Here is a 72089-nt window from a genome sequence, read left to right as displayed (position 1 = left end):
GGATGTCATCCCATGCACCAAAAGGTTGCCAGTTTGATTTCAAGTCAGGGCACATGCCTGGGTTGTGGACTTGATCCTCGGCAGCCAATTGATGTTTCACTCTCTCCCTTCCTCTCTCTCTAAAAGTCAATAAAAAAATCTTTAAAGAAAAAGAAGAACTGTTTACACAGGGCCTAATATGCCATACTTTTTTTATGACAGTAAATGAAACAAAACCCTGGCTTTGTGGAGATTATATTTATGGTCAAAGCAGACAGGCAAACACAAGCAAATAAGCTAATTGCAGCCCTGGCTGGTGTGGCTTAGTTGGTTGAGCATCCATCAGGGCACATACTCAAGTTGCTCGTTGGTTCCCCTGTCTGGGTGCATATAAGAAGTGGCCGACCCATGTTTCTCTCATTTTGATGTCTCTCTTTCTCCCCCCTCTCTCCCCCTCTCCTCCCTTCCTCTCTCTAAACCAGTGGTTCTCAACCTTCTGGCCCTTTAAATACAGTTCCTCATGTTGTGCCCCAACCATAAAATTATTTTCGTTGCTACTTCATAACTGTAATGTTGCTACTGTTATGAATCATAATGTAAATATCTGATATGCAGGATGGTCTTAGGTGACCCCTGTGAAAGGGTTGTGCAACCGCCAAAGGGATTGCGACCCAAAGGTTGAGAACCGCTGCTCTAAACTCAATAAAAACATTTTTTAAAAGGATAATTGCAGACAGGAATAATAATTACAAAGAAAAGAAAGAAATATAATGCAGTAGAGACTGATTAAGAGAATGGCTACTTTGGGTAATCAGGAAAGGCCTGTCCGACCAGCTAACAGTAGGCTGCGAGAACTGAGGTTAGCAGGCTGCATTTCTCAATTGGAGAAAATGCCCTACCTCTTCTGCTATTGAAGCCTACATCTTCATTACAAATTTCCCTCAAATCTACCTTCAACTCTTTGTGCTCTGAACTCCTTTTATGTAAATTATTTATACTCTATAATACTTTTTGTTCCACAGTTATCCCAACTGTTTTTTTCTCCTCCAGCAAAACGTAAGCTAATCTAATTTTCCTTTTGCGGCCCTCACAGAGTTCCAAGTTGATAGGCCCCTAATATAACACAACTTCATCCTTTAGAACTCCAAACATTGACCTATCAATTTTTGTATATTCTGGCTACCTCCCGTATTCTTTCCAAATTTGTTTCTCCTCTAGTAATATTTTTGGAGTGATCTTTGATTAAAAAGGAACTTAATGTTTTAGGAGCCAGTGACATTCAAAGATGTGGTTGTGGAATTCAGCGCGGAAGAGTGGGGGCAATTGAACTCTGCTGTAAAGAACCTGTACAGGGATGTGATGCTGGAGAACTATAGGAACCTCAGCTCATTGCGTAAAGGTGGCTTCTATGTACTTACCTACTCTGCTCATTAATAATCTCTTCATCTACTGATAAAACTATAAGACTGCTGAAGTGTTAAGGGCATTTGGGATTAGGTTCAGATTTCCTAATATTCTTTGGCATAACAGCAGATTTTCTTGCTGTATGTGTCTGAAAGTCCTTTCTGATGTAGAGTTTTAGAAATACACAGGTGTGTGATGATTCTGGCCTAATCTTTCAACAGCTCTTAGAACACTATGTTGGGATGAAATTCTTTTCCCTCTAAAACGGTCTGGAGTGTCATGTATGTTTGTTTATTGTGTTGTTTTCATTTTTCCCATAACAGAGCTTCTATTGTCCAAACCAGTTGAGGTCCCCAAGTTGGAGAGTAAGATAAAAGGATGGATAATGGAGCAAGAAATCCCAAGAACAGCCATACTGGGTAAGAAGCAGGCAGATATGAGGCATTTGTAAAAAGCTTCTGTTTGTTAAACTTACCATTGTACAACCCAGCCTTTGGTTGATAGTTGGGGAGGTGATGACAAAACCACCTAAACTTTGAAGAAAAAAAGGCATCATTGCTTTCTGTTTTTTTTTTTTTTTTAAGAAAACAGAAAACTCTGCTTTATCCTAGAGTGGCTTTAATATTCTTCCATTTTTTTCCCTTTCTTTAACTATATAACTCCTTAACTTGTGCCTTAAGTCCCTACCCTCATCATAATTTATTCTTATTAACATTTTGATTTTGAGAAGTTATAAATTATTGTATATATATTTTAGTAAGTACAGAATAGGCTTTTCTATAATGAGGGATATAACTCACTTCATTACCTCACTTGTGGGGGTTTTTTTCTTAAGCCATTTTCTTTGTTTATGTTAATGTATTTTTGTGGCTTGTGACAGTTTCTTTTTTCCAAAATTGGGGTTATCAGGAATATGTCATTATATATATTCTGCTCTTCTTACCTAATATGATATCGTGTACAATTGCCTATTTCACTAAATACAAAAATTGGTTTCTAATTCACATATAACATTCCATCACATACATGTATCAGTATATTCAACCATTCCTCCCTGCCACTACAACTATTGGACATTTAGGTTATTGCCAGTTTTTCAGGCTTATGTGTTGACTTTTGTAGTATACCTTATTAGAAGAGGAACTTCAGCACCAAAGAAGTGGTGTGTGTGTGTGTGTGTGTGTGTGTGTGTGTGTGTGTATTTAGGGAGATGTCCAAAGATGCATTTTATTCACATCAATATTATTTTATATTAGTTTCAGGTGTACAGCATAGTGATTACACATTTATATAATTTAAGAATCGATACCTCGATATGTCTAGTACCCACCTGGCACCATACATAATTATTACAATACTAGAGGCCTGGTGCACAAAATTTGTGCCTGGCCTGTGCCCTCTCGCAGTCCAGAACCCCTCGCTCCTTACCGCCTGCCTGCTTGCCGCTTCTACCACTCAGCTCACTGCTCCTTATTGCTGCCGCGAAGGCTCCCGCCACCACCGCTGCACTTGCCAGCTGTGAGCCTGGCTTCTGGCTGAGCGGCGCTCCCCCCGTGGGAGCACTGACCACCAAGGGGCAGCTCCTATGTTGAGCGTCTGCCCCCTGGTGGTCAGTTCATAGTGACCAGTCATTCCACCATTTGGTCGATTTGCATATTAGGGTTTTATTATATAGGACTAGTAGCCCATTGCTCAATATCACTCAGTCGGCTGCCCACTGCTTCTGTGGGAGCTGGCAGGAACCGCAGTGTACCGCCCAGAGCTGTGCTGCTTCCACCGGAGGCAGGAGGGAGCCGAGCTGATTCCGTGGGAGGTGGGAGGGAGTCATGCCACTTCTGCTGGAGTATGGAGGGACTAATGCAGATTCCGCGGGAGGCGGAAGGGACCCGTGCTGCTTCTGCGGGAGGCAGGCCTGCTGTCTCCTCTCCGGGCCTGCGCTCAGCTGCGGAGGCTGCAGGCCAGCCCCCTGTCCCTGTCCGTGTCTGTTTCGGCCAGAGCCGCCTCCAAGCCTTCGGGGGCCCCAGGTGGGAGCCACCTCCAAGCCTTCGTGATCAGGATCACGGGCTGCAGGCAAGGCGGCTCCTGGGTCCTGGGGGTGCCGCCTTGCCTGCGGACCGGCTTTCCGATTGTAATCACCGGCTGGGGCCGGCAAAGGCACCCCGGTTCTCCAATCCAGGGCCAGGGGTCAAGGCAAAGGCTCTTGCCTGCTGCCTGGGTTTCCGATCACCATTCTTCTGTCCGTCTCCTTTTGCCTCCCATCATTGCGCCTACGTATGCAAATTAACCGCCATCTTCCTTGGCAGTTAATTTGCATATCACCCTGATTAGCCAATGGGAAGTGTAGCGAAGGTATGGTCAATTACCCTGTTTGTCTTTTATTAGATAGTATGATTTGACTGTATTCCCTATGCTTTACTTTATAACCTTGTGACTATTTTGTAACTACTTATTGTACTACTTACTTCCTTTAAGTTTTTTACCCAGCCCCCCAACTCCCCTTCGATTTGGCAACCATCAGTTTGTTCTTTCTCTTTGAGTCTGTTTCTGTTTTGTTTTATCACTCTGGCAAACACTAGGTATTTTTTACCTGAAATCTTTATTAATTTGATAGGCAAATTACTCTGTTTCTTCCTTTCTATATCTTCTCCCTCAGTTATCTTTTGGATCCCATTTCTATAAAATGCTCTTTCTTCCATTCTTTGCCTTGTTGATCTCTAAACCTTCTTTTTAATAATTTTATCTCATTTATTTGTTCTGTAATTCTTCTTTTCTAGCCTCACTTCATTGTATTCTGTGTTTAAGATGCATAAAATATGCATATCCCCTTATATGGTTTAGCCTTCCTTTCCTAATTAAGCAATTTTTTTTCTTCTAGTTTGTGGAATTTTTATTTCTTTTCAGACACACAAATAATTTCAGAAAATCAGGATTCAGTTTCAAAGAGAATTTCTGGAGCAGAATCGTCCCATGGAGAGATAATGACAACACTGACCCAAAGTAGACCTCCTTCTCTAGATGCCTGGAAAAGTGATGATTGGTTATATAGGAACTGGGACATAAACTTGCCACAAGAAGCTTTCATTCATAAGACAATCGATACTGTGGAAGGAGACTTTGAATATAGTGAAAATAAGAAAAGCTCTGATGTTAAGTCAGTTAACTCAGTTTTTGATAGTCAACAAGGAGTTCCTATGAGCAAGGGGTCCCCGAAGTGCAATAAGTTTAAAACTAATTTCAAATTTAATTTTGACTTACTAGGAAAGCAACATTCAGAATATAATGAATGTGGGAATGCCTTGAGCCTGAGTACAGATATTCAACACCCAAAAAGTCATACCACAATGAGTTGCTATGAATGTTTTCAATGTGGGAAAGCCTTCAACCGGAGTTCATCCCTTGTTCGACATCAGATCATTCACACTGGAGAGAAACCCTATAAATGTAGTAAATGTGGGAGATCCTTCAACCGACGAACAAACCTTAGTAAGCATCAAAGAGGTCATCCAGAAGTAAAGGCCTACAAAGGAAATAAATGTGAAACAGTCTTCAGTAAGAGTGAAGACAGTAATAAAAATCCAAGTCTCCATCCTAGAGATAATACTTATGAATGTGTTAACTGTGGAAAATCCTTCAGCCGGAGCTCCTCACTTATTCGACATCAAATGATTCATACTGGAGAGAAACCATTTAAATGTAACAAGTGTGAGAAAACCTTCAACAGGAATTCAAACCTTATTAAACACCAAAAACTTCATACTCAAGAGAAGTCCTATAACAAGTAAATGTAATATTACCTTTAGTCAGAGTGCAGAACTCATTCAACATCCATGAACTTATGCTGGAAGGAATCCTATGAAAATGCAAATGGAAAAAAGAAACTTTGTCAGAGATTATTCTCTAATTGATAATGACAAAATTAATATTGGAGGGAAATCTGTTATTGGATAGAAATCTCAGGCAGATTTTCCTGGCTCCCAGATGAAACCACAGAGTTTGGAATTAAACATATCACCATACAAGTGTTTTATCTATCATTATTCTAATGTTCATTACCATCATCTTTCTCTAGTTCATAAATGTGACCTAATCTATTGAGGAAGTCCATATTAGTGAGAAGCCAACCAATATCCTTGGAGTTGATATTTAATAAAACTCAAACTTTCAGTTCTTAATATGAAGGTCACAAGTAACCAGGAGATCATGAGAAAATAGAAGGACATTTCTAAGGACTGAACTCTCTGAAGTAATGGCAAAGATCATAGTGACAGCCAATTACTCCACCCCAATTAATATCTTTGGCTGCCCTGGTGCTCAGTGGGGACTACAATTGGAAAAGGGTAATCAACTGCAATAGGAGGTGGATATATTGTTGTTAATCTACATGTGTTTTTTTAAGATATGAATTTTTTTTAAAGTATTCTTTGGGATCTAGGCTGGAGGACATCCATAGCCCTAGGTCTGTCATTTATCCTAAACATTTAAAGATCAATAAAGTGTCCTCAAGTGGAACACAGGCCCCTCCACCACCTCGGAGAAACAACCCACCAAATCACAGCCGACGCTGCCATGGCGCAAAATGCAGCCCATAGCCTAGACTGCAAACAGTGGCTGTGGGCACCAGGTAATGACATCATATTTTTGTTGACATTCTGAAGCCGAAATTGTCAACAGAATATGTCTGAAGACCAACTATTGCCACAACGTACCTCTGAGGCTGAAAGAAAGCAATGTTGTCAACAAAATATGTCTGAAGAACAACTATTGGCACAATGTACCTCTGAAGCTGAAAAAAAAGCGACATGTTGACAGAACATGTCTGAAGAACAGTCATTGACAAGTACTACCGATACTGGTAGGAACTGCCTTCATAGCCAAAATGAGGTAAATGAGGATGCAATTATCGAACACAGTAGTGGTGGAATGACTGTTACATGTCAATTTTGCCTATCCCTAAATTTCTCCAATGAAAAACCATCTGATGGAAAATTTACTCGATGTTGTAGCAAAGACAAAGTTTGTCCAAATGATATACATTTTCCAGAATACCCAGCATATTTTTAAAAATTAATGATAAATGAAGATTCTGATAGTAAAAATTTCATGGAAAATATTTGTTATATCATGTTGTAATTGTTTTTTATTAATCTATATATTATTTTCATCTACATTTTACTAATTTTCTTTCATCTCTGACACTTCTACTATAGAGAAAGGGCAAATAGCGATATTAAAATATTTCCTCTAATTAATTTCCTGTCAGTGTGCATGAATTCATGCACCAGGCCACTAGTTTCTAGATAAAAAGGCTATTATGGAGATGTTGAATCCTCCCACATTAAACTATAAAAAAATTCTAATAAAATATTTCATTGAGAACATTATTTCACAAATTGATTATAAAGTTTATTTTGTAAGTACCACTCTAGTGAGGAAAATGTAAGAGATAGCTCTAAGTATATGTGACAATGAGTTTGGTGGCTAAGGAGCAAAACTGAGAAAAGAAAAATATTTTTATTTTCATTTTTTTGATGAAAATGCTTCTTATAAAACACATCTACTCAAAGAGTCTTAAGATATATGGCAAAATCAGACTTCTAGATTTTAATCCTGGACTTGCCAATAATTTGTCCTATAACTAGTTATTTAACTTGAGACTCTAATATTTTATCTGAGAATAGGGATACTTGGCGTACATTTTTATTGTACAGTTCAAATGAGATAATATAGCACTTATTTCTTAAGTATAAGAATTGCAAATTAAATGCAAATGTATGGTTTTAATATTATTATTGGAGCTTAATGATTTAACAAAGTGGCTCCTAATAAATGCTCAAAAATCATAGCCATCAATTATTACAGTCTACCAAAGAAGCAGTAGGCTGGCTAAGCAACTAACCCTCCAAAGCATCAAATGAAATAAATTATAGTTTTAAGGATGAAGGATTCCCCAACAGTGCATACTCAGTAGGTTTTCTAAGAGTCAAACATGATTCTGTGAAAGAAATCTCAGCACCAGAATTCATCATAAATATAGCAAACACTTTTAAACGGGAATAGATTCCATCCTACCCCCACCATTTAGGTTAATATATTTTCAATTATGAAATGGTTTGAAAATTTTTTTCAAAAGGAGACTTATCTCTACTTTTCCTACCCTTTAACTAGAAAAGAACGATAACAACTCTTGTAGACCTACTCAAAGATAAATACAAACTATGGATATTTTTATTCAAAAATCCTGTGGTAATAAATACTCTGAAAAATCTGGATCTGTATGAGTGTCTGTGTGTTTGCATATGAATGCAGTCTTACTAAGTATAGCAGATACTAACCTGACCAAAGCAATTATTTCATAAACAACACAACCTAGCAAAAACTATGGGTATACTCACTAGTTTCCTGACAGTCTAAGGTGAGTACTGTGCCTTGCTGGGAGACAACAGGAAAGCAAAAGGGAGCTTTTGCCCTCTGGAAGGTAAAACCAAAGATATCTGGTCTCTGATACTAATATATGCACATCATGGAAGAAACCATGTAATAAGAAAAGGAAAGGAGATAGAATGGTTGAGGGAAGAGGCTATCAGAATATTAAGCTTCCAAGCATAAGAATTTTCTTTACATCTTCATGGGTGGAAAATGGTAACATCTCAGTGGTTTGACTTCTGAGTGAAAATAAATAGCTTTTTGGAATCAATGAAAATCTGAATAGTTTGCATCAGCTACTATTTATTTGGATTCCAAAATAATTAATACTCCCTATTTAGTGAATAATACATAAACTGACATGAGGACTACCGGCAGAATGTACATGACTTGCTTGATGCTGTTTTTGAGTTTTATTTCTTGTCAGTTTCATTATAAACATAGTAAGTATTAAAACAGAGTTCTATAGTTTAAAGAGGAAGGGGATTTTTCAGTCAGGTTTCTCTCCTATGAATCAGTTTTCATATAAAAGCAACTGAATATATTTCTCAATGGGACGTCTATAAACATTTTAATGGATTCTTTGCTGTAAACTCCAAAATTCTAAAACAAAAAAAATTCTCAGTGTATTTGGAATCATTTGAAGATGTGTGAAGTTATGGTGATACTGTCTTTTCAACATCCATCCCTTAAACATTTACAGTATGTCAACACTGCGCTAGAAGCTGGAGACACTCAAGGAACTAATACCTATCAGAAAACATTACACAAGGTGACAGATACTAGACCAGTGGTTCTCAACCTTGGCTGCACATTAGAGTCACCTGGTGCAGCCAAGGTTGAGAACCACTGTACTAGACAAATGATGTGGAGGCACAGGATTCCAGAGACCAGATTTGGCAAACTTTAAGCCTCCAGCATCTGGGCAAGATATCCAAGATGATTAAGAATCTGCATTTGGGGATGGAGCAAAGCCGCCTACTAACCTAAGCCCTGGCTGTGAGGGGCTCCCTGCCTACCAGACTCCTTTTCCGTGCTCCTCTCCCTGGTAAGGGCAGATGGGTGAGAAAGCTGGAGAGGAAGAGTCTATTGGCAGTCCCTCTCAGTCTGAAGAGCTCACCTGGGATACCTCCAGGATGTGCGTCTACAATTCGTAGCTTCAGCCTATTATCCAAAGTAAGTCTAATCCTCTCTCGCCCTCGGCAGCCCCTTAATCTGAGGGCAGGGCAGGCTGGAAGGTTCAAAAGCCAGCCATGACGCCAACAAAACCAGAGTCCACCCCTAGGGAACTCCTACATCAGGTAACCTCAGGAGCTCAGGCCAGCTGGAAAGCACCTTCCACGTGGGGGGGTGGGGCTGGCCTAGGGGTAGGAAGTGGAGTGTCGGTGCAGAGGTCAGGGCTGAGACCTCCTCCATTGCCAGCGTAGTAGGGTTCTGCCAGCTGGGTAGCGGCCAATGCAGTCTTTCTCCCAATAAACTTGGGTAACCGTTCTAGCTTTGGAGCTTCTCTTCGATTGATGTTGGGAGTGCACAATGACCTCTAGTCTCCAGCACCGTGAAAAACGCTTGCCAGTTGGTGCTGAAGACATGGTGAGATTTTCCTGCTGGGCCTCTAAGCTTGGTGTCTTGGAGACAGAATTTCTCTGGATATTGAGTGTGCTTAATAGGACCTTTCTTGAAGTGATTTTGAAATTAGAATGACATTGGACTTTTGAGAAGATTTCCTAGAATCATTATGCTGTGAAAATTAATACTGTATTGTGTGGCAGGCAGGTTTTTAGAGATAAAGGAGAGAGGGACTTTAGTTAGGACTCCTATTATTTAAATCCCTTTAATTTACAGCTAAGAGAGGTCAAGTAATTATCCTAATTCTATACCATCAGTAAAAGATAAAAGGCCAACAAGTTCTTAAACTACTTCAGCCACTGTGCCTTTCACTGCTCACCAGTAAACTTTATCAGACTGTTAATGTTCTGATTCATTGCCAATTAATTTTAATGTTTGGTGGAAGACATCTGCACACATGACTCATGGTGGCCTGTATGTATTCTAACTTCTAGGGCCTGTGAAGATGAACAAAAACACACCCTTGTTTTACCTTTTGGACTGGATTGTATAATTATTTGGCCTCTGCATATCCTAGGATTTAATCAGTTACTTTGGTGGGCATATCTGATAGGATCTGCCTGACGTTGATTCTTGGCCTACTAGGATTGCTGCTGACACTGCATTACTCTGAGTTTTTATTGACTCAATGATTATAAAAGTTTGTTGACATTAGGTGGAAATAAACTGTCTTCATAAAAACTGATCTGAGCTCTGGCAGCCTCTTAACCACTAGTCTGTAGTTATTCCTAAAACTGTATATTTTGTTCTCTCTCTCTCTCTCCCTTCTCCCTTCTCCCCTCCCTCTTTTCCTCCCTTCCCTTCTCTCTAGATCAATAAGCATGTCCTTGGATGAGGATTAAAAATAAAATAAAATACTAAAATCCAATTTTAAAACTACCTTCCAATATAGTCAGCATACTCAAAAACTATACTCAAAATTTGATTTTTCTCATCTCCACTGTTAACACTATGTAAACACATCTTAGGCATCACTGCAGTACCTCCTCATTAGAATCCCTGCATTATTCCTAGCCTCTACCTTCAGTCAATTATTAACACAGCATTCAGAGTGAGCCTTTTAAAATTTAAAGTTAGATCATGTCACTTAAAACACTCCAATGGCTTCTCCTACCACCTTTAACCACGGTTTTTTAGTGAATATATTTACCAAATTTACTCTGGTGAGCACCCTAATAAAGGGGAAAATAAACAGTTGAAAAAGGAAACTGCCTCGTACTATCAAAACTCATTGATGCCACCTTAGCTGTCTACTCCAATGGTCTGGTAATGTCCATTCTTGTTCATTCTCTTCCCCTCACTCTCCAACGTATTCAGTCTCCAGAGGGTTGTTAAAGTCATTTTTTTAGATTAATAGTGTTGCTCCTTCATTTAAGTTTCATTAATGCTTCTCCATGACCAACAGAAAATTGCAAGAGTTTAAAAAACTATTGACTTTTATATTTTTACCCACACTAATTGGATTTTAGTTCATTTTAATGTATAAAGACATATTGTAGACACTCCTTTATGTTTGCCTACTGAACTTTAGGCTTTTTTATATTAATAAATCAATATTGATCAGTTGAACAGATGGATCCTGGTCAAGGGCAGTACCTGGGTTGTAGGTTTGATCTCCACCCTGGTGGAGGCACATATGGGAGGCAACCAATTGATGTGTCTCTCTCACATCAATTTTTCTTTCCTTTCCCCCTCCCCACTCACTTCCACTCCCTCTAAAAAAAAAAAAAAAAAATCAATGGAAAAAAATTGATTTTTCCCCCCCATCACTCCTTGGGTGAGGTTTGAAAAAAAAAAATCAGAAATGTAAAGCACTTTCTTTTGCAGCCCTTTCCCCATTGGTGCTGGATTTAGCAAATAGAAACACAGGACGCCTAAGTAAATTTGAATTTCATATAAACAAATAATTTCTTAGTATAACTCCCACCCAATATTTGGAACATACTTATACTGAAAAATTATTCATGCATACCTGAATTTAAACAACAGTATTTTATCTGACAATTCTATTATCCCACCCAAATTTTATATGTAATCTGCTTTTATACTTAGCATTTGTATATTAATTTTCTTGCATAATTTAAAATTTTTGAAGTTTTGTAAATGAATTAACAATTATTCAGACTTATGGCATTTTTAACTAATTTTAGTGCTCATCACAAGTCCTTTTATACCATTCACATTCATGGGCTCGTTAAAAAAGGCACATGTATGTTTTCTGTTTGTTTAATTTGCAATCGGTACATATAAAAAATGTAGTTAACTTTTTAAAAACTTGTAGTGATAACAGATATTTTTAATCTCACAGTTCCAAAGGTAGTGTTCCATTGTCTTTTGACATTTACTATTGCTGAGTCTTTATCCATCCTTCCTTTTTGATTTTGTAGATAACCAGCATTTTCTTTCTGCATTGCTTTTTCCTAAGCCATTTCTAAGCATGGTTTTTATTATACTCCTAAAAATCTAGTGATTATATACTTTTAGCTCAGGAACAATTTCTTTGATCATTGATTCTATTCCAAATGTTCTTTTATCTTCCTTAGAAACACCTTTCTTACATTAGAATCTTTATTCTCTTTGCTTTTCTCTCATTGTTCCCATTTCATTATCATTTATTTATACATTTAAGATCTCAAGTTTATTCATTACAGTATTTGATATTTTGCAGTGTCAATTCTGCTCCTTATTGCCTTTTACTTTGGTATAGTATTTTAAATTTCCTTGTAGTCCTTCAATTTTATATATTTTTCTTTTTACCTTAGAGGTTCTTCTATACGTATGGATTTTACTCTAGATTTATTGATTTCAGGTTTTTGGTCATGTCACCAATTTTTTTTTTTAATTTCTTTAGATCAAAATAACTCATTCTTAGGGCAGTGAGATTCTAAGTCTTTACAATTATATTCCTTTCTTTGGTACTACAATTCCCTATCATTTCCCTAAACATGTCTACTTATTTTTCTTGGGATGTGATATCCAAACATATTTATATGTTAATAATTAGAACTTGTATATTCCTAGTGAGTCTACTCCATTTTTATAATGGCCAAACTCTCTCTCCTTACATAAGTAGCTTGAGTTCATATTTGCACATAGTTCTGAGTTCCAATTTGTTTCTAGCAGTTACTTTTCTATTACCACTCTATTCTACTGAAATTAAATCAAATTCTACTGGGTAGATCTCTAACTCTGAACCAAAGGGAGTTATCTTCAGTTTCTAACATTCATGTCTATCACCTTTTGTCCATATCGTTTACACCTTTCTTAGAGAAATCTCGTATTTCTTATTTTTTGGTGTCTGAACTTGTTAATAATTGTGGACAACTGGGGAGAGGAAAGGATGAGAAGGCATTGTGGTAAGTTCAAAGTGTGGCACCCCTGCAATGAAAGGATGATTCATGAGTGTTCTAGTTGACAGATATATCTAAGATATCCCATCTAAAGGGTTATAGTGTTTTACTTATCTGTTGTCATAAGCAATTGAATTTTACTTACCCTGTATTAATTCTTCACCTTTGAGCAACTGGCTGTCAACTAGTTTGAGTTTAATGTTTTGTGTGTTTTCATTCGTGTGTGTGTGTGTGTGTGTGTGTGTGTGTGTGTGTGTGTTTTCTAGGGACTTTACAGGAGAGTCAAGATGCTATTTCATAGCTAGCTAGCCAATTTCAGTTCAAACCAAAATATAATGTTTTGAAGCCAGTGAAAACACAAAGTTGAACATACAGTATGATTTCATGCACATGAAAATGAACAGAAAAAAGTGACTAGCTTGAAACAAGATGAAAGTTTTCACTTTAAAGCAGGGGTTCTCAACCTGAGGGTTGAGACCCCTTTGGCTGTCGAACGACCCTTTCACAGGGGTCGCCTAAGACCATCCTGCATATCAGATATTTACATTATGATTCATAACAGTAGTAACATTACAGTTATGAAGTAGCAACGAAAATAATTTTATGGTTGGGTCACAACATGAGGAACTGTATTTAAAGTGCCAGAAGGTTGAGAACCACTGCTTTAAAGCTTTTATATATATCATAATTATGTGTATTTATAGTGGAAAAAGAAAATACACTTTAATTTTAAATATAGAGAAATCCTCCTAAGAATCTTCTCTTGAAGCAAATTATTCTTAATGAGTGTTAGGCGAAACTAAATGTTGCTTGGGATTGCTTGGGTTATTTATAGAATTTGCTTTCCTAATAGCATGTATTTGGCTTAAGGTTGAGCTTTGATTAAAGCTGTCAAATGAACAGAATTATACGTTTTCTTTACTGTGATTATTGTGAAGATGTGAATTCTGATCGAATCCCCTATAATACTCATGGCATTTATGGGGTTTCTCTCTTGTGTGGACTTTTTGATGAATTCAAGGAGCTGAGCTATGACTGAAACCCTTACCACTCTTAGCACATTGATAAGGCTTCTCTCCTGTGTGGTCTCTCTGATGAATGTGAAGATTAGAGCTGTGACTAAAGCTCTTTCCACAAGCATCACATTTATAGGTTTTTTCTTCTGTATGGAGACTCTGATGAATGAGATGTGAACGCTGACTAAATCCCTTAACACATTGTTCACATTTATAGGGTTTCTCTCCAGTATGTACTCTTGATGAGTGTGAAGCTTTGCACTCTTGCTGAAGCCCTTCCTGTATTCATGACAAGTACAGGGTTTCTCCCCTATATGGACCCTCTGATGAATGGAAAATCTGAGCTGTGACTAAAGTCCTTCCCACCGTTGTCACATTTGTAAGACTTCTCTCCTGTATGCACTCTCTGATGAATTTGAAGATTTGAGAGCTGGATAAAGCCCTTACCACAGTCATCACATTTATAGGACTTCTCTCTTGTGTGAACTAACTGATGAATTCAAAGATTAGAGCTCTGGCTGAAGGCCTTACCACATTCATCACATTCATATGGTTTCTCTCCTGTGTGGACTCTCTGATGCACATGAAGTACTGAACTCCGACTAAAACTCTTGCCACACTGACCACACTTAAAAGGCTTCTCTCCTATGTGAAGTCTCTGGTGAATGTGAAGTAATTAATTTCTACTGAGGTCCTTACCACAGTCAAGTTTATATAGAGTTTCTCTTCTGTGTGGGCTCTCTGACAAAAGTGAACACCTATGCTCTGACTAAAGTTACTGTCAACTTCATCACATCTGTACAACTTCTTACCTATGTGGATTCTTGGATGTCTGTATAGGTCTGATCCCTCAAAGAAACATGCTGTGTTGAGGGAGCACTGATAAAACTTTTCTCCAAGTTGATTTCTCTTGTGGAGAATATACTGTGAGTTCCAATAATAAGTTTCCTTACATTTATTACATCCACAGTACTTCTCTTCCACAGTATCTTTCAGTAGGTCATTTAGGCATAACTCCTCAATGTACTTTGGAAGAATTTCCTCCATTGGGACATAAGAATGCTGAACTATGAGCTTCTGGGTTTTGTTTCAATGGAGAGATTTTTCCTGCATATGCTAATATGATATCTGCTTCCTTGAAAACCATGTGAATCTCTCACATAGATTTCTCTACCACTGTCTTGAGTTTGTTTTGTTTCTAAGGATTGCCAAGGTATAAACTTTGTATATTTTAAGTTTCTGGGACTTTTGCCTTCAAAAGTCAGTTCATAGTTCCTATAACCTGGTACTTGTGTAGAGACTATTAACCATTCTTGATGGCGGGAAAGATCTCGCTGCTTTAGGTCTTTGGAATCTATCCCTTGAATGGTTTCCACATAGTTTCAGTTCTCGTATGTCTGAGGGCTAGCATTCCTCCAACCTTGCTGGCGGGAAAGATTTTCATGCTCTAAAAATCTGAATCTTTCTTTTTGGGGTTTGTAGCTCTCTTTCCAGTTTCCTAGAAGAATAAACAGATAATCCAGTGGTGAGATGAAGGCTGTGTTTAAAATTTGTAAGTATCTCAGTCAATGACCTTCAGAATTATAGGAATATATGTGTGGGTGGAGTGTGAAAGAAGGATTATGGCTTAGGCTGCTCCATATTTGGGTTTGAAATTAATTTGTTCATTCACATATATATTCATTCACTCACTTATTCATTCCACAAATCTATCTTGAGCATCTACTACTAATCAGGTACTCTTAGAAATAAAAGAGTAAGGCTGACTGCTTCATAGAAATAGTCTTCAAGATGAGATTTAATTAGATTACTCTATTTGGGGCATTATTTTAAGAAAAAAATACTGTTTCTACTTTTCTGTTCTCGAATAGTATCACAGATTATGTTTAAAAAAATGGCTGCATTAACTCTCTACTTTATCTACAGCTTTCTGTTCCCTTTCCACACTGACTTTAGGCTTGGCTCTTTGGTCACTAGGACAATAACAAAAGTGATATAAACAGAGACTTGAAAAGTGCTTGTGCATTGCCTCTTACCTCTCTCTTGCTGGTTTTGAAAATACTGTGACTACCACCGTGTAAAGGAGCCTGGGCCAGCCTGCTTGAAGAGAGATATATATTCCACCCATTCCCAGTATCCCTACTGATGCTGACCTACTGTCAAATATGTGGATCAGGCTATCTAACCTAAACTTACACCATCCATCCTTAACCAAGTCACTCCATGATGGGAGGTTCATCTAATCAATTAGAATAATAAAAAATACTCTTTTTAAGTCAGTAAGTTTGGGGTAGTTTGTTATACAGGCAAAAGCTAACTTATACAAATAGTATGAAATGAGAACAAATTTAGGACCACACAAAATTAATTGTAGTATGTGAAGATCTGTGCTTTAAGTGCAGTACAATAAATAAGAACAATTACAAATACCTATTAATATAGCAATGAATTATAAACATGATATAGGTAATATCAAATTTGATGGCTTATTTAATTAATGATGCTCTAGTGATGTAACCACAAAACGAACTGACTAGTCATTTGGCAAAAAAAATTAAGCTAAGTTCTTAATTAGCTTAATTAAAAATTAAGCTGCCTCAATTCTGATGTTTTAGTGACCAGAAAGTTATATAAGATATGCAATATATTTTAAATAATAACATAGCAACTGTTGGTGCTATTTGTCAAGCACTGTACTAAGTTTTTACATGTATGATCTCATTTAACGTTCTTAACAACTCTATATAATAGGTTCTGTTTTTCCATTTAAGATGAGAATCTGTTTAAGTAACCGAATCTAGTTTGCATAAACCAAGTTATGTAGGGGCATGAAAAAAGTTTAGGTAATGAGTCTAGCACCTGTATTTTGACTAATATGGTATACTAATAAAAAAATACTGAAAGGTTAATATATTCAATATCTAAAAGTTATTAACTTTTACTTCCTTTTTTTCAAAATAAAAATTATCAGAATGTTATTCTGTGGAATATTCCCAATGTGTAAGCTATCTTCTTTCCTTTTCCTTATCTTCACTGAGTGAAAAACAAAAGCTAAATTACTCATTACAGTGGGTCCTCAAGTTACGTCGGAGATCTGATCCTACGTTGCAACATAAAGCGATTTTCGCCAGTAAGTCGGAACCCACCTACACAAGCACCTACGTCACTCACATGGAGCACACACACAGCAGTAATGAAGTGAAACAGTAAAAAAAATTTAAAAGAAAGATAACAATTCCTGACCTTTACTTGTGGTAAATAAATAATAAAAAACATAAAGCACACATGTACATACGTCGAAATGACGGAACTTTTTTTTTTTTATATATAAATGGGAGATGGCGACGTAACCACAAAACGATGTACGTCGAGTCCGATGTAACCCAAGGTCTGTCTGTACACATTTAATGCACTAATATACAGGAATACAATTAAATACATTCTGAAACAAGTATAAGAATTGAGAAATAGGTCCATGTAATAGGACAGTCCTAAAAGTGATCTGTGTTATGTGAGTGTGTAAAGAATTTAGTAATTTGGATATGAAAAGATAGCACCACAATCAATGGAGAAAGGAAATGTTATGAGAAAAATACATGGGGAAAAAAAAGAATGCTAAGTTTGAGAGTTAAAGTTTTATAGTACTTGAAACTATAAAAAAATTGAAAAAATGAAAGTGATTATATATTAGATCTGGGGATGAAGAAGAGATTTCAAAGCAAATCTATATAAATAAAAAGAAATAAGATTTCACTTTATGCAAATTTTTTAAATTTCAAAAACATATATATATATATATTAATTTCTCTATAGACCTATATCTTAGATAAACCCATGTGTGTATATTTTGTAAATATATGTATGTATACATATGCATACATATAAGTGTTTGTACAGATTAGTGAGTATAATGTATATTAAGTATTAGATAAAGGACTATAAGTCAGTAATGGCTGCCTCTAGCTGATATGCAGGGGACTCTCTGAGTGGTGTACAAGAATAAGTAACCAATTAAATATTAATAGCTTGTGAACAAAATGGCCTCACCTTATCCATTCATACTTACCCTCTACTGCAACTAGCCCATTTTCCATATTTGTCCCTTCAAATTCTACCTGAGATTAGATGATGATCTTCCTGTTTGGAATGATATCTTCCTATACATAATGATTATCCAAATCTGAGTTGCTGGTCCTGACTTAAGTGCCACTCATTCTGGCACTGTTTAATGTGCAACGACTTTAGAAATATTAACTTCATATGGCTTATTTCCCCAATGTTAAGGAAAGACACTATCTCAGAGCACGGGAACAATATGAATTATACAGTAGACTTTAATGACTAAGTAAATGTTGGGAAAAGACACTGGGAAGGAGGCAGGGGCTTACTGCATAGGAGGCTTTCCAGGCAAGCAAGCAACACACAGCATTCTATTTTGTCTATCCATCCATTCCCATCACCACTACTCGCACTGTTCAGGGACATTTTATAAAGGAGAAAAGACAATCCTACTCACCTGGGGTCAGACAATGAGGAAAAGAGTGAACATTCCTTCCTACTTTCTGCTCCTCTTTTGGGTAAGGGTGGATGGAGTGGTGAGAAGGCTGAGCTGAGGAGAGGGAGAAATGAAAAGACTAGGCATGAAATTCCCAAACCCACGACAATCCTACATACTAATGGGGTATTATCCCCAAATCCCCTACAAAGAGGTCAGAAAGAACCCAGGAATGTTTCTGTTCCTTTTCAAGGACCAGGAGAGCTCTGAGGGCTAGCACCCAAGACCTTGTTTCTGACCCTCTAAAAACTTCAGAGGTACAATTCTAGTTTGAACATGAAAACACAGAATTTTATCTCATTGCTTAGTGAGTTAGTCCCTCCAGGGAGGCATATGCTCTCCATGTAATGTAACCTCTTGAGCTTCAAGGCTTTCTTAGTTTATTATTAACAAGAACAATAAAAAATAATAGATACAACAACAGGGTAGTTAAATAGCTTATATTTATTTTTTCTTATTTTGTTCAGTTAAATATATAATTCCATTGCTCTCCCCTACTTGTTACATCAGAAATACCAACTTTACTAGCAGAGCGCCCAGAGTCTTAGAAAAGGACCCCAGCTCCTGATCGCAGTCTCAACTCTTGTCACCCACCACTTTGTGGAACTTTGGAAAGGACCAAACTTGTAGACCACCTGGGGCTCACTTTCCTCACCTGAAAAATGGAGGCATGAACGAGCCTTCGCCAGGAGTCCTGCCTTGCTGATCTGATCACAGGTCCCAGAGGAAGAAGATCAACAGTTAAGAGCCCTCGTTCTTTGGTGAGAAAAACGACTCATGGGTGTCCCAAGAGCCGGACAGGCTTGGGCTCCCCAGCGCACCACGGGCTGCCGGAGTGTCTGGATTCGGGGGTACGAATGGGGTTCTACAGGAGCAGGACCTGCCCGGCTCGCGGCCACGATCTGCGCGGCCTCTGCTCCCGCAGCGAAGGCGGGCGCGGTCTCCGATCCGCGTCCAGACCCCGACACGCCCGACCCCGAGCACCCCGAGCCCAGGGCCCGAGCTGCCTGTGCCCACCTCTCCCCTTCCCCTCACCCCGTTTTAACCTGGGGCGGGCGGCTGCGAAGAACCACCTACCAGGTGTCTCCAGGATTTCTAAACCCGCCCCGCCCCTCGGCCCTGACCCTCCCTTTTCTGCCGCTGGCTCTCCAGCCACAGCCCGCCGCGCCCTCGTCCCTCTGGCTCGGAGCTCCCGAGAGTCACTCACGAAGCCTCCGAGGAGGACGGCGACTGCCCAAGTCACTCCCGCTGCACAACTTTGGCCGCAGCCCCGCTAGAGGGGACCGAAGCCGCAGGCCTGGGCGTGGACTCCCGGCGTTTCCATGGAGACGGGAGGGGGCGGGCGGGAAAGGCGAGCGCGGAGGACGTGGCTCCTGATTGGCCAGAAAGATCGGGATGCAGTTGGGCGCTTTGAGAGGAGGATGCGGCCAAACATCCCAGATACTAAAAACATGGGGATATTTTAGGCGCTTTCCGGCCCCTGGGAAGGGGGACAAGGCCAGGAGTTCTGGGAAAAGGGAGGCCCTCATGTCCCGCGAGTGCGGAATCCCCATCAGGAACCTGGGGGAACCCTCGTTGTCAGGGTGCCTTTGGGGGCGAGGAGCGGTAGCTCCCGCTGACTCGCGCCCTCGGTGTTAGGTCTGCGCTAGCATCATCCCTAAACTCGGGGTTGGAGTCAAGCAGCCAGGAAGAAGACCTTTCAGGTTCCAGTTCAGGTTGCGGGACACCCGCTTCGCTCCAGGGTGGATGGGGCTTTCCTCCCTCCCCTCTTCCTGACAATTCCTGGGCTCCCCTGGGGACTGTAGGCAGAGACAGGAAAGGCGAGGTGGGAGCGAAGTGGAGTCTTGGGAAGGACCTTCTCCATGTCCTGATGAAACGAGAAAGTTGGATTAGAGCGCGTGGTGTTCCTCTGGGCAGGATGGTTCCCAGGTCCTTGTCTGGTGGAGTCGAAGAATGAAATCATGGACAAAAGGTGGTATAATAAAAGACGGAAATTTATTGAGGAACAAGCACAGACTTCCACGTGGGGAGGGGGAGAGAGTCCTACTGGGTCCCTTTTTTCCATGGTTTATAAAGGCTGCGGTTCTTTGTGCCTTCACATCCACTCTGGTCAACTATCCCCTCTGGTCAACTATCCCCTCTAATTTGGTCACTATAGCAACCTCAGGGCTCATACCGCACCTGAGGTACCTGAGGTTCTCCTCTTCTTCTCCCTTATTGTTTTCCTGTTCCCTTTGGGCTTTCCTCTCCCCTCTCTGAATGAGGGGCTTCCTTCCCTTTATTCTGTAAATGTGTATCTTCTGCAGCTCCCAGATCCCTTATTCTGTGGAAATGTACCTTCTGCTGCTCTGTAGCCCTGTGCTTTTTCTATGGACCTCTTAATTCCTAAAATTTCCTAAAACCTATTTTACCCCTAAAAACTCCTTTCACTGAGAACAGGAGAGAGAGAACCAAGCATCTGCTCATCTGTTATCTAGTTGAGTGTGTTATCTTAGGGACATGTTTTCATATCCTTGAGCACTTTCCCTCAAACTTGGGCAGGATTCGTTCTATTCAAGAGTTAGTAGGCAAGGAACCTTTATTAGGGGAGTCTTTAAAAGCAAGGGACTCCTTGGATTCTAATGTGACTATGCCACTTACTGGTGATGTGACTTTGGCTGAATGACAGCCTGTTGGTGTCAGTGACCCCACCTTTAAAAGGGGAATAACAACAGTAACCATTTCACAGGCTTGCTGTTAGAATCAACTTAATGTAGTCAAAATGCTAACCTACTCCCTGGCACATAGGAAGTACTCTATAAATGTTAGCTATGTATTTACATTTCAGTGTTTAGCAGGAGTCGGTAGTCCTGGGCCTACCCCTCTCATCTCACCACGAAATGAGCCCCTGAATTTCTTATGAGTCGCAAGACTACTATTTGATAATCACTGTGTGAGCATCCCTGGTCCCTGGCTTAAATATTCCAAGGCAGCATAGCATAGCATTTAAGAGCTTGGGCTTTGCTGTCAAACAGAATTCACTTTAAACCTATCATTGTTATCCATTTAGTGATGTTGGGTAAGTTATTTAATCTTTTTCCCTCCGTTTTCTCATCTGTAAGATGAAGATGTGAATGTAGTTAAATAGTTACAGTTGAGAAAATTCTGTAAACACAGGCTTTGACCGGTAAGAACAAGAACTGGAGGTCAACTGCTCTGCCATGCTGGTTCCAACCTGTAGAACATCAGTTCTGATTGTTAAAGAGAAAGTGAGATAATTCATGTATTTGCTTTTACAGTTTCCTGGAAAATAAAAACATCAAATGTTAGCTGTTGATGTTATTATTTACCTTATAGTCTCATTTTTTAAAGTGTGCTTTGAGACTGAACTATTGTGTATCAGAGGATCTCAGAAGTATAACTGAGTCACCTGGACTTTGAGTTCTTGTGAACTTATTTTGAGATGGTGTGGAACCCAGCGTTTTGTTTCAAATAACTGATTATTTTCTAATTAATTAATTAATTAATTAATTGATTAAGAACACTAATCCTTACGGACTTTCACCCCAGACACACTGATAATGTCTTCATGCCAAGGTTGGGATATACTGGGGAAAATTGGGGCTTTTGCATGTAGAAGAAAGTAAATGGGTCTACCTACCATTTCATAAGGTTATTCACACAGAACAGGACAGTAGCTCTCTTCTATTTCCTGCTCTGTCTGCTTTTCCTATGCAGACAACTGGGGCTTATGGAGAGAAAACTTGAGCTTAGAGCACTGGTCTAGAGACCTGATGTTGGACCTCTTTCCATCCTTTTGGGCTGGATAAGAACGCAGAGAACAGCATCAGAACCTTGATGTGAAGACTTGAAAGTTGCCACTTCAAGAAATACCTTCTTAAAAAGACCCTGGATCTCTGCTCTGTGGACCCCTTAGGAGACCTGTTAATTTACTGGGGTCTTTGACTCTCAAGAGACCAAGAAGATGATGCACATGTGGGCTGACTGTTCCCTGTGCTGAGACAGATATTATGAGACTAGGGAGTAAAAGGGTTTAATCCAGGTGCCTCATTTGGAAAGTGGCAGACATCATGCTTCTATCCAATAGTGATCAGCAGTAACGACCCTTTGCCTCTTTGTCTTCCTCTAACTGTGGGACTGCTGCTACTTAAAATATCTTATTAAGCAGACCTGAACCTCAATGAACTGACAAAAATAAGACAACTAAGGGATTCAGTTGCCAGATAGAAAACAATGAGTAAAAACAGACAGAATGTGCATCTAGGGAAATGTAACTGCTAGAACAGCGGATTATAGTATTAATGACAAAAAATAATCTAGTATAGCATACAGACTTTTTGGAATTTAAAGATATATTAAAAATAAAATTAAAGTTATCTATATTTACATCTATATGTATCTTCTATTTAATCAGTTTAGCAAGTGAATTGAAGATGGTCACTTTTGAGACTCAAGAACTAGATGGCTTAAAGAAATACCCCAAAGCACAGAGGGAAAAAGATGGAGATAGAAATCATAAAGAAAAAAGATAATAGACTTAAAGGATGGATCTATAAGACTACAATATACAAACACAAAGTTCCAGAAGGAACAAAAGAAAGGAGTGAAGAAATAAATGAGAAACAAAATGATAGAACTTTCTCTAGGTTTAAAAACATTTTTTAAAGATTTTAAAGACTTTCAGAGAGAGAGGAAGGGAGAAAGAGAGAAAGAAACATTGAAACATTATCTGCTGCCTCCTGTCTCCTGCACATTGATGGACTACCCCCTACATGCACCCCACTGGGAATTGAGCCAGCAAACAGGTAACCCTTCAGTGCACAGGACAACACTCAACCAACTGAGTCACACTAGCTAGGGTAATGTTGAAAATTTTTTAAAAGGCTTGAATCTAAAGATCTAAAGAATTCATAACATTTCAGTCTAGATTAGTGAGTAAAGACAGTGAGCATATACAAATGTAATTCCTACATATTAAGGATGAAGAGAAAACTCATAAACTTACAAGCAGAAAGGACAAGAAAACTAAAAAAATAAATAACATTAGACTTTTCATTTGTAATGTTGGAAGCTAGAAAACAGTTAAATAACATCTATAGACTAGTAAAATAAAGAGGCTTAAACCATCAGCCAAAATGTAGTCACCTGTCCTGGGCAAATAAATATTTGAGGATTTGCAAGAATTCAGTGGGCATCAGGTCTCCCCCGTCTGAAGAAACAATTCAAGAAAGGACTCTAAACAAACAGCAAATAAACTAAAAACAGAAATTACTGAGGAAAATCATGGAAAAGGAAACAGAGGAATCCATGATGTAAAATAAATAAGAAATGAAGTAACATATAATGAATGAAAGAAATTCTCAGTCATTGTGCTAAAGGTGAATAGTGTGAATTTTCTTATTTAAAGGCAGAGACAGGGCCAAGAAATAAAATCCAGCCCTATGCTGTTCACAAGAAACACCTGTGAAGTTGGTCTAAAAGCTACCAGGCAAACAAAAACATAAATTTCAATATTGCAGAAAATAAATTGGAAGTTAATTTAAGAGTCAAGAAAGAGATGGACTATAAATCGATAAAAGAAAATTTATGAAGAAGCATAATAGCATAAAACTTGCTAAATACATAGAGCAAAAATGTATAAATTTGAGAACTTGATAAAAAGTACAATTATGGCCCCGGCCGGTGTTGCTCAGTTGGTTGAGCATGGTCTCAATCTTCATCTGATGAATGTGATTTTAATTGCCCCTATTAACTTTGTACCTGATTAATTTCATGAAGAGACCTCTTTAAATTTTTTTCTGATACCGTTTGGCTAGTAACTGAATTTAAAAGAATTGCATTTTCCATTTTATTGCTTATAAAGTTAGCATTTCTCAAGCTGGAGTCTTCATAGAGAGCTTTAAGCCTTATTGTGTTCCCTTTCCACCCAAAGAGAAGTAGGGCCCACTTCCTGGCCCCCAGCCCCCGACTCTGTTTTTCTGCACAGAGATGATCATCTGGTATACTACCATCCATTGTTCATTACCTGAGGTCATTCAATACAATGTAAGCTCCATGGGGGGTGGATGGGGGAGGCGGAAAGCGAAACTTTGGATGTTTTGATCATTGCAAGAGGGGGCCCAGAAAACTGCCAGGCACGAAGTAGGTGTTCAATAATTATACAGATTATTGGATGAATGGATAAAGGAATGCTGCTTTTTGCGAATCGGCCGGTCTGAGAAAGGCCATCCGAAGCTAGGGTCCACCTCCTATCTCTTCCCCACATGTTATTGGAAATGAAGAAGGCTGTGCGCCCCCGGCTGTGTCGCACTCCTAGGGCCCTATATTGAACCATGTATCTTCTTCAAGAAGCGGCGCCTGGTAGATCAGTCCGCCCCCCAGGCCCGACATGGGACTGGAGCAGCCCCCCCCCCCCCCCCGCCCCGCCAGCCAATGGGAAGAGAGCCTCTGCCAGGAGGGTCCACCGCACCCGCGGCCCACGCACAGCTCTGTGCGCCTTTAATCAGCGCGCGCGGCGCAGGAGGGAGACCGGGTGGAAAGGGCCAAAGAGCGAGTTACTCCTTTGGCATCACCCGCAGGGGCCAGCTGAGCAGTGCCTTTCACTTTTTTCTTTCCCTGTTTGGTTCCTGGCGTTCAGTGCTGGGATTTAACCTCCGTCACCGACGCCCACTGGGACCCCAGGTATGGAATGACTCTCCTCTTCTCCGGGTGAGTTTTGCCGGCTCCCATTTGGGAAGTTAGATTCCGGGAGAGCTTTGAGCGCGCGCATCACGTGTGGGGGACAAGGAAGGGGATGCGGACCCCGGGCCCAAGGCCCTAGAGGAGCTGCCAGGACCCCCGAAGTGGAGAACGCCGGTGGCTTGCGGGTGTGGGCGCGGGCGGAGACCGGAGGGGGAAGCCACCTTCCGCTGCGATCGATGCCGAGGTCACCTGTGGAAGCGGGGAGCCCGGGACTGGGGTGAGGACGAGTGTAAGGAGTCCACTTCGGGTGGAGACCTAGTGTGGCCTGGTTTTGAGTTCAGTGTTATGATTATTCCCGCTTTCACCGGTCCTGATAAGCTCAGGAACGCCTCGCTGGGCCCCAAAGCAGGTGTGGGTCCTTCAGTCCGAGAATATTCCCTCCACCTGTGCTCCGAGGCGATTCCTCCTCCGCGCTGTGCCTCCCCCGGGCTCCTCTCCTTGAAAACAAAGCAGCCTAAAACTTGACAGCGTTGTGCCCAGGTCACCGGTGAGTTTCCCTCCTTCCTAGCAAAGTTGTAGAAAGAATAGCTCTTGCTTGCTCCCTGCATGGAGTCACCCTTTACTGGTAATCGTGAGGCTTTATCTCCCTCAGCCTCTCCCCTAGCAGTGGCCTGAACACGGTTTTCTCTGCAGAGATTACCGATGAGCTCCCCCCCGCCAAATTCGGGTGCAGTTGGCAGGCATTTATTTCTACGTCGCTTTGGGATTTGACAAATTTAAATTGATAGTGCCGTCCTTTCACCTTTATATTGGTCCACTTATTTAAGGAATGTATTGCCATTAAAGAAAGTTGTCGCAAATTGTTCTAGACCCCAAACACAGCCATGGTTAATATTCTGAAATATTTTTGGTGCCGGTTTTTTTATGGAGAAGTTTGGTTTTAATTCCGTGGTTGTAATCCTCATAGTCCTACCATGTGCTCTTCCCTGCACGTGCCGCATATTGTTGCATGGAGAGGTCATTTTAATGACGAAAAATTCAAGTGTGCTATATTTTTATGCATATATTTCATTAATCATAATTGAATTTTAATTCCTTGACAGTTATTTACTATTCTAAATAAGCACCCCAATGCACAAAACTTTTTTTCTGTATTTTTTCTGTATTCCATTCCATTGGATAATTTACCAAAGAAGAGGTTACTGGTTGCAAGTCATGCATAGTTAGAACTCTCCATAGCAGTGGGCATGCAGCTTTCCGAAGGTGTAGCAGTTAATCTCCATACTAACAGTATCTGCTCCATACCATTCTCACCCTCATATGGAATTATTTTTTAAAGCTTATTTTTGTCATTTTGACTCTTGTGAAGTGGTATCGCCTGGTTTTATTAGTTTTTAATATCTGCTCAAGTTTGAACTTTTGCTGAAATACTTGTTAGCCATTTACCTTTTTTTTTTCTAGAATAGGTTATTTGCAAGGATTTGCTTTTAGTGCTTTCCTTATCTGTGGGTTATGTCTTTTTGGAGATTTAAACTTTAAAACCGTATTTTAGTGTGATTATGATTCACATAGAAGAGTGCATTGAACACCAATGTGCAGCTTAGGGGCTATTACCAACTGATCATCCATGTAAACCATCACCAGGTCAAGGAACAGAACATTGCCAGCATCCAATGCCTCGGTCCCTGCAGAGGTAACATTAAACCATCGTTCACAGTAGTTACTGCCTTACCCTTAGCCCAGTTAAAAAAATATGGCTTTGACAACTGTACATGCATCTATAAACAGAACAGTTTAGTTTTCTGATTTTCAGTTTTGGTCTTTTTATAAATGGTATATCTTCCTTTTGGGATTGACATCTTTCACTGGTGTTTTTGAGATACTTTCTAGTGACATGCAGCGGCAGATCATTATTTACATTCCTGTGTGGGACTTCGTTGTATGAATTTACCACAGTTTATATGTGGGTTCTGCTAGGTGAATTCTTGGATCTCTTCCAGTGCTTAGACATGACCAGCAATGCTACTGTGACTATTCTTGTCTGTCTCTTGGTGTGCCTGCACACATACACTTCTGTTGCGTATATAAAACGTGTAATTGCTAGGCCATAAGGTATGCAGATCTTCAGTTTAAAAAAAATAACCATTTCTTTTTTAAATAGTTTTAATTTACAGGAAGAGTTAGTGTAAAACCTTCCCCAAATTTTCTTAATTTTTAACATCTGTGTTACTATAGTTATATTTGTAACAGCTAAAGCATTTAAGAACAATTAAATCAGAATTCAGTTTTCACTAGTTTTATCCTGGTTCATTTTCTGTACAGGCAGATCTCACTTTATTGCTCTTCACAAATGCTGCTTATTATTATTATTATTATTATTATTATTTAAATTGAAGGCAAGATTCCACCATCAAAAAGATTACAACTCACTTGATTGTGGTGGTCTGGAACCAGAGCCTCAGTATCTCTGAGGTATGCCTGTGCTTGGGTCTTTTCTAGGATACGTATTACAATTTAGTCTTCTCCTTCCTCTGGTCTGTGACAGTTTCCCCGTCATTGTTTATGATGATCTTGATAACTTTGAGAAGTACTAGTCAGGTTTTCATTTTGGGTTTGTTTGATGCTTTCCTCATAGTTAGACTGGGATTGTGGATTTCAGAGAGGAATTTCACAGTGGTGACATGCATTCGAAGCACATCCTATCAATAGGTATCAATAGTGCATATTGTCAACAATAACTACTGACTGATACCAACCTGGTCATCAGTCCCAGGCAATGTTTATCAAGTTTCTCCACTTAGGGATTCATTAAGCACTGTATGCACTGGTGGGTGGGGGTTATGGTTTACCTCCTGGAGGAGGAACTAGCTACCTAAAGTATTTGTAATTCTTCTGTAAGAGAGATTTGTCTCCCCTCCCCCAACTTATTTATTTAGTCATTATCTATGCTAGTATGGGCTCATGGATATTTAATTTTTTCTAAGGCCAAAATATACTCATTGTGACATTTTATCATATATATTTCTTAGCAGTGGTTCCTTTCTTTTCCTTACACCAGTTTATTATGAAATCACTTCTTCATTTATACATTGTATTTTAATTGTCCATAAATCCCAAAACTGTAGTTTGCAAATGCATATGAGTTTTTGACAATAAAGTGATGTATTTTAATACAACCTATTTTGTATAGTAAAAGTTAGTTTACTTATTTTGCCATTAAAAGATGCCTTATTTTTAAAATTTTCTACACGTTAAGTAAAAAACACTATCAGCTAGTTATTGGCACTTCCAATGTTGAGTTAATTTTTGCAACTACTCATCTTATAAATTCAAAATTGCTACTCAAACCTATGTTCTGAAGTCTGCACTTTGGAAATACTTTTATTTGATGATGACAGTGATGGATAGAATGTTACGAAATGTAGTATAAAAATACAGCTACATAAATATGAAAATAGCCCCTTCTATTAACTTTAAATGTAGACTTCTGCCTTCCTTAAGTTTTATCAAAAATCAAAGAGAACTTCTAGGTCACTGGAACATACAGAAAGACTGAAAAGCAATTAATTGGAACTAGGGCTTGTCACTGACCATGATGATAAGGCATTTTATTCAAACATCCGTTAACTGGAAAACATTTATCCTTTCTTTCTCCTCTACTTTCTGTTGTTTTCACAGCAGACTAGAGGCCCAGTGCACAAAATTCATGCATGGGTAGGGTCCCTAGGACTGGCCGGGGATCAGGGCCAATTGGTGCCTTCCAGCTGCAGGCTGGGGCCTTCCTTCCAGCTGTTAGTCAGGGCCTCCCTTTCCCAGCTGCCAGCCAGCAGCCAGGGCCTCCCTTTGTTCTGTGCCACCCCCTGGTGCTCAGCACACATCATAGTGAGCAGCAGAACTCCCAATCTCCAGTTGAACTCCTGTGGAGACACTTTGCAAATTAGCCTTTTATATATATAGATATTGTGGTTTTTATCCCTAAGTTCCATTACTTTGAAAGAAAAGATGTTAACATTTCACTTAGAGGCCCAGTGCATGAAATTCTTGCACGGGTAGGGTCCCTAGGCCTGGCTGGCGATCAGGGCTAATCTGTGGGGTGATTGATGGGGTGATCAGGGGGGCCCCTGCTGGCACCCACCTTGGCTGGCCTAGGGCCTGCGGGCTGGGGGCAGCTCCTGCGTTGAGCGTCTACCCCTGGTTGTCAGTGTGTGTCATAGCGATCCATCATTCTGATGTTTGGTCAATTTGCATATTAGGCTTTTATCATATAGGATTATTAACATGTGCTGGATGAATAATTTATTTTGAATAAATATGCTTTAATTATTATAGGTGATAAAAATTCACATCAATAAACCTGCAAATTGAAATTCATTCTTTTAGACCATGGGTTCCCATTTTAGTTTAGGACATTCTGGCATTTATGAATATCTTCACAGAAGTGGAGCAATGCTAGACATTTGTTAGTCTCTTCCCAAAAATATAAACAAAGGAAAGCCCCAAAACAAACAAATAAAAGACACCCCCCAAATTCTCTCAAGTACAACATAAAATCTTTGAGAAGGAGGTCAGAGTCTATTGTACTATCAGAATTGTAGATATCATGTAGAATTAACCCAATAGGATTCAGAACCATATAGAGCTATTGGCTCAGAGACACCCTGAAAGGCAGGAGGCAAATGAAGAAAGAAAGGGATTTTGAGAGTCAAGGAGAGAATATCAAGAATTACAGCTAAAATAGTACTATGGAACCTTGTAAATTAGGTGTGTGCATTAGCTTCTAATCCTTACAGAGGATTTTTTCCCCCTTCTTACAGATATGAAAATTGAATCCAAGAATGCCTATTGTGTTTTGAACAGGGTGGTAATCCGTATGAGTTATCTCAGTGAAAATTTGGTCCTGAAAGTTAGATTGCAGTGGATTGAGGCGGTATAATTGGTAAAGTATAGAAAACTCTGAAGAAGTTTGTGGAGGTGAAGGGGATGCGGAGTACATGGAACACTTGTAAAAGACTAAAATAGACTTGGGAAATTTAAATGTTAACGAGGATTTACAGGACAGGGAGACGTTGAAGACAGAGAAGAGAGATCATTAATGGATTAAGTCACTTAATAATTGGATCCTAATGAGATTCAGATCACAGGTGGAGGGATCAGCTATATAAGAGGGGAGGGAGTCCCCTCCCGTTGTTACAGGAAAGAAGAAGAAAAAGGCCCCCACACAGTGATATCTGTAAATTCTAGGCAGGAAGTTGAGGGTGTTCTGTTCTATGCCTCATTTTCCCTCACTTACCATAGTCTGTAAGTCTTAGAGAAATTTCAGTGTTCTTTTGAAGTGTGCTCATATTTATTTCTTTTTAAAAAAATTGCTATGAAACCTGGTTTGATTAGCTCCTAGTCTGTAATCCAGAATATTTCTGTAGTGAAGTTAAAACAAAAACCAAACCAAACCATCACTACCACCACCACCACCCCCAAAAAATCCCAGCTGATAATTCAACAATTACTGTAGGATATAATCCTAACTTACTATATACTTTTGAGGTAATTCACCTTCTGTTTAAGAAGTAAAGCCTCCCTTTGCTATATATTTTATTTCCCCACCCAACTCTTCCAATGTCATTGGCAAGCATAGAGGGAGGTATTATCAAGACTGGCAAGGGAGGCGGTTTAGAGAAAGATCTATGTGATGTTCTGGCGGAACCACTTACTAGCTCTGTCTCTTTAGGCAATCACTGAAAAGGAGATGAGGAACTTGAAGATATGGTTTAAGTGATTAACTGGAGTACCCATGCTGAATACAAAATTGAATAAGGTTCTTAAGATGGCTGATAAGTAAGAGGAAAACACAGGGCTTAAAAATACTAAGATTTGATAGTGTTTGAAGAGAGGAACTGTCACAGTGGAAGTGAGGGCATGAAACTGCTCAGTAAACTGGAAGATATTGTAGAGAATGGGCTATGGGACTTTGGAGTTTAATAATTTGAGTAATTTTTGCTGATAAAGTCTGGAGTGATAGCCTCAGAGTGAAATGCTGGAGTGAAATAAGGTCATGGGAGTTAAGGTTAAGGATGTGAAATACTAATGTTTTGGATGGGTTTTAACTTTGAACTCATCCAGAATAATTGTGATGGGGAGTAGACGGGAAAGGAGCTTGTGAGCTAGGAGCACAGACCCTCAGTGCATATTGGTTCATGACCAGATTTGACAGGACAAGAAGGAGTAGATGGTGGCATATTCCAGTTGCATGTACTTCAGTAGTAATGACGTCTTTGGTTGGGGTACAATAACAATGCTTTATAGGCTGAGATACTCGGTGGGTGTTGGTGGGGGAGAGAAGGGATGAGGAAAGTTGCAAATACTTAGTAGGATCCTGTTCTGTGCCAGGTGATACATGCACTCTACCTGATTTAATTTATACCACATACCTCTGAGGTTGCCTCTGATATCAACACTTTGTAGAGCAGTTAACAGAGGCTCAGAGAGATGAATTGTCTTTATTTTTTACTGCTTATACGTGGTGGGATTGGGAGTAACCCTTAGGAAGGTGAAAGAAATATATAATGATCTTTATTAGAGGAATGTTTTCATGATAGAAAATCCAACACGTTTTTGTTGAATTACTATATATTGTATAGGTATTTTATTTTCTAATCTCTTCCATAGGTCCCATTTATTTCAATTTATTTTTCCCTACTGAATATTGACCCACAGACAAGATGACAGATTCTTCGTCGTCTTCCTTCTTTTCTGATTTTGGGCTGCTACTGTACTTGGAGGAGTTAAACAAAGATGAATTAAGTAAATTCAAGTCATTCCTAAAGAATGAGACCACGGGAACCGGGAACTGCCTGTTACCCTGGACTGAAGTGAAGAAGGCCAGTCGGGAGGGTCTGGCTAACTTGATGCGCAAGCATTATCCCGGAGAGCAAGCCTGGGATGTGGCTCTGAAAATCTTTGGCAAGATGAACCTGAAGGATCTGTGTGAGAGAGCAAAAGCTGAGATGACTTGTGAGTGATGCTAGGGACATATCTGGGGGGGGTGGGGGGAGAAGGAAGTGCTTCTTGGAAGCTACTGGGACGATTCTTTGAAAGGGATTTAGAGATTAAGCCATTCAGTGGTTCACAAACTCCTTGGAGGCCACATACATTGGGAGCTTGTTGGCTCATTTGAGAAGCAACAAAGAAGCAGGAAAGTTTTGAGAACTGTTACAGCCTGGCCCATTAATTAGGGGTAATTAATCTATTTGGTAGCAGTTAGCATGATTAAAGTAACTGAGTGATGAGAATTATCCCATTTAGTATACCTTTGCCTAAACTACAGATAAGCTCATATATTAGACTCAATTTTGAGGAATCTCAAATATGGCTTAAAATCTTTGCTGAAATATGAGGAATGGGCAAAAATTTAAAAAAAAAAAATTAAGGGACATAAGCCAGGCCAGTATTTTTAGTCCTTCCCAAGTATGATATATTGTAGACATCTGAAATTCCTTACTCAGATTTCCTTTGAGCCTCACCCTATCTGTGTGAGGTCAGTACAGACAGGCTTAGGCTATAGACCCTTGCCCTGTTACAGGCATGGCAAGAGGTCTCCTATTTCAGTGTTGGTTACATCCCATCACTCTTCCCTCCCGTAAACTGGTGCAGTCTGGGGCTCTGTTGGCTCTAGTTTCTTAAACCCAGATGGTCATAGAATTGGAACTCTGAGGAAAAAATTCTGGCCCCTGTTCTGGCCATTACCAAAGCTCTCCTTGTTTTTGGTAATCTTGTGATCATGTTGAAACCTGTTGCAGGGACATCCCAGACCATGGAACCAGAGGACACCACGGCTGGAGAGGCGCAAGGTGAGCAGGAGGCAGTTCTGGGTAAGTAGATAGGTTTTTGTTAGATTTGGGAGGAGGTTGAGTTTTTAAAGCATTGATGGGGTCTGTCTGCGAGGGCACTTTTGTTCAACTCTTGCTAACTTCTAACTCCTACCTGTTCACTGATTATCATTCAAAGAGTCAACAAAACTGGCTCTCTGGCCAAAGTCAGAGTCAGGGCCATGTTGATTCAGGGCCTCAAGAGAATGGTATTTGGGAATGCCCAATCCAAGCTGAAAGTCTAATAAACAAAGGTATGTTCATGTTTGTGTGTTATGGACTAAGAGTCTCTGAGTTGGCAGGGACTATTTAGCCTGTCATGTCTATTCCCTTCCTTTAGAAGTGATGCTGTAATTGAGTTCCCACGGTATTGTTGACTAGTCCACATAAAGTGTAACTTCTAGTTCAATCCCATTTCCATTTTCCCTACTTTGTTTTGAATTCTGTTTCATTGAATTCCAGTTTATGTAAATGGAATTACAGTACAAAGAAAACTGGAGCAGGTGAGAAAGCTTTTTATTTATAACTCAGCCATGCTGGTTTCTAAGAGGCCACGCTCTTCCATTCAAGAAGTAATTGAAGCCCTGGTCAGGTATATAAGTGGTTAGAGTGTCATCCCAATATGCCAAGGCTGTGGGTTCATACAAGATGCAACCAATGAAAGCATGAGTAAGTGGAATAACAAATCAATGTTTCTATTTCTCTCTCTCCCTACCTCTGTCTCCCTAAAAAAAAAAGAGAAAGAAATAATTGAGAACCTACTTCATTTCAAGGACTAATAAATAAAAATTGCTTATTTCATTAAATGATCTTGAAGATAACTTCCTGCTTTGACCTTAATTTCTGATTCAATATAAGGACATCTGTTTTTATGGTATAAATTTAAGAAACCAAGTTTTTATTTCCATAGAAATTTATTGTCAGAAAATTTGGAAGACAGATAAAAGTAAACAAAGAAATTAAAAATCATCCTTATAATCTCAATTTCCTTTTAAACTACTGCATTGTACTAGCTATTATACCAGAAAGAATACAGTGGGGCCTTGACTTACGAGTTTAATTCGTTCCATGATGGAGCTCATAACTCAAATTACTCGTATGTCAAATCACTGTGACGTTTGCTGCGCCAACTAGCGGTGGGGTATCTGAAGCTGGCTCCTAACCCGAATTTTTTTGAGCTTGCAACTCAAAGCAAAAAATCGGCTGAGAGACGGCTCGTATCTCAAAAAAACTCGTTAGTCGGGACACTCGTAAGTCAAGGCCCCACTGTACCTATATTCTAATACCATAACTTTTCTTGGAGGAGAATTAAGCATAATTTAGTGTGATATTAAGTATGTTAGATATTTGTGGGGTTTTTTTGTGTGTTTTTTTATTGATTTCAAAGAGGAAGGGAGAGGGAGAGAGAGATAGAAACATCAGTGGTGACAGAGTCATTGATTAGCTGCCTTCTGCATGCCCCCTACTAGGGATTGAGCCTGCAACCCAGGCATGTGCTCTTGACCAGAATCAAACCTGGGACCCTTCAGTCCACAGGCTGACACTTTAGCCACTGAGCCAAACCAGCTAGGGCAAGTATGTTAGATATTTGTACTGAATGCCCTAGCACAGTGGTCGGCAAACTGCGGCTCAGCAAACCACGGTTCACGAGCAACATGCGGCTCTTTGGCCCCTTGAATGTGGCTCTTCCACAAAATACCGACTTCTGCGCATGGACCACAAAGTTTCAATCGCACTGTGCATGCACGCCCGCACGTGGTATTTTATGGAAGAGCCACACTCAAGGGGCCAAAGAGCCGCATGTGGCTCATGAGCCGCAGTTTGCCGACCATGGGCCTAGTAGAACAGAGAAAAGAATTACAGTCCTGTATCCAAGAAGAACTGGTTCCAGGACCCCCTGCGGGCACCAAAATCCATGGATGCTCAAGTCGCTTATATAAAATAGCATAGCCTTTACCGGTTTGGTTCAGTGGATAGAGCGTCGGCCTGCGGACTGAAAGGTCCCAGGTTCGATTCCGGTCAAGGGCATGTACCTTGGTTGCGGGCACATCCCCAGTGGGGCGTGTGCAGGAGGCAGCTGATCGATGTTTCTCTCTCATTGATGCTTCTAACTCTCTATCCCTCTCCTTCCTCTCTGTAAAAAAATCAATAAAAAAATATTAAAAAAATAAAATAGAGCAGTCAAATCACCTCATCCACAGATTTCCAACCACAGATCAAAATAGTATTTTCAATCTGTGGTTGGTTGACTCTCTGGATACAAAACCCAGGGATTTGGAGGGCCAACTGTGTATTTGTTGAAAAAAATCCATGTATAAGTGGACCCATGCAGTTCAAACCTCTGTTGTTCAATGGTCAACCGTATTTACTTTAAAAAATTAAATAATTCCAGCTTGTGATATGTGCTATGAATGAAAAATATACTATGTTTTGAAAATGTGTGAAAGAGAGAACTATCCTAGCATTAGAGTTCGAGCAGGCTTTCCTCCTGAGAGAGTGACATTTAATTGAGAGCTTGTTTGGAGGTTCTAGCAGGGGAGCGCAGCTACTAGTATACCCTTGACCGAAGACCGGTCCTCTCCTCTGGGGGGAAGGAAGGTCGTCCTCTTCGACCGACTGCGCAGCCTTGGGAGGGTCGCACATGGATGGGTGAGGGAGGAGGGGGACACCCGCCTAGCCAGCCAGATCAGCTGAATCAACCCTGGCGATCAATGGGGTGACAGATGGAGAGTGACATTTAATTGAGATCTAAAGATGGAATCAGGCTGAGCTAGGTAAAGATGAAACTATATTTTCATTCTACTTGGACACTTGGGAATTTTTTTCTTTTGTCTGTATAATTTTGTTAACCAGTGTCACCCCAATAAATTCATAAATAAATAAATAAATAAGTAAATAAAATGAAATGAAAAAATACTCTTTAGGGTATGTTTCAGTGTTCATTTCTATTAATGTTTTACCTGTATAAAGTGGATTATTTTGATCTGTAGCTTCAGATCTGTAGCTTCAGTTCCTCTCTGGCTATTATTGTTAATTGTTGCCTATTTTCCTTTTTTTTTTTTTTTTTAAATTGACTTCTCAGAGAAAGAGGAAGGGGGAGAGAGAGAGAGAGATGAGAGTGAAACATCAATGGGTTGCCTTCTGCATGCCCCCTACTGGGGATCCAGCCTGCAACCTGGGCATGTACCCTGACTGGGAATTGAACCAGCAACCTTTCTGTGCATGGGACAGTGCCTAGCCAACTGAACCACACCTGCCAAGGCACCTGTATTCCTTTTTAATCCGGATATAAAACTCTGTTCTACACATATATCATCTTTTTTTTCTCTATGGAGGATAAGTAAAAAGAGAAAATATTTCTAGAACAAATTTAATTTTTATTTTCCATTACAAATTTATTTTTATGCATTGCCAGTTCTATTTTTTCAGTTTCTAATGTATGTTTTAAATCTATAGGAATATTCTTTGTTTTGTTTATATTTTTTTTTTAGCTAAACCAGCTGCTTTTTTATTTCAGCCTATATCTCTTCCTGTTCTAAAGTCCAGGTCCAGTATTCTTAACGTTACAGATCATAGAATTTATTTTGATCATGTATATCTTTGTTTTGTTCTTGCTCCATTCTGACTCAGGTGATGGAACAAAATATAGAATTCAAATACAGGAAAAGTTTTCCCTCGAGCCGGATGAGAAGTGTTGGCTTGGAGAACCTAAAGACTTCCGTCATGAGATTGCTGAGGAAGGTAGAGAACTGCTGGAACATTTGTTTGATGTGGATGTCAACACCGGTGAGCAGCCACAGACAGTGGTGCTGCAAGGGGCTGCTGGAGTCGGGAAAACCACCCTGGTGAGAAAGGCCATGTTAGACTGGGCTCAGGGCACTCTCTATCAGGAGAAATTTACCTATATTTTTTATCTCAATGCGAGAGAAATTAACCAGTGGAAAGAAAGAAGCTTTGTTGAAATGATATCAACGGACTGGCCCAGCACTGAAGGCCCCATTGAAAAGGTTATGTCCCAGCCAAGTCGTCTCCTTTTTATTATTGACAGTTTTGATGAGCTGAACTTTGCCTTCGAGGAACCCGAGTTTGTGCTGTGCGAGGACTGGACTCAGGTGCACCCCGTGTCCTTCCTCATGAGTAGTTTGCTGAGGAAAGTGATGCTCCCTGAGTCTTTCTTATTGGTGACGACGAGGCTCACAACTTGTGAGAAGCTAAAGCTCTTGCTGAAGAATCAGCGTTCCGTAGAGCTACTCGGTATGTCAGAAGATGCAAGAGAGGAATATGTTTATGGGTTTTTTGAAGACAAGAAGTGGGCCTTGCTAGTATTGAGTTTACTGAGAAACAATGAGATGCTTTTTAGCATGTGCAATGTCCCCCTAGTGTGCTGGGTCATTTGTAATTGTCTGGAACAGCAAATGGAGAAGGGTGGTGACATCACATTGACCTGCAAATCCACCACGGCTCTGTTTACCTGCTATGTCTCCAGCTTGTTCACACAGGTCAATGGAAGAAGTCCTAGTTTGCCCGAACAAGCCCAGCTGAGGAATCTGTGCCAATTGGCTGCCAAAGGAGTATGGACTATGACACACGTGTTTTACAGGGCAAATTTCCGAAAGCATGAGTTAATGAAGTCTGATATCTCCAGTTTCCTGGACATGAATATTCTTCAGCAGGACACCGATTATGAAAACTGCTATGAGTTCACCCACCTACACATTCAGGAGTTTTTTGCCGCTATGTTCTATATGTTGGAAGACAGCTCGAAACTCGAGGACCATGCCTCTCAGTCTTTTGCAGACTTGAAGCTCTTACTTGAAAGCACCAGTTGTGAACACCCCCATTTGACGCAGATGAAATGCTTTCTGTTTGGCCTTTTGAATGAAGACCGAGCAAAACAACTGGAGGAAACTCTTAACTGTAACCTATCGTTGGATTTAAAAGGGAAGATACTTCAGGGGGTGGAGATATTAGGAAAGAGTGACTCTTTCATCCAGCTGGGATGTCTGGAGTTGTTCCACTGTCTGTATGAGACGCAAGATGAAGCATTTATAATCCAGGCAATGAGATATTTCCAAAAGGTTGTCATTAATATTTGCGAGAAATTCCATTTGCTTGTGTCTTCGTTCTGCCTTAAGCATTGCCAGTGCTTACGGACCATTAAGCTGTCTGTAACTGTGGTATTTGAGAAGATGTTAAAATCAAGCTTCCCAGTTGAAACTTGGTAAGTGTCTTAGGTCAGTTCTCTGGAGGTGCCCTGTGGGGGAGTGAAGGAAGTAGATTTTGTCAGGGGGAGGGGAGGAGTTGTTTAGCTGGGGTTGCAGAGCCTGGATAAATGTCCAGAGTTGTCCCACCTTGAGAAATGGAGGCCAGGCACCGAAGCCCCTATTGACCAGCCACGGCTCTTGGTAAAGAATAGGCAGAAACTTGCTGGAAGTGGCTCTCTTCGCTTGAGGGTAATCCCAAGAGAGGGACTTGGCTGAGGGCTGTCAACTGTGAACACTCCCAACAACTAGGGAATGAGTGCCTCAGTCCTGAAGGAAGGATGTGGCACAGCACAAACTTACACCCACTATCCTACTTCTGTTAACTTGTAAAAGCAATGCCCTCCAGAAGAAGAGGGACCAGGGATTTCTTCCTGGACCGGGTGTACGTAGGTCATCTCTCTGGGCTGTGCTCCACTGTACTCTACTGACCTAGCTCACCTTCCTCATTGCCTAGACACAGGTGGGCCTTTGTATGAAAGGTCTAAGCTCTTTAACACCCAACTGGATGGAGTCAGATGCAGGTTAAGAAATGGTAGGTGCTGAATGAGTGTTTTGAAAGACTAAGTGAACCTTCAGTGTTTTATGCTTAGTATTATTATACCCTCTTTCCTTCCTCAGGTTGCCATTTCTGACTCTACCCATCTAAGTCTGAGGGAAGAGTCGAACTATGGGATTAGTTTTAGATTTAACTAAAATTAATTGAGGGTTTACTATGTGGTCTATAGAGTGTACAGGATTTTGAACATATCCAATTGAAGGCTGGTCAAAACCACATTGCAGTTTATTTTTTAAGATTATAAAACTGAGATTCAGGGAAGTTCACCTAAAAAGTAAGTGTATAATCATTGATTTAACCATCAAGTAATAGCTAACATTTGCTTCACACATACCTGATAGTCTTCTAAGTCCCAAATCATATAGTCTCCTAAAAATCCAGTTTCCTTTTTACTTATTAAAAAATGTATTAAAAAAAACACCAAGTGGGTGTATAACTGGAAAGAGGTCACATCTGATGATAAATCCTTGGTTTTCCAATTTTACCCAAGCTATCTCATTGCTGTAACATACAGTTGCAGCATCCCTCTTATAAGAATACATTTTGTTTCTCTCTGAACTGTGGGAGTAGGAATTGAAGGCTGGAATGCTATGACCCTCACTTTACTGTCCTTGGGAAGTTGTAAATCTCCTTCAGTCAGTTTTCTTGATCCTGATTTCATAGTTCTTTTTACAAAAGACATGATTGGGCATTAGAATATGTATATTAGGCCTAATCCTATATAATAAAGGCTAATATGCAAATTGACCGGACAGCTGAACAACTGGTTGCTATGACGTGCACTGACCACCAGGGGACAGACGCTCAATGCAGGAGCTCCCCCTGGTGGTCAGTGCGCTTCCACAGGGGGAGTGCTACTCAGCCAGAAGCCCTGCACTGGGCTCATGACTGGCGAACACAGTGGTGGTGGCAGGAGCCTCTCCTACCTCCGCAGCAGGGCTAAGGATGTCTGACTGATGGCTTAGGCCCACTTGGACATCCCCTGAGGGCTCCTGGACTGCGAGAGGGCACAGGCCAGGCTGAGGAACACCTGACCCCCACCCCCCGCATGAATTTTGTGCTCTGGGCCTCAAGTAATAAATATTAGGAAGGCATTCTGGCCACTATATAGCCAGTCTTCATGCTCCACTCCTCTCCCCTCCCCTCTGTTGTAGTGTTATCGAATTCTAGAGTTGGCATTGTTACTAAAATAAAAAAGGAGCCTGAGAACCCAGTGTTTTAAAAGGGACATTATGGGTGACTTCAGTCTCTGCTACAACCTAACTACACTGTAAACTTAAGAACAGGATTCCTATCTTGCTCACCATTTTATCCATAATATTTGTATATAGTAAGCACATGAATGTTTGAATGAATTTATTGCCTAGTTTTCGCAGATTTAAGACTTCAGGTGAGGTAGAGGCCACCACTCTGCAATGTCACTCATTCCAGTTTAAGTAAGGTATTGGGGGAACCAATGTTTATTGAATAGTGAAGGGGATCAGGATGTGCCACTGCAACAGGTGCAGTTTTTGCATAAGAATGTTTTGAGCTGAAGGTGTTTGAGTCCCTGAAATCCCTTATCTGCCTAAAAGCAGAGCTTCCCAAACAGACTTAAGTGTCATAAACTCCCCCCAGGAGCAGCATTTATCTCTTGGAGACAGAAGTTGGCCCTACAACTAGACAGAACTTGTCATAAACTATCATGTCTCCGTCTAGTTTCCTAAGGGCTCATTTATCTTCCCAAAAAGTCATTTGTTTTTCCACAAGTACCCTTTCTCCGTTTGCCTTTCCCCTACTAACATAGGTATGTAGACCCCAAATTCTAGCCACCCCTTTGACTTACCTATAATTGAATTTCTCCCTTGTGTATATTTTATGCAAATAAAACTTGTATGCTTTTCTCTTGTTGATAGGGATACCTATTACTGCTGGCAAGATCTTTGTTCTGTGCTTCATACAAATGAACACTTGAGAGAATTGGAGCTATGTCATAGCAACCTTAATGAACTGGCCAAGAAGATTTTTTATAAAGAACTAGGGCACCCACAATGTAAACTACAAAAGCTATTGTAAGTCTGACATGAGAAAACTTAATAGAGTTGTTCTAGTTTCTTTCTGTGCCCCATCTCCCACTCCTACTTATCAGGGGAGACCAACAGTGTAAAATACTCTTAAAACGTCACAGTGGAAACCTCTGGGCACATGGAGGCGTAACTAACCTGTTCTAGGAACGATTGCACAGAGCATGGTAACTGTTGACGTGGGTTTTGGGGACTTGATTAGGATTTTCTAGATGAGGAACAACACAAAGGTAAGGCATTCTAGGCAGGTCACCAAAGGATTTTCCAAGATAAGTTCTGGAACATATTATTTTTTCTTTTTAATTTTTTTTTATTGAGGAATAATTTATGTTCAATGTAGTGCACATATATTAAGTGTTCATTCAGTGCATTGAGTTTGGACAATTGCATACACCTATGCAACCAATTATTAAAAACAAGATAAAATTAATCCCTCACTTCAGAGACCTTTCTTGTACCACTTTCTGTCAGTCTCCTCATCCCCTTCAGTCCACTTTCTCATCTCTATCACTATAGATTAGAATTTCTGTTCTTGCAAATCACTTAGGAAGATTTATAGAGTATAAATGTTTTGTGTTTATCTTTTGCTCAACAAAATGTGTTTCCATGTTGTTGCATGTTTCAGTAGTTTCTTTTTATCGCTGATTAGCATTCCATTGTATGACAGAATACAACTTGCTTATTCATTCTTTTGTGAATAGAACCTGAGGTTGTTTCCAATTTTTTGGCCATTATGAATAAGGCTGCTGCTATGAATATCTTTGTACACCTTTTATTTTTGTGACATATATTTTTATCTCTTGGGCTGATACCCAGGAATGGAATTGCTAGTACATTGGAGGATGTTTGGCTTTTTAAGAAATTGCCAGCCAGTTCTTAAGAGTCATTGTACCATTTCACAGTCCCACCAGCAACATCTGAAAGTCCCAGCTGCTCCTCATCCTTGCCAACATTTGCTATTTCAGTTTTTAGTTTATCTCATAATTTGATTCTAGATACCCTATCATTTTTAAAAAATATATTTTATTGGTTGCAGAGAGGAAGGGAGAGAGAGAGAGAGATAGAAACATCAATGATGAGAGAGAATCACTGATTGCTGCCTCCTGCACACCCCATACTGGGGATCGAGCTTGCAACCCAGGCATGTGCCTTAGACTGGAATTGAACCTGGGACCCTTCAGTCTGCAGGCCGATGCTCTATCCACTGAGCCAACCAGCTAGAGTCATTTTTTTTTTTTTTTTAATGTTTGCTTGTTTAATGTCTCCCTCTTGTCCATGGGCTCTTCTGGGAGCTGGAACTGATCCTGTTGTCTTCTGTATTCAGTGCCCATCAGTGCACTCAAGGCCTAATTTGTGCTCAGTAATATGTACTGAATGTTGAAATGATAGATTTTGTTTCCATTAGCACTAATGATTATTATTTTGTGGGGGGAGGGGGGAGAGACAGGCTTCCCCTTAAATATTTTCCTTAGAACCTTGGTGGTTTTAGTGAGATCTGACCTTAGATTTCAAATAACTAGATTAGGTCTGGACTTGCATATAGATGTGGCAGGAAACTGCATATATGTTATGATAAAGGGGTTCTTAGAAGTCCTTTTTCCTCACCCCCAAATATCTTTCCAGTTTGTCCCTTCACTGACTGTCACTAACCTAAATCCTAACAATTGTTAATGCCATCTTTTGGGTTCGATAGCTTCCTCTTTTAGAATTCTAAGGTCCCTAGGGTGGAAGGTGGAGGGGAGTGACGCCATGAAGGCAGCTCTTAGTCTTTCCTACCCTGGTGTGGCTTAAGTCTCATTTCCCTGACAAGTGAGGCTGTACTTTCCAATTTATGTTTAGTGAGTGCATTAGGCACTTTTAGTAGGTGATGATGGTTGTGCTCCAGATGGGTAAAAGCTTTATTTTCTTGTGCTTGGCTGGAAGGGATGTGAAAGTAACGGGTAAGTAGAGGGCAGAAGGGAGGGCAGGTGGTATTAGGAAGAGAGGTTTTGAACAGTCAGCAGTGTGAACCTGCTGGGCATGTGGGGCCCGCAGAGGCACTACCAAAGAATTAGATTCAGCTACAGTGACTGAGTTAGGAGATTGGAAATCGGAAGAAAAATCGGCGATTTAGCTTCCTTCATATTTTGCTTTGGGCTGTCCATGAGATGGTAGGGAATATTTTGCAATGATGTTTTGCTAATGATACACCTTAAAAAGTTGATATTGACAGTGAACTCACCTCAGGTTATTTAAAGGATTAAATATTATAAATTAATACTGTAATGGCAGTATTTGGAGTAGTCCCAATAATTTTTGATAGCCATTCCTGAGGTTAAGGGTTCAAAAACTCCTCTTTCTTCTTCCTGATATTGCCTTCCTTTCCAAGGTCAAACAAAGTTGAGAGTATCAGTTGTCAGGATATCGTGGACATCTAAGTTGTAACCCAATTGTTTTTCTAAGCAGCAACTGAAACTTGAATTTATGACTTGACCTGGAACATGAGAAACCCAGAGTAGGATAAGAGGTAGCAGGAATATTAGATAATATTCAAGATTTGGGCTTGAAAAGACAAAAGAGGCGATTTTGTAATCCCTCTTGCATATTTTTCTTTTGAAGGTTGAGATTTTTTACTTTCGCTGATGGTTGTCAGAATTTCGCCAATTGTTTGATTCACAACCAGAATCTGCTGCATCTCGACCTGAAAGGAAGCGATATAGGGGACGGTGGAGTGAAGTCATTATGTGAAGCCTTGAGACACCCAGACTGCAAACTGCAGAACCTGAGGTAAGTCGTGATTTTTTGGTATTACAATTGAGAATTTTACCCATCCAGATAGAGCCTTCCAGCCTGGAATTGCTGGAACTAGGAACTAGGGACTAGGTTACATCTACTTTCATGATATGGAAAGGGGGGAATCAGATTTAGGCTGATTTCCTCCAGGTAGGACTTCTAACTCCTCCCAATCCTCCACTGAAGACCCCTTATTGTTCAGTCACCTAAATCTAAAAAATAAGCAAAAGAAAAAAAAAGCAGATCCAGAATATATAAGATTTAATTTTTTTTCATATTGAAAAGAAAGCATGTGTTTATTCCTTGTATTTTTGAATGCTCAGAAAAGAATGCACTAATGGTAGCTGGGGACAGTGCTGGGAAGGCTCAGTTTTACTTAATTTTTGATAGTGAATGCCCTCACCTTATAATTGCAACTCAGTGATCAATATAGAAAATTGAGGAAGAACAGTGTAGCAACTGCTCTCTCACTGTCGCACACTATTGATCCTAGTGGCGGGCCTGATTTTCTTTCTCCATGAAAGTGAGGGGTCTGCCCTAACCGGTTGGCTCAGTGGATAGAGCGTCAGCCTGCGGACTCAAGGGTCCCAGGTTCGATTCCAGTCAAGGGCATGTACCTTGGTTGCGGGCACATCCCCAGTAGGGAGTGTGCAGGAGGCAGCTGATCGATGTTTCTCTCTCATCGATGTTTCTAACTCTCTATCCCTCTCCCTTCCTCTCTGTAAAAAAGCAATAAAATATATTTTAAAAAAATTTGGAAAAAAAAAAAAAGAAAGTGAAGGGTCTAGCAGTCATGGTCTGTACATTGTGTGGCAGGTTTCAAGAAAGATCTCATTTTCCACTGAAAGATATTTAATTCAGTTTATGGCAAATAAAACAAAACAAAACAAAAAACCAACAGAAACAAAATAAAAAATCATTGTATGAAGTTTTACCTTAGAGGTTTTTATAATTCCTGGATTCATTTGGGGTTGGGGGGTAAGAATGAACCTTGGTACATGAAAGGCCCAGATAGGTCTGTATTCGTGGGAAACAAATGATAACTTGTGTGAAGAAAACAAGTAAAATCTGCCACAAGACCTTCTATTTGACAACAGGCATATGAATTCTGTTACCATTGGGAATTTATTTTTCGGTTTCACTAGGTTTCACAGGATGAAGTTCTTTCATAGCATGTCTGAAAAGTTGTTGCATAATTATTGAATGTGTTGAGTTTAGTTGTCATAGGACAGGTGCAGTGGTCGGCAAACTGCGGCTCGCGCACCACATGCGGCTCTTTGGCCCCTTGAGTGTGGCTCTTCCACAAAATACCGACTTCTGCGCATGGGCCACGAAGTTTCAATCGCACTGTACGTGCGCGCCCTCACGTGGTATTTTGTGGAAGAGCCACACTCAAGGGGCCAAAGAGCCACATGTGGCTCGCGCGCCGCAGTTTGCCGACCACGGGGTTAGGGTATTGGTTTTACCATCTAGGAAGTAGTTCTAGTACATTTTGAAGAAATTTATATAACCTGTAGCCTCTGGTTCTGGAACTCAAATGAGAAGTAGGTCATTGGAGTCTCTTTCTAAAAGTAAAACATGCTAGTGGCAAAAAGCTGTTAAGTGGAGGAGAAGATATTTTCTTACGGTGGGAGCTGTGGATCCAAGACAAAATTCCTTGACACCTAACAGAGCAGCAGGACTTGATAAGATCTCTTTCAGCAGTTGAGGTTTGACAAGCCTTGATGTAGGCCTGGTTACTAGGCTTTTAGACAGGAAACCATTTCACTGGGTCAACTAGTAGGGCTCCTTACACCAGTGAATAGTGTTTCGTGGCAGAAGTCATGAGAGCTTTGTAATGATAAAATACTACATTATGTAGGATTGGATGTTATCCCATTGTGGGTGGCCACTGAGGAGTAATTAAGAGTCCTGTAGATCTCCTATTGTCATTTCATGTGGGAAAGTTTCTAGTCTTACTGTTTTAGACCTCCTGTTGTAAGAGCTTTGGACAGTTGGCTGGCCATGTTCTACACGTGCTTATTTCCTGTCCCTTTAGATGTTTTCTTTCTGTTAAATCTTTAAGAATTAATCCATACTACTCTTTTTCTGTCTAGAAGACCTCTCTCCAAACATAATGTATGAGATTTCCTTCATTTCCCTAACTGCCTGCTTGGCTGCTGATATAACGCCCTTTAGTATTAGTCTACTCCTGTTGCCATAACAAAATACCACAGACTAGGTAGCTTAAACAGCAGAAAGTTATTTCTCAGTTGTGGAGGCTGGAAGTTCTAAATCTGGGGGCTGGCAGGGTTGGTTTCTGATGAGGCTTCTTTCCTTGGCTTGCAGACAGCTGCCTTCTCATGGTGCCCTCACATGGCCTTTTTTGTGTTTGTACATTGCTGGTATCTTGTCCAGTCCTACTGGGTTGCAGTGGTCGGCAAACTCATTAGTCAACAGAGCCAAATATCAACAGTACAATGATTGAAATTTCTTTTGAGAGCCAAATTTTTTAAACTTAAACTATATAGGTAGGTACATTGTTATTAACTTAATTAGGGTACTCCTAAGGCTTAGGAAGAGCCACACTCAAGGGGCCAAAGAGCCACAGTTTGCTGACCACGGGGTTAGGGGTTCACTCTTGTGACCTTATTTGACTTAATTACCTCTTTAAAAGCCCTGTCTCCAGGTGCAGTCACATTGGGAATTAGGGCTTTAACATACGAATTGGGGGAGCACTATTCAGTCCATAACACCTTTTCAGGGCAAGTTGAGTTTTCAACCTTAGGCCATGTTCTGGGTCATCTATTGGGTCTAATCCTGTTCCTACCTCTGTATGTCCTGATTTTGATGAAGAGAATCAATTCTTGGGGACTCAAGTTAATAAGTCCTTGATTAAAAGAAATAATCAAAACAACTCCACATTCCAAAAACATTGCTGCCGCTGAACTCTCTTTATAAATAGCTGCTGGTATCAGGTCCAGCCACGCCCAAAGCACAGGTGGTCTCTAAATATGAGTCTAAAAATAGGGGCTCTACAGACACTTCTTTTCTTCTGCTGCCCTTTTTAAGCTTTAGTTTTAGAAACATGTTACTTCTGATTTACTTCTTGTTTTCACTGGTAAGGACTAGGTTCCTCAGAAAGCGTAGGTTGACTCCCAAGTGTAAGTAAGCTCTTGGCAGGCAGTAGTGGGAGTGGCAGCTTTTGCTCCTGACTTCCTGTCCATCTGTTTCATAAATCGGAGTGAAAGGATGCAGCTCTTCTCCAGTCCACCTCCATCCATGTAGTTAGAGGACATTCCTCCCAGATTAAAATGTGATCATTTAAAAATATTTTTAGCCCTACTGTTGTGCTCAGTGGTTGAGTGTTGACCTATGAACCAGGAGGTCACGGTTTGATTCCCCGTCAGGATACATGCCAGGGTTGCAGCTCGATCAGGGCATGCAGGAGGCAGCTGATGGATGATTCTCTCACATCATTGATGTTTCTATCTCTCTCTCCCTCTCCCTTCCTCTCTGAAATCAATAAAATATTTTTAAAAAAATATTTTTAATGTTTTCATAGCATATTTTCACAGGGAATTGGGGATGTGGGGAAGGAAAAGACCCTCCCCTTCTAACTCTCTATCAGAGCCTTGTGATGGAGTTAAATCACTCTTACTCTAGAGTTAAGCTGGGTTTTCAGAAAAGGTCCCACAGACCCAGATAGGTCCAGTGACCAAATGCTCTGGCTGGGTGAGCGTTGGTTATAATTCTCCAAGGAGGGGTCATTTCAATGTTTCTGTATTTTATTTTTCAGCCTGGAATCCTGCAGCCTAACTACACTTTGTTGTCTGAATATCTCCAAGATTCTCATCAGAAGCCACAGCCTGATATTTCTGAATCTGTCAACCAATAATATATTGGATGACGGAGTGGAGCTGTTGTGTGAGGCCTTAAGACATCCAAACTGTCATCTAGAGAGACTGTCGTGAGTCTTTTTGCTTTGTTTTCTGTAGAGTCATTTTGTTCAGCCTTGGATAGATTAGTTATGAACTGAACAGGCAATCTGCCTGGGTCTTGACACCAGTTGGTTCACTTGTTAATTGTGGATGAGCTCCTCCTTTTCTTCCTCTACTGCCCTTTCTCTTTTTTTTTCTTTACTATCCTGCATTTTATTTATTAATTTTTTTTATTGCTTAAAGTATTACAAAGAGTATTACATATGTCTCCTTTTTTTCCCCCCTTGACATTCCCCCGGCCTCCCCTACCCCCCAGTGGCTTGTGTCCATTGGTTATGCTTATATGCATGCATACAGGTCCTTCAGTTGATCTCTTACCATGCCCCCCCAACCCTCCCCGGCCTTCCCGCTGCAGTTTGACAGTCTTTTCGATGCTGCTCTGCCTCTGTATCTATTTTTGTTCATCAGTTTATAAAGGTCTTTATTATCCATAAATGAGTGAGATCATGTGGTATTTTTCTTTCATTGACTGGCTTATTTCACTTAGCATAATTGCCCTTCTTCTTTTACTTTTACACACATGATTGACTTGTTATTTTTCATTTTTCTAGGCTTCTCCTCTTCTCTCCTATTTTTTGTTTCAATTCACCCTGTGCATAGCTGAAACGGAACCCATAATTTAAGTAGCTTTGATGAAGTTGAGTCTATAGTTGAGGTGTAGGGGTTGTAAGTACCAGCTAACTTCCCTGTGAAGGAGAAGAGAAGCACAAACTTTGGGATTTGACCGATCCCTTCCCATTTGTGTTTCTCCCTTCAGGTTAGAAAGCTGTGGCCTCACAGTAGCTGGTTGCGAGGATCTCTCTTTGGCTCTCATCAACAACAAAGGGCTGACACATTTGTGCTTGGCAGACAACATCTTGGGAGATGGTGGAGTAGAGCTTATGAGTGATGTCTTGAAGCATCCACAGTGCACTCTACAGAGCCTTGTGTAAGTGTCTGCTAGCTTTCAACCTTCCAATATAATAAACATTTTGAAATATATTTAAAATGAGAAAATAATATGAACATATTCTTTCCCTTGCGTTCTCCCTACTGTTGGCCTTAGTGATAATGATGAAGATGATGATATTAATAATTGCCATTTATTGTGTCCTTACTGTGTGCTGGCCTTTGTGCTAAATTTTAACCTGCACAGAAGTTCCTGTTTGTGTCAAATTGGCAACCTGAGTTCTAAGTGACTCATTGTACAGATGAGGAATCTGAGGCTTAGAAAGATTATGCAACTTGCCTAATGCTTACAACAAAATGGATTCAGGACTAAAGTCCACTTGTTCAGTTCCATATTCTGGGCTCAGAATAGGTAAATATGTAGGAATGCCATTAAACAGAAATACAGCATTCTTTGGTATGGCTGGATCACACTGCGTTATTCTGTTATTAGGTAATTTCCTAGACATGGAATTGATGAGCCAAAATTTTAATTTTGTCAGATATGGTTAAATTGGCTCCAAATAGATTGTTTCTATTCCCCCAGCAGTCTAGGGGCCTATATTTTGATATCCTCACTGAGGGTCTACAATCTTTTTTATCAATGTTAATTACTTCATTGAAAATAATGTTAAAAAGGGGTTGATGTTGAGCATCTTTTCTAATGTTTTTTGGCCCTTAATATTCTAGGGATTATCTCTTCATAGGCTCAGTTTTCTTCTGGGTGTTTTCTGTATCTGTGTTATATATTATGTTTACTGATATAACAAATACTCTATTACTATTATATTTTATGTATTACAAATAATTTAGCTAGCATGTTGCTGTATTTCTAGTTTTCTTCATGGTCATTTTTAGAATATAGAAGCTTAAAATTTTTTCTGAAGTCTAGTTTTCTTCTCCCTCATGACTTCCAGAAGGTTTTTCATAATGGGAAATACCTTTCTTTAAAAAAATCCACTTATGTCATCTTTTTCATACTCTTTATGAATTAATTTTTAACATTTAAATGTTAAAGTACTCCAAATTAAATTTGTTATAAGGCTTAAACTTATTTTCCCCCATGTCAGGTCTGTTGTCCTGAAATGATTTATGGTGTAATATATCTTTTTCCTACTGATTGGAAATGCCACTTTATTATGTACAAAAAGTACTTATTTTATTGTGATTAATCCCATTCTACTCCATAGGACTGCTTCTTGGCTCCACGTAGCTATTTCTGCAACAGGATACTATATTACTATCCAGTTTTATTTATAATAATAAAAATTCTGAAGAACATGAATCCAGTTTGTAGCCCAATTCTGTGCAAACCTATATTTCCCAAGTGAGTCAGCCAAAGAGGCAATGAGGGAAGAGGCTGTTTGATGAGACGTAGATAGAGATCGTAACATGAAATCTTTTCAAGGATGAAAATCTCTGGCTCTGGAGCAATGATTTCATTTTCCTCACATTGTCCTTCCATAGGCTGCGACGTTGCCATTTCACTTCAGGTAGCTGTGAGCACCTGTCATCTTCTCTCCGAAGCAACAAGAGTCTGACACATCTGGATCTGGCATCAAACCAGCTACAAGACGATGGAGTCAAGCTTCTGTGTGATGTCTTTCGGCATCCAGGCTGCAGTCTTCAGGACCTGGAGTAGGTTTCTTTGACGTTGGTTTTGTGTAGCTTTAACTACTGTGAGCACAGGGGAGGTATGGAAAGAAAGACTGGGAGCTGAGCATCTGTTGGAGGAAAGAATATATTCCCTCTTTCTCTTTTTTCCTGAGAAAGTCTGTTCATTGGCCTTTTTTTTTTTTAAACCAATTAATACAGTAATTACAGTCAACTTTCCTCAGTAAGGAGGACCAGGGCCATAAGGCTGAACATTAGTCACTTTATTTTTCCCTTGGTTGTGCCCCAGTGACTCTACTGTGTCCTTCACCTTACATCCATGAAGCTGAAATTGTGCTCTACTGGTTTTTCTTTCTTATAATTGTGAAAACTTTTAAAGAAACTGGGAAGGAATTTTTAAAACTACCCAATAATCCAATCATTCTTTAACAATAATTGTGTTTATTCTTATTTTCTCTCTTACTTTGTGAAGAGGCATACATATCTGCGCATGATGCAATTGTAATATGTGTTATTGTGATAACTGTATAGATGTGACTTTGAGTTTCTTTTTCACAAAAGAGTATTTTATAAACACATTTAAATACTTATATACAACTAGAGGCCCGATGCACGACATTCGCATACTCAGAGGGGGGCATCCCTCAGCCTGGCCTGTGCCCTCTCATAATCCAGGAGCCCTCAGGGAGCGGGCCTAAGCAGTCCGTCGGACATCCTTAGTGCTGCCGCAGAGGTAGGAGAGGCTCCCGCCACTGCTGTTGCACTTGCCAGTCGTGAGCCTGGCTCAAGGCTTCTGGCTGAGTGGTGCTCCCTCTGAGGGAGCGCACTGACCACCAGGGGGCAGCTCCTGTTTTGAGCATCTACCCCCTGGTGGTCAGTGCGCATCATAGCGACCAGTCATTCTGCTGTTTGGTTGATTTGCATATTAGCCTTTTAGTATATAGGATTATCTTACTGATTTTTTGATGACTGCACAATATTTAACATTGCATTATATAAATGTTGTAGCTAGAGTGAAGCAAGATATAGATGTCACTTAGCAGTCTCAGCTCACTTTCCCACTAGGGACTCCCATGGGACTGACCCTTAGCCTGGATGAGTCAATGTTTTTTTAGAACTATAAATTCAAGATTGTTGGTATGCCCAGAGGTGTTTGTCTTGACTGAACTGACTCATGACAACCAAATTTCCAAATGAGTTTAAAAGTTGGTCGTCATATCTGTAAACACTAAAGTGACTGAACTCTTGGGTCCAATAAGCTATACTTCCTTTAGGAAAATACAATATGATATGGGTTACAATGTGATTCTCTGAAATTTCCTCGATTATTATTCAGTTGGAAAATAAAATTTTACACAATGGAAATTATCATTAAATCCAGTGTCTTCATTTCAGCTATGGAGATATAATTGCTAAGTGACCTAAACCCACAAGATATTTTCTTAGCCCAGTTTCTCTCCTTTGCATTGCTGGTGCTTTCTCAGCTGCCTTTATAGTCTCTGTAGACCATGCCAGTTCTCTCAACCAACATTTACAACAAATATGAGCTAGATGATGAGGGGACTAAAGGTTATTATTAAGGTGATGCTCTTATGCCCAAGTAACTCACAAAACGCTGATCGTAGGGAAAGTACATGCCAACTCTAATCTATTTCATGTTTTATTATAAAGATATGACAGAAGTTTCCAAGGAGCAAGGAATGGGACAGAGGAGACATGAGTCACTTTAGGCTTGAAAGATGAAGAGGATTTTGTTATGTGTTGATATTCCAGGCAGAAGGAAAGAAGAGAGACAAGAAAGGGAATGAGGACAGATGTGGTATATTTGGAAAACAATAGATTGTATGGTTGGGGAATAGGATGGGCACCAAAGAGAGAAAGAGAACATTTGAGGCCATATTTTAAATGCTCTTGTATATCCTGCAAAGACAGAAAATATCTTTTTATACGTAGCTTCTTGATTCTTTGGAGATAACACTCTGAGATAGATTCCTAGAAAGCATTTTTATATAAAAAAGATATTAGAAACAAAGTATAGACATCAGTGGGTTCTTGGGAAAGCTTATCTTTTTTAGTATTGATAGGAATAAGTGTTTACACCTTATTTGGCAAGATTGATAGATGATGACCTGTTTGTAGGAGAAAGCAGTTTTATTTTCTGCTTATTAAGAAATCCATCTGTACTGGTAATGTTAGACCTTCTTGTGTGCATCCTGGATTATAGATAGAAAAGGATCAAAAAAAGGTGCAAATATCTGGGAATCTCTCCCAGGAGTAAACTAATTAAGCCTCACAGCTAAAGGTCTCACTTTTCTGTTGTGTTTCTTACAGGCTGATGGGTTGTGTTCTCACTAGTGCCTGTTGTCTGGACCTGGCTTCTGCTATTCTGAACAACCCAAACCTGCGGAGCCTGGACCTTGGGAACAATGACTTGCAGGATGATGGAGTCACAATTCTGTGTGAAGCTTTGAGACATCCAAACTGTAATATTCAGAGGCTCGGGTGAGTTCAATTTTCCATTAGGAGAATGAAAGCTATTTGGGGCTGGTATAGCTAGGAGAAAATTAGCATATGGAGAGAGGATGGAAAAATGGATGGGGTTACAAGGTAACTTACTCTCAGAAGTGAGAATCTGAATTTCAAATATATGGGTCAATGTGTATTGTATGTTATTAGTATAGAAGCTATATTTCACATTTCTTTACATCCTTCTCAGCACCTTGGACAGAGTATGCATTAAGGAAATGGGATTTAATTTAGGTCTTCCACATTCTATCATCCTTCAGATATCCCATCTGGCCTTGTATTAATTATTTTTTTTAAGTTGTAGATTTTACTAATCATAATCTATCTAGAAAAATGCTATTGATGCTCTCAAGGAGCTTGCAACCTAACAATCTTATCCTGTGTTCTGAATACTTATGTTTAGATATTGTTTAGATTTTTATTTTCTTTTTAATATTTTGAACTAAGATTGGAGAGTACATTTTCACTCATGCAGCATGAATTATTGACTTCTGGGACAAAAATTTTGCTTTACATGTGAGAAGCCCAGGCACTATGATATATCTCTCTGAATCTTACAAGACAGTGTTGCTTTTTCATATTCTATGGACTGTGTATATGTTTTTATCACAGCAATGTTTGTGTCAGTTTCCCATGAGCCGTAAGTCCCCTAGGATTGTTGTGGAGGAGCCCAGTGGATGCCTGCACAGCATTAGGTTACATCCCAAGAGAGAAACATTGAGTTTGGGGACTAGCCATTTTATAGCATGCAGGGAGTAAGCCTGCTCTTTGTCCTGGAGAGCGACACATTATTACCTCATCCAACAAGGTTGCTCATTACACACGCATCCTAGGAAATGGCCTGGGTAAAGAGTTATCAGCAAAAATGTAGGAGGACAAAAGACACATAGAAGAATGTCTCCCAACAATATCTACTCTTTTTTTCTACACAGTACAGCCTTGGCTTCTGGTGTATTTTCACAAGGAATTGCCACTCCATTGGGCATTCTAATTAATCTGACCAAGAGAGGCTGGGACCGAATTTGTTCAATTTGTCTTATACACCACTTCATTAACACCACTATCAACAGGTATCCAAGCACAGGAAGAGGCCACATTTCAGTATCAACTTCAACTGTGTGCCCTGGGTCCTGGACTCAGCCAACTGAGTTAGACGCAGGGAGGAACAATAGGTCTTATTATCCGTTACAGTTCATAAAAGGGAGTTGAGAATGACCTGCCAATCTTAGTGTCATTGGCAATAAATGGGAAAAAAGATGGGTCACAGCATTCCCATCCCCAATAAAGAGACATTCATTGGGCCACACTTGCCCAATTGCAAACATATAACATATAGCACCAGTCACTGCAGTGTGGTATTTGACTTGGGTCATCATTCTATTCATTTGATTTGTCATATGGGCAGTGTCACTAAATAGTTACAGTTCCTTCATCTGCCATATATGGCCTAACCCAGGCTTTTCTGGCATCAGGAAGCTTCTGAATTTGTATGAGTCAGTCTGAAAAGAGGTTGTACCTGTGGTTGTATTTGTAAACATATGAGAGGGGTCCACATCCGGGGGCTGCCATTGATGGTCTCAGGCACAGCAGAAGAGTAAGTCCTGCCATGTGTACATGAGATTTTCTCTTCTCATAGCATGTGTGGCCAGCATGACAACTGGGGCATGGGTCAGTTTGCCAGCCACAGCTGTTGCTTGACTAAAGCAGACCATGTAACTATTTTGCCAGGGGGCATTTTGGTTCCATTGTAGGAAAAAGAGAGTCTTCATTGTTCTCCCCAGTCTCTGTACCTCTCAAGTTATAAGGCAGCGGTTCTCAACCTGTGGGTCGCGACCCCTTTGGCGGTCCAACAACCCTTTCACAGGGGTCGCCTAAGACCATCCTGCATATCAGATATTTACATGACTATTCATAACAGTAGCAACATTATAGTTATGAAGTAGCAACGAAAATAATTTTATGGTTGGGTCACAACATGAGGAACTGGATTTAAAGGGCCAGAAGGTTGAAAACCACTGTTCTAAGGTGTTCCTTCCCAGGTATTGGTGTTGCTACTCTTCCCCCCAGCAATGAAGTCAGTGTGTCCCTTCACTAATTCCCCCACTTGTACCTTCAGTCCAGAGGGATCAGGTGGAAGGACAAAAGCAGTTTTATAGTATTTACTGAAAGCCATTATACCCCACACCTTGGCTCTTATCTAGCACTGTACTCAACCAAAGGATCATTATCCTCATGACCTGGGGCCTAGTCAATCCAAATGAGAATCCAGCTCTCTGAACTGAGTAAGTTTGAACATCACAGGTCCCTTCTTGCTGGCCTGCCACCCGGGGGATGTACCAACCAGGCTGGCCTGGAGTTACTGTCAGGGAAAGAAAAGCACCATGCCCAGGAATGGTCAGGATGCAATCCTGAAATTCCACGGTTGTTCTGGATAACCTAGGATGCAAGTATGTCACTTGCAACCTAATCATTACCCAGGAGGGGCCAAATAGAGGTGAACCATTTCAGGAGATAGCTGCATTTAGTGATCAAACTGCCCTGGGGTGGGCAAGAGAGGTAGAATAAAAAATCTTGTTATTTAATTTTGTGAGGCCATTCCAGAGCTCAGCAATACCAGATGCTTGTGGCCGACAGAGACTATGGAATGCTCATTGAATACCTTGACTATTGACCCATTGTTTCCTTGAAATAGAGGACATGGGTCCTATTCTCCTTGTCTGCATATCTGAAAATGTCTTCGATTTCTGTGAGCTTGGTTGACTGGTTGGCTGTGTTCATGGTATTTTGATCATCCTTCCTCTGCGAGTTTTCCAGAGAGTCCACTGCCTGCTAGCATTGAAACTAGTTGTAGAAAAGTCTACTAGTAAAACCAGCAGATTCTTCCCCTTCAGTGTCCTTATTTGTTAAAAATGATTTTCAGCATAAGTTTCAAAAGATTAAGGAAAATTATAGATATGGAAAACCAACAGAAGAAATCCAACATATTAGTGATCCTGAAAAACATTTTTTGACAAATAGGTAAGAAAAATTAAAGATAGGAAACCTTACCCCTCAAAGGAGCACAATCTATAGATTAAACAAGCACACCATTTCCCCAGAAAAATACTAGTAAAGACAAGTCCGCACAGGACAAATTATTGGCATACAGGTCTAAAGATAAAGCATCTTTAACAAATAAGGAAACGGAAGGTGAAGTATCCACTGGTTTCAGACTTCTCTGCAACTAGTTTCAATGCCAGCAGGCAGTGGACTCTCTGGAAAACTCTCAGACGAAGGATGACGAAAATACTATCAACACAGCCAAGCAGTCATTCAAGTCATTCAGCAGTTGTGAAAATACACTTGTCCACTTCTAATGTGACTTTCATTTTATAATTTTTATTTTTATTTTCTGTTATGTTTAAGCTTTGCCAAATCATATTTTAAACATTTTCATGATGAAATATAAGATAAATACAATAAAGTGAATAAAACTAATATTAAAAAATAATAAATGTATGTAACCACACCCAAGTCAGGAAATTGAGTTTCTCCAGCAAACTAAATTCTCCTCAGTCTTCCCTTCGAAATCACAGCTTCTTCCCTTCTCCCCAATAAGCAGCCATTGTCCTGACTTTATGGCAGTCATTTATTTGTTTTCCTGTAAGTGAACCATGAGTATATGTAATTTTAAACCATTAATATAATTGAATTATGCCTGATTTTATACTTTATATACATGGAATCATAATCTTTGGTGTCAATGAATTTTTTTGCTTAATGTTATGATTGTAAGAGTCGTTCAGTTGCTTCATGTAGCTGTAGTTAATTCATTTTTATTGCTGTAAAAGATTTCAATGAATGACCACACCAAAAACTGTAATAACCATTCTATTGTAGGTGGGGTTATTTGTATTTCTTTTCTTTTATGACTTAGTGATGCTATAAATATTTTAATACATAAATTCTGAGGCACATGCATAAGCATTTATCTAGGGTAAATATTTAGGAGTGGACTTGTTATATCATGGGGGAATATATGTCTTCAGATTTATTAAACATTATCAAAAGGATTTCACCAATTTATTCTACCATTTCCAGTGTGTAAGAAGAGTTCTTATTGCTCTCTATTCTTGCCAATTTTGTCAGACTTATTCTTTAAAATTTTAGCCAATCAGGTGTGCATTTTGGCATATGGTTGTGCAAGACTGGAATTATTTTTTGAGCTTTGTAGAAATTTCTGGTGAAGCTATATGATGTGAAACTTCCTCTGTGTGACTTTTTAAATTCTTATTTAATATTTAAAATATATACATTTATGTAGGGTTTTCTTATCAAATAATCTTGGTAAGTAATAGTATTCTTATGCTTTTACCTGTTCATCTAAATTTTAAAACTTATTGGCAAGTGTCTAATATTATTATTTGCTTAATTTCTGAGTCATCTCTAGTGATTTAGATATCTAATCATGTTTCTTATTTCTTTTCTTCTACTTTGGTTGAGTTTATTTTACCATTCCTTTTTCTAAATTCTTGAATTGGATGCTTAGCTTATGAATGTTTCTTATTTTCCAACACAAACTCAAAGTTATGATTTTCCTTTAAATCACTGCATTAATTTCATCCTACAAGTGTTGCTATTTTGCAGTCTAAAATATTTAAATGCCCTTATGATTTTTTTCTTCAACCCACAAATTATTTTGAAGTGTATTCCTTGATTTTCAAACATAGGAGAATTTTTTTGTTATCTTTTCATATTTACTCTCTAGCATTGCAGTCTGAGAACATACATGGTTTCAGTTCTTTGAAATATGATGCCATTTGCTTCATGGCCTAGTGTATAATCAGTTTTTATATGTGCTCCATAGCACACTTGAAAAGAATATGAAGAGTTGTTGATTAGGTGCAATATTTCTTATCAGTTAAGATTGTTAATCCTGTTGTTCAAATCTATGTTTTTTAGTGATTTTTCAAGATAATTCAATTACTGTGAAAATGTTAAAAATCTCCTTTATAATTATAGACATGCTTTTCATTTTTGTAGTTGTTAGTTTTGTTTTCTGCATTTTTTATTGGATTTATTGAGGTGACATTGGTTCACAAAACCATACAGATTTCCAGTGTACAACTCAACAAAAACGTCATCTGCACGCTGCATAGTGCACCCATTGCCCCAAGCAAAGTCTCTTTCTGTCCCCATTCCCCCCAACCTTTGCCCACCTGCGCCTCGCCCACTTTCCCTCTGGCCATCACCATATTGTTGTCAATGTGGTATGCATTTATATCTTTTGGCCAATCCCTTCATTTTCTTTCATCCAGTCCTCCAACCTCCTTCCCCTCTGACAGCTGTCAATCTGTGTTTCATGTATCCAAGTCTCTGTTTCTGTTTTGTTCATTAGTTTATTTTGTTCATTAGATTCCACATATAAGTGAGATCATATGGTATTTGTCTTTCCATGGCTGGCGTATTTTGCTTAGCATAATAATCTCCAGCTACATTCATGCTGTCGCAAAAATAAGATTTCCTTTTTTATGGCTGCATAATATTCCATCGGGTAATGTACCACAGCTTTTTTGACTGTTATTAGTGACTACAAATTTAGAATGATTGTTGCCTGATGAATTCTTGATAATCTTTTTTTTCTAATGCCTTTTACCATAAGGTTTATTTTGTGTGATATTTGTGTATTTTGTGTCATATTTAGTGGTGTGACTATTGCTCCACTACGCTAATGTGTGTTCCATGTGGGCATCAACTTAAGAAAAACATTTTGTATACTCAGTATCTATATAGGCACTCAATTGTTGAATGAGTAGGTAAACATTAAAGTGAACATTAAATATAAATTAGTTGGTTGGGGGGAATCATCAGGTATTGAGTTTAACATATTTCCTTAGTTCATGGTATTGTATTATCAGTGGTTTGTGCAAGGACCCATTGGTCATTGATTGGTTAGTTCGTTAATTTATCTTCACTAACCACTGTCCTTTCCACCTGTCAGCACCTGACCTAATGTGATTGAAATTTGCCATAGAATTGTGTGTATCCTTGTAAAAGATGATATTGTTTTTCGGTGCATGCATTTGTATTTGCATAAATGGCATGGTGCTAGAGACACCTTGCTTTTTTAACAATACCTTATTTCTAAAACCTACATATGTTGTTATAGTTTTAATGCCATTCAAGGATTCAACTGCATTATAGTTTTCCTTAGTATGCTTCCGTATTTTATTTATGCCCTGGATTATAATTATGAATTTTCAATTCCTGATATTGAAAGGGATATATTCAGCCCACAAATCTTTAGAATAATGAATATTATAAGTACTTATAGTCTTTGCATTTCCCCTAATCGTACTCATTTTTTTATGCTTTGAGAGTTATCCTACACTCCCAGATCTCTCGTGCTTGCTGACTTTCATGGGATAAAGTTCATTTTATCTGTAGTCTCTCTTCCCTGCAGGCTGGAATACTGTGGTTTGACCTCTCTCTGTTGTCAGGATCTCTCCTCTACTCTTAGCAGCAACCAAAGACTGATAAAAATGAACCTGGTACAGAATACCTTCGGTTGTGAAGGAATTAAGAAGTTATGTGAAGTCTTGAGGTCTCCTGAATGTAAACTACAAGTTCTAGGGTAAGTCTTCATTGGCTTCTTAGGAAGAAAGTTTTCTGGAATGAGGGACGGGGGAGCCACTCATTATTGCAGGCCCTGAGATCAACCTGACTCTGGATCCCTGGACATTTTCTAGGCCCTTATTTGTTTTTCTCCCATAGAACACTGAATTTTGAGAGACAGTGTAGCATAGTGGTTAGAGCCACGAACTCTAGAGCCAAACTACCTGAATTTATTGCCACTTAATAGATATTTGAACTTGTGCTAGTCCCCAGTCTCTCTGTGTTTCAGTTACCTTATCTGTAACATGATAATATGAAATGATAATATCTACACATAGGCTTATTCACCTGAGTCAATATAGGTGGTCTTTAAAACAGTGCCTAACATGTAATAAACAACGTACATGTTAGCTGTTTTCATCATCATCATTAGTATTACTATTTTGCTCAACAAAAAACAAGGGCTCTTGGAGGATTCTTTTAAATTTTCATCTATTCTCTCCTATATTCCATTTTCCTTCAGCTGTATTATCTCCTTCAGCATGTCCCTCAGTTTCCTTTTCTATTCCCCAGCCATGTTAATATTCTCTCTCTACTGTAATAGTCCCCCACCCCATTGAAATAAAATTTCATGAGGAAGTAAAGGGCTGTGGGAAAATCGAGTGCAAGAAGAGATGTTCCCTTGTTTTCTCAGGTTGTGCACAGAGGCATTTGATGAGGAAGCCCAGGAGCTGCTGGAAGCTGTGGGAGTTAGCAATCCACACCTAGTCATTAGGCAGGACTGCAGTGATCAGAACGAAGAAGATGGTTCCTGGTGGAAGTGTTTCTGATGTGAAGAACTTGACATTCTTTGAAAAAGTAAAAGAAAGACCTCAGAGTGGCAAGGCCTTGGGCTCTGAGCTTTAGGTACTCTATGCCCAGACATAGTGCATTCGATGTTTGTTACATGTAGTTAATCACTTCTCTGTCAAATGTTGTTCTACTTCACATAGGAGTTTGAGAGGCTAAAATAAAAAGAAAAACATAAATGCTCTGTGCAAAGTGTACCATGATGGTTTTTTTAAAAGAAATATCTTTTTACTGATTTTTAGAGAGGGAGATAGAGAAACATCAATGATGAGAAAGAATCATTGATCGGCTGCCTCCTGGAGATGAAGCCTGCAACCCAGGCATGTGCCCTGACTGGGAATCAAACCGCGAACTCCGGGTTCATAGGTTGATGCTCAACTACTGAGCCACACTGGCCAGGCACCATGCTGTTTTAAATTGGATGCAGAGCTTAAGAATCCAGATGTGAGAAGCTAGAAATGAGCTTGGAGGGTGGCGCCAGGGAAGAGCACCTTGGCTTCCTTTCTCTCCGTGCCCACTGCAGTGGCTCAGTTCAAAGTCTCGCCGTTTCTGGTGTGATTTATTGAATGTTTTCCTGCGTATGTTCTTGGGACCACTCGTGTCAGAATCACTTGGGTGTTTCTTAAAATTTAGATTCCTGAGTCCCATACTATGTTTACTGAACCAGAGTATCTGGGTGAGGGCCCTAGGAACTGGCCTTTGAAATATTTCCCAGGGAAATCTTTGGGACGTTAATATTTGAGAAGCTACTAGCAGCCGTGGGCAAACTACGGCCCGCGGGCCGGATCCGGCCCGTTTGAAATGAATAAAACTAAAAAAAAAAAAAAAAAAGACCGTACCCTTTTATGTAATGATGTTTACTTTGAATTTATATTAGTTCACACAAACACTCCATTCATGCTTTTGTTCCGGCCCTCCGGTCCAGTTTAAGAACCCATTGTGGCCCTCGAGTCAAAACGTTTGCCCACCCCTGTCTAGAGTCAATAGAAATGTGAGTCCATTTCTGCAGTGAACATTGTCTGTAGCCTGTTGTGAAGATAAAAGGAGACAAAGATATATTGGGGCTAGAGTGAAAAACAGGTTCCTCCATTTGCTAGAAAGGAAGCACAGTGAAATTTTCTGTAAAAGAATGTTTGGGTAATTTATTGCTATGTGTAACAAACAACCAGAAAACTTAATGGCTTCCAATGGCAACTGAAAGGCGCGCCGCCCGCCTCTCCGGGTGGTGCGGAAGGAGGAGTCTGGCCGCTGGGCTCTGAGATCCCTCCGCGCCCGCCGTAGAGCCTTGCCTCCCCGGAGCGGATCCGAGTGTCCGGACCGGCTGCGTGGTGGTGGTGGGGGGGGGGGGGCCCTGTGGTGACCGACCACGGGGGAGGTCATGGGAGCGGAGGGCCTCACCGCATGGCTCTTTCCTCCCTTCCCCCGTGGTCGGCTCCCCGCTTGCCCGCGCTGGGGCCGAGGGTCCATGCGGGCCTCGGGGCCCGGTCGGGGGGACCGGGGCCTGCGTGGGCCGGCCACCGGGCCCCATGGGAGGGGGGCGTTGGCTCCCCGGCCCACGGCGGGAGCCCCGCGCGGGCTGCCACCCGCCCGCTGCCCCCCCCCCCCCCCCCCCCCCCCCCCCCGGACCAGCCCGGTGCAGCGGCAGCTGCGGCAGCGGAGTGGGGCGGTGCCCTAGCTCGGGGAGGCCGCCATGCTGCGGTGCACCGGCCCCATGGGCCGGGCCTGCTCCGAGCGGATGCCACTCCTCCGGGGCTGGGCCGCTCCACCAGCCGCACCCCGTTTGCTGGGCCTGTGCCGCCCAGACGCACTGGAGTCCCAGTCTGCCCACGGGCCAGGTGCAGGTGCTGTGCGGGAGGGCCATCCTGACTTGTGGCGAGTTCGAGCGGCAGCAGCAGGAGCCGGACAAGGGCTGCGCCCTCCATCTTGCCTTGGGTCCTCCATCTTGGGACAGAGCCATGTGTGCCCTCCATCTTGCCTTGGGTCCTCCATTTTGGGAGGGTGCCATGTGCTTCCTCACGGGAAGAGGCCGCTGCTAGCCACACCCAGGATTTCTCTGGACTAACCAATAATAATCAAGGGAAGTGCACGCCATCACTATGACGGCATCCTGTACCGACTTGCGCCTGGCCAATCAGCGGGGCCCACAGTCCCCTCTCTTGCCCTCACTCCACCCCCCTTTAAAACCCCCTGTCCCATCAGGCCTCGCTCTCTCTCTCTTGGCCACTGGAGCTTACCGTTGCATCGGTGAGTGTGGCAGGGGAGCCAAACCTAGGTTTGAAAATAAATGACTCTTTGCTTTTGCATCGGACTGACTGGCTCCCTGGAGGTCTTGGGAACTCTGAAATCTGGGCACAACAGCAACCACTTCATTATGTCATGAGTTAGTGGATTAGAATTCAGAAAGGGCTCCGCTAAGCATTTCTCATGCTCTGCATGAACATCCCTTGGTGGTATTCACCTGACAGCCAGGTTGCCCTGGAAGCCCCAAGATGACCTTAGTCCAGTGATGGCGAACCTTTTGAGCACGGCGTGTCAGCATTTTGAAAAACCCTAACTTAACTGGTGCCGTGTCACATATAGAAATTTTTTGATATTTGCAACCATAGTAAAACAAAGATTTATATTTTTGATATTTATTTTATATATTTAAATGCCATTTAACAAAGAAAAATCAACCAAAAAAAAAAAGAGTTCGTGTGTCATCTCTGACACGCGTGTCATAGGTTCGCCATCACTGCCTTAGTCACATGTTTAGTGTCTTGGGGAGGATGGTACTGCCTTATGACCCACAATTTCACTTCTGAGTATTTATCCAAAGAAATCCAAAACACTAATTTAAAAAGATATATGCACCCCTATGTTCATTGCGGTGTTATTTATAATAGCCAAGATATGGAAGCAACCCACGTGCCCATCAGTAGATGATTAAATAAAAAAGCTGTGCTACATGTACACAATGGAATATTACTTGACCATAAAAAAGAATGAAATCTTACTATTTGCAACAGTGTAGATGGGCCTACAGGGTATTATACTAAGTGAAATAAATTAGGGAAAGACAAATACCTTATGAATTCGCTTATATGTGGACTCTAAAGAATAATATAGACAAAGCAGATATAGACTTATCAATACATGGAACAGATTAATGGGTGGTAGAGGGAGGGAGGGTTGCAGGTGGTGAAAAAGGTGAAGGGATTTATAAGTACAAATTGGCAGTTACAAAATAGGGGGATGTAAAGTACAGCATAGGGAACCCGGCTTATAATATTTTTATAACGATGTATGGTGCCAGGTGGGCACTAGACTTATCAGGAGCATCACTTCACAAATTATATAAAAGTCTCACCCCTATGCTGTACACCTGGAACTAGGTGGACTGAAGGAAAGTCTTGTTACAACTAGGAATTTAAACTGAGATATTAATTTTAAAAAATTAGAATAGAACACACTAAGTTGCTTCTCTTCTAAGCTACATATTAGTTTCTGGATTTGTGTATAGCTAAACTGTGATTTAAAATGGAACCAATTCAAAATAAAGCCTTGTCTATTTACTAAATAAAGTTAGTTAAAACTGAAGAAAATAAAAACCTACTATGTTTGCCACCTCAGGCCATGCTGTTAACTAGTCCATATAGAGTAAATTTTAAACTTAGATACAAAAATTAGAAAAAAACCTTTAAAAAACTCTGCACTGTGTCTTACCTAAAAATTTAGAACAAAATATACAAATTGTTCATCCAAAGGATGTAGAAAGAAGGAAGGCAATAGCAGCAAATAAAGTCGAAACAGAGGAGCAGCAAATAATAAAGCTGGTTCTTTGAAAAAATAAACTTCTGACAAGATGATCATAAAAAAGAGAGAAAAGCAAAACAGCTATTAAAATGAAATTTCAAATTAAAAATAGATAACTCTTAGAAAAGTATATCCTACAAAAATCAAATCCAAGGAGAAAATTTTAAAAATTGGAAGACTTAAAACTAAAAGAAATTTAGGCAAAAATCTCCCCAGCTCAATATGAGGGAGAAAATCCTACATAGGTCAATATGCTTTATGCTCAGAAATGTAAAATTTCTAAGTATGAGCAAACAAAAATAATCACTATATTTAAAAATCAATAACATCTCAAATAGCCTAGAAATACAATGATTTCATAATAAAAATCTGTTACTGCAGTTCATCACATGAACTGATGGGATGCACTTAGCTTTAATTGCCGTTCATGCGTGATAAACATTGAAACCTTAAAATCCTCCCCATTGAAGTAAAAACACCAAAATGCCTACTTTCACTATCTCATCATTGGAGAGCTACTGCAATAAACTAATGTAACACGTACACATATACACATAAAGACTTCTCGCCTCTATTAACTTTTCACCAAAGCAACCTTGGAAAAACACTACGTTTTAAAAAAAACAGCCCCAAGAAAAACTGCATATAGTTTTTTTTAAATGTTAAAGCCTCAAAGATACATCCACCAAGTTATTATTCACTTTGGAAAACATTGTAAGGAATAAATTTGAATTGTGTAATTTATTCGAATAAACCCAAAATAATTTTTTTCCCCGCTGAGGAGTTCCTCACTGAAGGCAGGGAGGTGAAACCTTCACTTGTTACGTTTGCTCAACTGCTCCTTGGACGCGTGGCCCAGCGTTCTCCTGTTTCGCCTGTATTTTATCCTGATGCGACTTTCTGCCCAATAACTTCATGTAAAAAGGCAGTTTCAAGGCTACATATCCGAGCCCTTTGGAGGTGGAAAAACGAAGAAAACTGCGCCCAAAGAGCGATGCCCTCTCCTTCCTGTCCCAACAACCGACCAAGTCATCTCGTCCCCTTTCGCGAAAAATCACATACCTTCTGCGTATAAACTACATCCTTAAACTTTTAAAGTGCTATTATTTCGTTCTGTTCAAAAAAAATGGTTTCGGTAACTTTGTAATGCATTACCAGTTCTCATTAAGAATAATGGGGAAAAACATTTTTAATCGAACAGTTTTAATTTCACAGCGGAAGTTCACGGGAAGGCCTTAAAACCTCATACCGGGACCAGGTTAATACAGGGGAGCGTAGTGATGGCGAAAAGAAAAGGGCCAAACTGCCAAGCTTCCCCGAAGGCGGGACCTGGGCTGGGCCCCGGATAACCAGCCAGCCAATCAGCGCGGCCGGCGCCTGACGGGCTGCGGAACCGCGCCAGCGGCACAATCCAGACGCACGTTCGGCCTGCGCAGCGGGGTCGCCGGCTGCGTTCGGGGCTTCCCGCGCCGCGCCGCCCGACCGGTAGGAGCCGCCCTCGGCCAGCCGGCTCTGAGGCCCCGAGGGCTGCCGCCCCTTCGCCGCCCGCCGCCCCCGGCCCCTCGCCCCGCAGCCATGGTGGAAGCGGACCGCCCCGGGAAGCTCTTCATCGGCGGGCTCAGCCCCGACATCGACGAGAAAACCCTCGAGGCCGAGTTCGGCAAGTATGGCCGCGTCATTGAGGTGCTCCTGATGAAGGACCGCGAAACCAGCAAGTCCCGGGGCTTCGCGTTCGTCACCTTCGAAAGCCCCGCCGACGCCAAGGCCGCCGTCCGCGACATGAACGGCAAGTCCCTGGATGGTAAGGCCATCAAAGTGGCCCAGGCCACCAAGCCGGCGTTCGAGAGCGGCCGTCGGGGCCCGCTGCCGCCGTCCCGCAGCCGCGGGCGCCCGAGGGGCCTGCGCGGGGCCCGCGGGGGCGGTGTCGGGCCGCGGCGCTCCCCGTCCCGGGGCGGGTCCGCCGACGACGGCGGCTACTCGGGGGATTTCGACCTCCGCTCCTCCAGGGCCCCGATGCCCATGAAGCGCGGCCCGCCGCCGCCGCCGCGCAGGGCCGGGCCGCCCCCAAAGCGCGCCGCGCCGTCGGGCCTGCCTCGCAGTGGCGGAGGCGGAGGCGGCGGCGGCGGCGGCGGCGGGATGCGCGGGCGGGCCCCGGCCGCGCGCGGGCGAGATGGCTACGCGGGGCCGCCGCGCCGAGAGCCGCCCCCGCGCCGGGACCCCTACCTGGGACCCTGGGAGGAGGGCTACTCGCCCCGCGACAGCTACTCGAGCCGAGACTACGCGAGCGCCCGCGACTCCCGGGATTTCGCCGCGTCGCCCCGCGAGTACACCTACCGCGACTACGGCCACTCCAGTGCCCGGGACGACTTCCCGTCCAGAGGCTACGGCGACCGCGACGGCTACGGCGGCCGCAGCCGTGATTACGCCGACCACCCGAGCGGAGGCTCCTACCGAGATCCCTTCGAGAGCTACGGGGACCCGCGCAGCGGCAACCCCGCGCGGGGGCCCCCGCCCTCATACGGCGGCCGAGGCCGCTACGACGAGTACCGAGGCTGCTCGCCCGACGCCTACAGCGGCCGCGACAGTTACGGCGGCGGCGGCGGCGGCGGCGGCGGCGGCCGGAGCGACCGCTACTCCCGGGGCCGCGACCGGGTCGACCGCGCCGACCGCGGGCTTCCCGCGTCCCTGGAAAGGGGGTGCCCTCCGCCGCGCGATTCTTACAGCCGGTCGGGCCGCCGCGCTCCCCGCGGGGGAGGCCGCCCAGGAGGCCGCTCGGAGAGAGGGGGAGGCCGGAGCCGATACTGAGTTGGAACAGACTCGGGACCAGAACCCGAAGCCCGCCTTCCGGGGGGCCAGCGAGGAGAAGATGCTGTTGTTCTCTGGTCACGACCGAGGACTTGTACCGGGAAGAGTTGTGTTCACCTCTTGAGAATTCCCCTGTTAACTTCCTCGCCCATAATTTTGCTTCTTTTGAGAGGAAAAAGTTAAAACTCGTTTAATTTCGTTTTGGAATTGTTAACGTTTCTTGCAACAAGCTCAGTTTTAAAGCATGACTTGAATCTGCGTACTGGTCTTATGTCTTTCCAAGTAGAAATTCAGCCAAAGGCTGGCTTCCTTCTCATTTTTTTTCCTGGTAAATGAGGCATACCATTTTTTTTTATTTTACAAACATCTGCCCACTTAAAATGGAAAAAATGGATCGTTCTGTCCATTCAAATCAACTAGATTTTTGGGGGGAGAGGGGGCGGGATGGGTGTATGCCACTCTTAAGATTCAGGGGGTCTTTGAAAATGAATCTCAGTGTTCCCAGTATTGAAAAGCAAACGAACAGCAACAACAAAAACCACTTAAATCAGATGCTAATGTAAAGCAAGTTCTGTTCATAAATCCGAAAAAGCAAGTGGATAATGCTGGCCATATTTTGCTCTTTGCCTTTTCTTTGGGCATCTACGGAATCTCTTGTCCCCTTGCCCCCAAAATACCATTCATATGTGTTGGGCAAGGATGGAATGCTAAATTAAAGATTTGGCCAACCAACCATAAAGCTGCAAAACTAAAACCAGAAAACTTCAGTTAATAACATTTTCACCACCACCAAATTATTAAGAAACAGGTAGAAAATATACCAGTGGTGGATTTGGGGATCTTAATGGCTTCCATTCCTATCTCCAAGCTACTTGCCTTTGGCTCCCGTGGAAAGAACTAGGTTTATGCCCCTAAGGGTGGAGGAATTACATGTGAGCAGCATCAGAAACTCAGAATCCCTGAGTGAGCTTGGCAATTCAGCATCTGAGGATCTCAACCTGGTGTAAGAGACTTGGGTCTTCCTGTCGGTAAAGGCAAGGGGATGGGGTGAGTGCACCATGTCTCAAGGTGGGGGCAGGGGGGGCCACGCAGACAAAGTTCAGAGAGGCTTCCTCCAAGGTGACTCAGGAGGGACATCTCAGGCTCCTTTTTTACCTCAAGCTCAGGGCAAAAAACATCTTTTCCACTCAACACCTGTGGAATTTCCCTATTTCTCTGAGAGAAAGTAATTGTACAGTCAAGGGACTCTAGCGAGAAAGGATTAGGTTAAAATATTAGGATCATATTCAACGTAATAATTTCTGGAGGAATCAGAGCAACACCTGAACAACAAAGTACTTAAGAGATCTGAATGTAACACATTGACATACACAACTCTTAAAAACAGGATTTTTTGACAAAATAATAAAATAGATGAATTTCAGGAAAAGCTGCGTTAGTGGCCCAGAAGACCAAATATAAGAAATAGCTAAAAAAAGAATAAAATTTAAAAATCCAGGAATTAATCTAGTAAAAATGGGTAAGACCTTTATGGAAAAATTATTAATCTTTATTAAAGGACATAGAAGAAGAAATAAATGGAGTCATATCATGAAATGGTCAGTAACACTTTTTATCTCAGCCTCACCAAATTGGAAAATCAATACAACTTCAAATGAAATGACATTTTTTTTTCCACACAGCTCCCCTCCCCTCTTCCCTGATAACATTTATTAATATTGATCAACGATGGAATACTAAATAAAAGATTTGGCCAACCAAGCACAAAACTGAAAAAAAAATCAATAGCTTAATTTCACTATCAACAGATTATTAAGAAACAGGTTTTTTAAAAATGACACTTACGGGAAATTCAGGTAATCCTAAAACTTTTATGGTGAAAGAGCAAGAAGAGCCAAAGCAATACTGAAAAACAATTAGAAAGGACTCACTCTACTTATTCATTCTTCCAAAAGAATGCTTAGAAGTCAATTTAATAAAAAAAATGGAAAGATGATTTTAGCAATGCTTAGTAATGTTGGAGTGTGCATACCCTATGACTTATTACAGTTTTGGTAATTTAAGCATGTGTTATCAACAAAGATAGACCAGTGAACCAAAATAGCCTAGAAACAGGCCCACTTGTATATAAAAACATGATATATGACAGATAGCGTTAAAAGAAAGGATGGATTTTTTATGCTTATTTCTTTGCAAAAAGATAAAATGAGATTTCCTAACTTAACAGCATACACAAAAATATATCCTAGATGGTTTGAAGATGTAAATGTGAAGAGGAAATTTTTTAAATACTTAGAAGAAAATGAAGAAGAAATGTGTGACCCTGGGGTAGAGAATTCCTTTTTAAGACACAAAATGCACAAACTTAGAAGAAAAATGTTGGCGTGATTTTCCACATTATTAAGGTATTTTTATGATAAAAACCTGTAAAAGAGAAATATAAAACCGTAGATTTAAAGAATTTATTTGAATTGAAATAACTTCTAAAAGAATGCTTAGAAATGACTTAAGAAACAAAGCAAGAAAAAATGTTTTGGCAATGCCTAGTAATGTCGGAGGGTGCATACCCTATGATCCAGAAATTTCACTTCAAGGAGAGGATCTAGAGAGATTTTCACATGTACACAAGGAGCTATACACAAGAGTGGGTCTTACAGCATTCTTTGAATGTTTAAAAAGTAGAAACAGCTTACCTGGAGAGGATCGACTGAGGTTTATTATACTGAAGTTCAATGTAGAAGCTAATGTGAATCAACTTCACCCACATGCATCAACACAGGTAAGTATAAAAAATAATTTGTTTGGGGGGGGAAAGGCAAGTTGCATAAATATAGGTATAATTAATTAAAAAGTCAGGATATTATGTTGAGAAGGAAAGGAAGATGGGATGAATAGTCGGTTTCAACTGAATCCCATAGTGTTTTATTTATTAAAAAGGGGTGCTTTTTTCAGATCTTAGCCTTTGTAAATAATGCTGTTATGAACATAGGGCTGCATATAGTCTTTCTGATTGGTGCTTTGGGAATCTTAGGATATATTCCCAGAAGTGGGATCACTGGGTCAAATGGCAGTTCCATTTTAATTTTTTGAGAAATCTTAATACTGTGTTCCACAATGGCTGTACCAGTCTGCATTCCTACCAGCAGTGTACTAACTAGGGTTCCCTTTTCTCCACATCCTCACCAGCACTTGTGTGTTGATTTAATGATGGTAGATGAATGGATAAAAAGGCTGTAGTACATTTACACAATGGAATACTATGCAGCTGTAAAAAAGGATACCTTATCTTTTGAGACAGCATGGATTATACTAAGCAGAATAAACCAGTCAGAGAAATATAAATATTACATGATCTCACTTATATGTGGAATCTAATGAACAAAATAAACTGATGAACAAAGTAAGTCCAGAGCCATGGAAGCATGGAATAGACTCACAGATCTCAGAGGGAAGGGGGTGGTTGGGAAGAGATTAGCCAAATAACTTGTATGCATAAACGTATCACCCATGGACACAGAAAATAGTGTGGCAAAGGCCTGGAGTGGGGTAAGAGCCAGGTGGAGGGGCACAAAGGGGGAAATAGAGGACATCTATAATATGCTCAACAATAAAAATACTTTTTTTAAAAAAGGGATGATTTTTAGCAAAAATGACAATATCATACCACCTTAAATTTCTGTGGTGTATACATTGGTATCTCACTCTATAATTTTAAAATACTTCATAACACAGATTTTAATATGAAAAAAGAGCTTAACACATCACCAACATATAATGACTACTTAAAAAATGTTATTTAGACATTGTCTCAGTTGCAAAACTGTTCTGCAGCGATTCTCCCAGCTTTATTCTTTTATCAATATGGGTGATGCTGTATTCTATTTGACTCAGTAAAGAGAACCTTTCTATCCCAGACTGTTCTCACAGCTAGCTCAGCATAACCTCAAGGGTAGAAATTGCAAATCTGAAAAACAAATCTTATGAAAATGTACTTTTTCTCTTTGACATTCTTTTGAAGCATAGCAGTGACAAAAAACTTTTTCCATTTAATAGAATAGTTATTTCTGGAGAGTAATCTCCTAAATATTGAAACATTTAATTTTTTTTTCTTTATTGATTAAGGTATTACATGTGTGTCCTCATTCCCCCATTGGCCCCCCACCCCACCCCCCACTCATGCCCTCACCCCTCTCGTGTCTGTGTCCATTAGTTAAGCTTATATGCATGCATACAAGTCCTTTGGTTGATCTCTCCCCCTTACCCCCACCCTCCCCTACCATCCCTCTGAGGTTTGAGCACCTGATCAATGCTTCTCTGTCTCTGGATCTGTTTTTGTTCATCAGTTTATGTTGCTCATTATAATCCACAAATGAGTGAGATCATGTGATATTTATCTTTCTCTGACTGGCTTATTTCACTTAGCATAATGCTCTCCAGCTCCATCCATGCTGTTGCAAATGGTAGGAGTTCTTTCCTTTTTACAGCAGCGTAGTATTGCACTGTGTAGATGTGAAATTCTTAATTTTTTTAACTGAAGTGTAAACATTTGGAAATAAAGACTTGCCTAGAGCTTAGATGAGTTCAAAAGATCATGGCATAAAAGGCTGTTTCATATATATATATATGCCCCAGTATTTCTTTACTGAATATTAATGTATTAAAACTATCTTTATAGGGAAATATGAAAGATCTAGTCAGTTGAGAACTCTTGTTTATAATTGCTTTCATAACGAGCAAGAGGGGTGGGGAACAAGTCAGGTGTTTTGCAGGATTTATCCACTGAGTATAATTTAAGAAATGTACATCTCATAACCAAAACCTTTATGTTCTCTAACTTGAGCTTGCCTACTCAGCTTACGCCTGAGACCCCCATCTTCATATTCCTTCTGTCCAAAAACGGTTCCAGGAGCATCCAAACTGTCCATGGAGCAACTGACAGCATTACTGAATATTTTCCCACCAGGTGAGGCCTGAGCATCTTCCATCTCTGACTGCAACCTGAATCCTACTGTGGGTCCTGGGCTCTCTTGAGAGCTGGAGGTAGACTTCTTTTCCCCTTTCTAACTCCCCCTTTTCCTTTGCATCAGGCCAGGTAATATGGGGAGGCTTTTCTGCCTGCATTCCCCCTACCTGGAACCTAATTTCTTAGCCTTTAGATTATGTGGGGTCTATGTGCCTCTCTTTTAGTCTTTACCTTAAAGGTGATGTGATTTTCCTCTTCTTCCTCCACAAAATTTCCCTTTGGGGGACAGTTGCTATGTTCTCCTCTTTTGGGCATATTTAAGAACTCACCAAGCAGAATCAGACGATTGCTTTTGCTGTGCACGTATGAAATCCAGTGGTAGTGGAAATTTCTTTCCGAATCTCTAAGTTCTGTTTGCGGTGCATTTCTTCTGAAGGTAATTTTTCTTGTAGTGCAGCACATTGAAGAACTCTTTCAAAATGATT

General features: G+C 40.7%; 3 protein-coding genes across 4 annotated transcripts in view; all 3 read left to right on the top strand.

Moving 5' to 3' along the window:
- Positions 1 to 5165, top strand: part of ZNF215 (zinc finger protein 215) — a gene marked incomplete at both ends in the record, with an annotated part of 6794 nt that extends 1629 nt beyond the window's left edge. For both annotated transcript variants that reach the window (XM_081099107.1, XM_081099106.1), the window contains 3 exons: positions 1246 to 1378; positions 1707 to 1802; positions 4285 to 5165. In XM_081099107.1, the coding sequence (XP_080955233.1) occupies positions 1246 to 1378; positions 1707 to 1802; positions 4285 to 5165 (1110 nt within the window). The remainder of the gene's footprint in view (positions 1 to 1245; positions 1379 to 1706; positions 1803 to 4284) is intronic.
- A 26585-nt stretch (positions 5166 to 31750) lies between these two features.
- Positions 31751 to 60022, top strand: NLRP14 (NLR family pyrin domain containing 14; the record flags this gene model as incomplete). The annotated part of the gene is given in 12 exon segments (XM_081099105.1): positions 31751 to 32042; positions 32828 to 32899; positions 36527 to 38117; positions 38119 to 38121; positions 40612 to 40767; positions 43378 to 43545; positions 47330 to 47500; positions 48289 to 48459; positions 49926 to 50096; positions 52404 to 52574; positions 59041 to 59211; positions 59887 to 60022. Coding segments are annotated over 12 exon segments (3273 nt in total).
- Positions 60023 to 65405: 5383 nt separating this feature from the next.
- On the top strand, positions 65406 to 66641 carry RBMXL2 (RBMX like 2; the record flags this gene model as incomplete). Its single annotated transcript, XM_081099122.1, has 1 exon — positions 65406 to 66641. Exon 1 carries the CDS (start codon positions 65412 to 65414, stop codon positions 66639 to 66641), a length of 1230 nt encoding a protein of 409 aa, XP_080955248.1. The 5' UTR covers positions 65406 to 65411.
- Between the last annotated feature and the right edge of the window lie 5448 nt (positions 66642 to 72089).

The sequence above is a fragment of the Myotis nattereri genome (genome assembly GCF_964212035.1).
Source record: "Myotis nattereri genome assembly, chromosome: 9".
Taxonomy (NCBI): Eukaryota; Metazoa; Chordata; class Mammalia; order Chiroptera; family Vespertilionidae; genus Myotis; species Myotis nattereri.
Note: the sequence above shows the minus strand (reverse complement) of the source record. Positions and strands in the feature narration are given on the sequence as shown.